Here is a 60539-nt window from a genome sequence, read left to right as displayed (position 1 = left end):
GGTTGACTCACTCAGGGGCCAATTCAGGAGTGTGTTCAGGAGAGGAGGGGTTTTAAGGGTCAACGACTTGATTGAATTGCAAATTTGTCAATTTTCTAGGTTTTTTCCAGAAAAGCGGCACTTCCGGTGATTTCGACTCACTCAGGGGCCAATTCAGGAGTGTGTTCGGAAGGATATTCAGAAATGGAGGGGTTTAAGGTCAATTTTCTAGGTTTTCTCCTGAAAAAATCCTAAAATCACCTGAAATATTTGTGATCCATTGGTACTTGGACATTGGGATCCCCTTTGATACCCCTATCTTCCTGAATACACTCTTGAATCCTGAAAAGGCTCCTAAGTGAGTCAACCTTTTGATTTTACATGTCGAAGTGTGTAGCGGCACACTATTGTGCCATATACCATATGCGGCTTAAGTACAGTCTTCAACAATGTGTGCCACAGAAAACAGAAGGTTCCCCATCACTGCTTTATTGCTGTTGCTCTAAATTCTTTAATTTTTTTAGCAAAATTTCATACATTTTGTATCACATTTAAAGCTAATCCCAAAAGTCTTTAAATTTTTTTTTTTTTCATACCTGTAAAAGTTCGCAGACTTCTTTACAGACGTCAACAAAAATCCCACGATTTTTTTTTTTTTGCCAACCTTTATCATAAACATTTCAAAATCAGCCCAGTGTAGGTTTAACACAATTACAATTTCTATTGAATTATTTTTTATATATCCGTAAACTTTGTTGATTATTTGGTTTTTTGGATGTTTTGAGCTAAAATACAAATATTTATTTTGCTCTATTTATAGGTCAGCAGATCTCATAGGAGGAAACGTTTAAAAGTTCAAGGTATTTGCCATTAGTCATAAAGCTAACGAGTATTGTCAAAAAATATTTTCTACGTCATTTGTCCTCAATTTTTTTGGTTTTTGCTTCTCACAAGTACGTATACTTACATCCTACTCATCGTGTAATCCCTTCCTGTGAAAAGAATATATAGCATAAATTGAGTATTCATTACATTTAGTTACCTTTTTTTCAATTTCGTAGAATATAAAGTATTAACTTGATTGGTACATTTATCAAATTGAGTGACAACGTTTCTAGAACTCTTAAGGTCAATAAACTTGGGGTATTCAGTACAACAAACTTGTGATATTTAGCACAACAAGATTGTGATATTCAGCACAATAAACTTGTGATATTCAGCATGAGTCGGTTAAATGATCCAAGATCCGATACCAGACTCGCATGACTTTGGAATGGTGTCGGATTCATGCTCAATCAGTTAAAGCAATTTGAAGTTATGCATGAAGTTATGAAGCTGGATTTTGATCGTGCTTTTCGGGACGATTGTATCAGTAACAACAAGCCATAAATCTGTATCCCCGTCTTTATTTTAGGTTTATTAATTGATACACATTCTTTTCGCCGTAATTACATGTACTTGAAGCACTAGAATGTCATTAAAAAAGAACAAAATCTTTACACCGACATTTCCAATACTCTTTGTTCAAATTGATCCGTTTACTATGGGATACAGCCATTAAGGCCAAGTATCGAGTAGTTAATGACGGTTGTTAACCTAATCATCCTAAGAGTAGACTACCACCCTTCTAATGAGTTGGGGTTAGAACATTCAACAAGCGTAGACCATTCTTAGGCGTCAAGTATACCTGATAACCTGGTATGTGGACATAGTTGAGGTATAAATTGCAACATTCTTTAAGTATGTTTCTTATCCCAGAGCATAATTTTGATCCCAGCGGTGTATTGAGCAATATCAAATGATACAACGAGAAGATACACAATTGGCCTTAGATCAGCTTTAGATTCAGACTACGATCTCCTCACTTCCTCTGTCTCTTATTACAAATCATTCAAAAAGTCTCCAAAATTCAGTTTAAGCTTCCTTTTATCATGAATTTCTCCATTTTTCCATCACAAATTCATCACCTGTAACAACACAGTCCTTCAAATAATATCGAAAAGAAACTTATAAGCAGCTCAATGAAAACAAACTACATCTACATGCCTTTAAGTCATCAAGATCTTTTATACATCATTCCTTTTTCTCAGTTGGTGTTCCAAGAAGTAATCGATTGAAAAGCTTTCGGCACTCAATGTCAATAGTATCATTATATAGGCATTTCTGTCATGTTCAATAAGTGATCGTAGGCACACAAAAAAAGGGTTATGATAACTGAATGATACTTGAAGGTATTGTCAAAAAAAGCTCCTTTTTACAAAACTGAAAGAATCAAGTGCGTTCATGCTTACTCGCCTTGAGGTAATCGGATGTCAAGAAGTAGACAGCTTATTATTACATGTGTAACTGCTCGAGCATACATCAAGTGATGTTGTCAAAAAAGAAAATATTGTTTCCAGGCATGACATAAAATTATGAATTGATTTATTTTTGGATTCCTTTAAAATGTCTGATGTTGTGCGTGCATTAAAGCGGCAAATCATTTAAGACACTTCAAAGTAAAATTTCTTGATAATTCTTCTTACATCCTTAAGTGCTGAGTTTCTTTAGCAAATCGATAAATGTGCGAGTGTAAAATTTACAATTCTGCAATATGCTGCGAGGATAAGAAAATAACGATACAAAAGTTTATAGAAGATTATTTGGGTAAGGATTAGATACAAGGTTGTGGATATTTTTGTTATGATGATGAGAATGTCAGTTTAAGGAAATCTGGAGCTTGCTGTCAACTCGGATTTGATTTGAGAAAATTGACTCAAACTGTCAAGCAAGGAGCAGGCTTTCATGGTAGAGAAACATTACCAGGGTACCTAAAAATGGTCTATTTGCATGTTAGGATCAACTCCATATAAAACCCTTGGAGTATCCATCGGTAAATAGCAAGATTTTAGTATTATAAACCTAAATTGTACAAGTCAGTTAATTGATCCAAAATTCACCAAGCTGGAAACATTCTAACATGATGCCAGATTCAAACTCAGTCTGACGTCAAAAATAGTCCATCAAATCTTCTAATCCTTCCTTCCATCACCCAAAAATTCATATTTATTGCACAAAATTTTTTATAGCGATTTTCATACATATGTTCAACATCAGCATTTTCATATATACTTTATATCCTTTATCATTGAGGCATAAACATATGAGAAATACATTTAAGTACATTTTATGTACATAAATTTGTGTACTTAATGTTTAAACATTTCCGTAAAAAAAAATACAAACAAATTTATTAAAATTATTTTGAAAATTTTCTTCCTTTTTTTAATGCGAATCATTGCCTTTTTCACACATAAAACTCAATTAAGTTAAATGAGTCATTACATTTGGATTGGATTTTAATGCAGCATGAAAATGTGCTCGTTATTTGTGAGTACTGGGATCATGTTCAGTCACTGAGTGTTAGTCATGTAATTTATTGATAAATTAATAAGGTTTAACGATAATTGAATGTAAATTTAGTCATTTTATTGATAAATATGAGGGTATATAGTCATATATGAGAGTATATACTAGTTTAAGGTATGAATCGTCAAAATTAAGGGCAAAATTTTGGATTTTATCAATTTAAAACCCTAGATTTGATTTTTTAGATGGCGATGGACAGTATTATACTTGAAATTAATAATTAACCAGCGATAGAGCCAGCTTCAGGCACCGACGGAGGGAGGCCATGGATCACACTTGATCTGTACGGCCAGCGAAATAAGTAAGTAGTAAAATCTTAGAAAATTGAGTATTTTTTCCAAAAAAAATTGGATTTTGACCCCAAATCAAATATAAAATCCCACCATCCACCTAAAATCTCAATCCAAAAATCATAGAATATGAAACAAATGAGAGAATTAAAAGAGAAAATCACCATCAACAGGTGGTTCCCCTCTCAACAATTCCTGAACGTTCAAACGTTTTGAAGCTCAAATTTATAAGCAGCACAAAAAAAAGTTTTTCAAGGACCCAAACACAACAAAAAATGATTTAAAGGCACAAAAAAATCCTTGACGATAAAGTTTCTAGAAATAAGGAAATGATGAGCTCAATAAAAAATGAAAAATGGATGGAAATTTTGCAAGTTTGAGAATATTTGGGTCTTTATGTTATGTCAGTTCTTTATTTATTCATTTTTATGTGTAGAAAGTGTGCCGATATTTTTATTGAAGGACATCTGTAATGATAAATTCTTGTTTTTTACGTTCAAAGTGATATTTTGAGTGACTTAAATGGAAAAGACACCGCCAGGGAGGTTTTTGGGATGCGTTAAAGCTTTGAAGGCTCTGTTGAAGCTCTTTCATTAACACAAATTTGACTTAACTCTTAATTTGACTGTTGGAAAGAAGCTATTGATTTCGCACTTGATATTGACAATTGACCAAGGGTAGGCAGCAATAGAGTCAGCATTAGACATCAACTGAGAGAGGCATTGAATCACAGCTGATCTGTAAGGCCATCGAAGTAAGTAAGTAAATAATTAAACTAAACTCTAACTGCTAAATAACGAAATATTCCTTACTAGTTACACATTAATTGACAATATTATTACACATTAAGACTTTGTGAATCTCAACATAAACATCAGCAGTGAGTAGGCACTATTCATGACCTTCGTAAACAATTCCATATTCAATTCTCCAATTAATGGAATTTCCAATACACAAGCACTTTGACAGACATGAATGAATTGCAAGAATACTTTCTGTTGAGGCTTTGGCAGTTCGTACCACGGAAATCCACAAAGATTGTCCAATATCTTCTCATTTTGATGCAGAACAATTGATCCTTGAATGCATTGAATTAGAACTTGTGTGGTGAATAAAACACCTGATGCAATTCCAACTGAAATTAATTCGTTATTGAGTAATACAATGGACATACCGATGCCAATGGAACTGACTGAAAAAGTGACACATGATGACCATCTTATAAAGTTTACATTTTTACGAATAAAGCTGTTGTAAGTGTTAAATGTCTCAATAATGTCAATGAACTGCCTTGTTGGATTTACGAATTTTTTATCAAAACCTTCATCTTGTTTTACTTCTGGAATGGTCAACTTTAAAGGAATTCCAACAAGTTTGTGAATTTTTGAAAATGACTTCTTGACTGTTGATCTATGGCTGCATTTTTTGTGACGTAAATTCTTAAATGTCAAATTTTCACTGAATTTTTCCAATTTTCTATTTAAATTCGCGACCATTGGAACAATTTGCAGTGACAAATACAGATACCAAATGTCCATAGGACAGGCTGAGATGAATACTGATGTGATGAGTAAGGTAATATACGTTTGATTGATAATATATCCAATAATTGTTTGTGGATCAATAAATGGAAAGTAAAAAGGTGCAATATAGAAAAATTCACCAGTTATGCATGTATATGTCCATGTTACAGTTGCTGGTATATGAAAAATCACAATCATAAAAATGATGAACCATTTGATGATCGAGTAAAATAAATCAGCAAATGAGCCTAAAGTCTCTCGAAAGTCTTCATCCTTTTCATGCTGTTCGTAGAAGTCATCAACTAATTTATTGATAACAGGAACAGTCTTTGTGTCCTCCTGTACCACTCGACTTATTCCAACGGTTGTAAGTTGAGCAACAAATACGTAAAATAACATTGAATTGAAAACTTTAATTGGTTCTGACCAAACTGATAATAATCCATTGATTTGAGGCACAAATGCTATGATTTGAAAGAGCACTACCAATTTATGCTTGAAAGAAAATAGCTCATTTGCTTCAGTATTAACTCCAATAATATGAGTGATTCTGACGATAAGTGATTTTGTGGCTGAATAAAATGAATAGTAATTATTAGTTTGGGGTTGATCACTAAAAGAGTAATTTTCAAATGGAGATGGGAGACGAGTCTTGGTGGCTCAGTATTTCAGTGTCTCAGTTGGCTCAATGTCTCAGTGACTCAGAGTCTTAATGTTTTAGTGTTTCAGTGGTTCAATATTTCAATGTCTCAGCGTCTCGATGTTTCAGTGTCGCAGTGTCGCAGTGTGTCAGTGATTTAGTCTCGGTCTGTTTGTGTCACAGTGTCTCAATGTGTCAGCGTCGCAGCATCTTAGTGTCTTTGTGTCGCAGTATCTCATTGTCTCAATGTCTCAAAGTCTTAGTGCTTAGTGTCTTTTTGTCGCAGTGACTCAGGATCACACTGATTTAGTGTCTCAATGTCTTTGTGTCAGTGTCTTGATGTCTTAGTGTATCTCAGTGTTACAGTGTCTTAGTATCTCAATGTCTCAGTGTCGCAGTTTCTCAATAGTGTCCCAGTATCTCAGGAACTAAACCCCATTAATGCTCTAAAATTTAATAAAATCTTCATTCTCATCTTACCTTCGTTTCTTTCCGACGGCAGCATTTTTTATGACATTCCTTTTTGACCAAAGACTATCAACTAAATGTTTTTCAAAATTTAAATCAGTTTGGCTAGGCAATTAAAGGATAGTTTTTGTTTCAAACTTTAATTGATCGAGAGTCATTAAAACTTGTTAAAACAAAATAGTTTTAAAAATTTAATGACTTGTTAATTGATGCCACACGCAGTTAGAATCTATGTGAAGGAAGTGAGTTTTTTGAGACAAGTTTTTGAGCAATATCAGCTCAAACAAATAGGTTGTGATTTATCATGCTGCTCATTCTATTCTTGGCTTTTTCATGCTTGACATCAGAGTTAGCAAGATTTTGGAGTCCGGACTCCATAAGTCCAAAAATTCCGGACTCCAGTGGACTCCCAAAAAAAGTGGAGTCGGGAAACTTTAAAGTCGGTTCAGTGGAGGCGCCTCTACATTGGAGTCCGGCCAACTCTGCTTGACATTCTGATTATGCTAATCATAATGAGCTGTGAAGCTATAATGTAAATTATCATTGAATGGCAGACTTTAACCCGATCTGACTACATTCAGAACAATACATTAACTTGCAGGACGAATTATAGGACTTGAAATATTGTAAGCTTGATGCAGACCGCTTAATCGAGCCTATATTTACTCCAATTGTGTGAATTATTGGCCAGCGGTATCCAGCGATAGAGCTAGCTTCAGGAGCCAACTGAGGGAGGCTATGGATCACACTTGAGCTGTACGGCCAGCGGAGTAAGTAAGTATGTGAATTATTATAGCAATGAATGCTTCACATCCCGAAATGTCAATCAAATGCAACATAATCTTCATATAAGCATTGATTTATTTACAGATGACAGCATATTCATGACTTTCCACTTCAACTCATTGCTACCAACTGAAGCTATGTTAGACCATGACAGCTGTATAAATCATGTGATTATTGACATATGAATTTCAATATAATTTAATTGCTTTAAATGTTAATTACATTAATTGGATGAAAAGCTGAAAATATTTTACATTCTAGACCTTATATATTGTCTAGACTCTAAACAGCTTGCTGACTTGACTGTGGCCTCTGCCAAAGTTCAACAATATTTCTCAAGATCCAGATCAAAAATTTGTAAATTGCAGCATAAACATCACCAGCGAGTAGGCACCATTCATGACACTTGTGAACAATTCCATATCCAGTTTTCCAATCAATGGAATTTCCAATACACAAGCACTTTGACAGACATGAATGAACTGCAAGAAGATTTTCTGTTCAGAATTTGGCAGCTCGTACCACGGAAATCCACAGAGTATGTCCAATATCTTGTCATTTTGATGCAGAACAATTGATCCTTTAATACATTGAACCAGCACTAGATTCGTGAATAATATTGATGTTGTGATTCCGGCAGGAATTGATCCAAATCTTAAGAGAAAAATGGACATACCGATGCCTATTGAGCTCACTGAAAATGTCACAAACGATGACCATTTCATGAAATATAAAAATTGTTCAATAAAGCTGTTGTAGCTGTTGAATTCCTCAATAAGTTCAATGAACTGTCGTTTTACGGTAAGTATGCTTGGCAAGGCAGGTTTCTTTTCAGTCTGTGCAGTTTGAGGCTTTTTCTCCAACTTCCTGGCCAAAATCAAATTTTCACTTAACTTATCAAATTTTCTTTCCAAAATGTTGACCATTTGAATGATTTGCAGGATCAAATAAATATACCAGATGCCCAACGGCGATAGTGCGATGAATACTGATGAGACAAGTATGGACATATAAGTCTGGTTGATAAGATATCCAACAATTGTCTGTGGATCAGTAAATGGAAAGTAAAAAGGTGCAATGTAGTAAAATTCGCCGGTTATGCATGTATAGATTCATGAAGCAGCCACAGGAATGTGATAAATCACAAACATAAATGTTATGAAGCACTTGGTGATCATGTAGCAAAGATTTGATCCCGGAATTAAAAGATGTCGAAATTCCTCGTCTTGTTCATGCTTAATGTAAAAATTCTCGACTGTTTCATTTATTTCAGGCACAATTTTCACGTCATTCTTTACAACTCGGCTGATTCCAATCATAATCAGCTGTGATGAGAAAATGTAAATCATCATGGAATGACAAACTTTAACTGGATCTGGCCATATCCAGAATAATCCATTAATATGTGGTACAAATGCTAGGATTTGAAATGTCATAAACATTTTGTGCCTTAATGTAAAAAGTCTAGTTGAACCTGTATTTATTCCATTGATGTGGTTTATTTTGACGATCAGTGTTATACATTCTAAAATAAGAATTGAGCATTAATAAAATTTCAATACTTTTAATCTTGTACCTTACTTTGATTTATTACTGACGGCAGGATCTTCATGACTATTCACGATAACTTAAAGCTATGAACTAAGGCTAATGTAAGGCCAAGACTGCTTTATAAATAAAGTGATTTTTGACATGATGTGAACTTAATTTTACTTAGGGTTGTCAATTATTTGAGTTAAACTATTTGTAATATTACCAAGCTCCAAACACACATATAGCAAGACATTCAAATAATCTACAAATACCAAATGTTTTCAAAAGTAAGGATATAACTCTAAAATTATCTAAAAATTTTAAAATAAAATTGCCTGTTTAATTACGTTTAGTGTATAATTAGTGCTGATAGTCAATTTGGAAATGATGTAACTAATTGTTTCCTAAAAAAAAATACTACCAACTTAATAAAATATTAATCTTCTCTTCAGCCATATGATTACGAATTATGACATTAATATTCTCCTACAAAGAAGGTTTGTTCAACACTTGTTGATGGTACTTTAATCGAACTCAATGTAATGTTTGATTTCTATGTCCTCTCTTTACTTACTTCGCTGGTCGTGAAGCTGGCTCTATCGCTGGCTTCCACTTCCGAATTTCCCAAGTCATGTGTTCTCTCTTGAGAACCTTTAAATGTATAAAACAACTCTAGTTGCTTTATATTCAACTTTTAAATACAACTACATATTATTTGGGGACTCAGATTACTAATTGTAATTGACAACCCTAGTTTTTTTTACTTTAATTGCATTTATTGTAATTAATTTTAAGCGATACCAAAATAAACAGTTTTAATTGATAAATGAAAAATCAAAAGTCATATGGGGCCGTTCAGTTATTACGTAGCATACGATAAATCAACTGTTTTGCCTGCAACCCGCACTCTGAATCAAAATCGCTTAATAAAAGCTAACCACTGCTCCACATAGAGCAGTTTTGGACAACTTATTTTGTGCCACGACACACCTTGTCACTAAATCTACTCAATGAACATAGTTTACCCACCACTATCTTAGAGCGTGACGTAATGAGTGAATGAACCCTTAGATATATTTTTAATTTTGTGTCTAGACAGTTTGGTGTACTTTCGATCTTTGGCATTTATTTCTAATTTAATTCCTTAATTGATTGACTTATTTTGACATTTAATGATTTGATAGGTCAACAGTTACCAACAGTTATCAGTTCATAAGAAAATCAAGACTTTAAAGAGTGTTTCGAGATTGAATTCAGATTCGCAAGTGACAAAATACCTGAAATATCTGAGCAGCACCAGAGTTGACAGGACTTTGAAGTCCGGACGCCAAAAGCCCATTAAGTCCATACTACTTTTTTTGGGTGTCCGGAATTCAGTAGAGGTGCCTCCACATTGGAATCCTACTAACTCTGAGCAGCACAGCTTGTTAGATGTGAAATTGTCCCTAACGGCACCATGACATGTAAATGACAATGCAAAGTATTAAATCAGCTTCCTCTAAACCCAATGCCAGGGATGGGCAACCTTTTTTGTATCACGGCACTCAGGTTTCCCACCACTGCCTTAAATATCATAATTAAATCACAATTTCCACCTTCTTAAAGCTACAGTAAGCAAGTTATGCATATAAAATAATTATAAATCCCAAAAACATTTAAAAGCTCTAAAGAGTTCTACAACAAACTTTCTCCGTCCCTTTTTTGTTGTTGTTGTCCATTCTCCCATGAAAGCAATGGCAATCACTTGAACAAATTGTCCAAAGCTTTTATTCCCACGATAAATAACCAAAAAAAAAAAAATTAATCTTGACAAAACAAAAGATTCAACAAAGTTATTTCTGTGTCTATACCTCCCCATGGTCTCCTAATTATAGCAACGTGATACTTCCTTAATGCCGATTCATTAATAACGATTTTTTTTCTCTCTGTGCTTCCTTCATTCAAGTGGAGCAAAATGCCCCATCATCATCATGACAATTCACTTTCAAGGCACTAAAATGAGCCTTTTTTTCTGTGAATGGAGACGTGACTTAATTGGATATTCACAGAATGAAATTCGTCAACTTTTTCCTTCGTCTTATCAAATCAACTTCCTGAAATATAAATATTTTTTTGTCATTTATTGTTGACGAAAAGAAGAGGAAGAAATTAGTCATAAAATGGCGTGAACAAACGTTTCAATTAAAGTGCTATTTATTGCTTCTTAGTTCCTTAGATGGACGCGCATGAGGGCCTATTGTTGCTTGTAAGGAATGTCTAAAGAGTGCTCTGTCTTTCGAAACGTTCTGGATCTTCGGGATATTAAGGACACTAGCGTCATTTTCAATTTAGAATCTGGATTTGACAAGCGTTAGCCAACGAAAGAACTAGTTTATGGCCTTTCCGAGAGGCACACGGCGCGAAGAAGTCGGGAAATAAAATCCCCATGCCCGCGTGATTAGAGCTTTGAGTCGGATACGGCATAATCTGGTCACACATTTGAATCACGCTGGCAAGAGTCAGACACTCTAATGTACAGTACTTTTTGAGTATCTGACCCTTGTGGTTGGGTTTCAACGCGTTACGTAACTGTTGCATGGTTTCCTAACTTCAAGAATGCGGAATTTTGAAGATTTTCCTGCATTTTTCCTCCAAAAAATGAAGAATTTTAATTTCAAATTTTCATCCAAAATTCCAAACAATTTCATTATTCAGACATTGGCATTGATTGCATTGCAAAATACTTGCATATCTCAAAATTGTTGAATTTTCCAAACAAAAAACCAGAAAAACTATTTAAAATAAATGCAATAAAAAAAAACTCCAGAAGTGAAACTTCTTATAAATCTACTAATAAAGCTATTCAAAAGCGAGAGTAGAGAAACTTTTATCAGCAATTTTTTTCAATTTATTTGTGCATTTCAATTTCCATTTTTCATCCACAAAGTCGAATATTCCATTAAATTGCTCTTTTTATACAGCTTACAGTCCCTCATTTGCTATGTAAACTAACTGGAAATAAAATTTACTTTGATTTTTTAAAATAAAAATGAGATTTTTTTTCCTCAACAAAATAAGAAGTAAAACATTGTAAGTTGCTGATGCAATTCTTTAGAAAATTGTTGTATAATTGGACCAGCACGGATCGTAATCTTTTATTGCATGAAATGAGAAGAATGAGAGAAAAATTGACATTATTGTGGAAATTGCATGCTCAATATATAAAATAAAAAATGCATTTAGTGGTGGAAAAACATCATTAATACTAATTGGAATTGAATTTCTGAATTGAATTAATTTTACATTTTGTGATAATAAATTACAAATTAATTCATTTTTGTGGTTTTATTGCCATAAGGTTTTTTTATTATTTATGACAATTTATAGTGGATTTTTGATGACAGAGGCATATTCAGGCGTGGTTATTTGGGTGCTAACTAACTTTTTACTGCTTCCCTAGACTAGGACGCACGAGTGGCCCGTTGTCACGTTGAGAGAACATCAGTAGATCGAGATTTTGAGAACTCTAACGTCCTTTCCTCTCCGATTCCCACAAAAAGCCTACAATTCAATAAAATTACATAAAATATTGTCGATACAATAAGGATACACAGCTTATGGCCTTATGGAGCTTCTGGCTTTACAATTAGCATTCGGAGTGTCGGCACAGCTTCACCTATTTACTTTATGAACTAACTTCCTTAATCTATTTAAAACAATAGCCTCTTGACTTTTTTATTGTTCTGCATCTCAGTTCCTTATTAAAAAAGCCAACAGCAAAGATAATTTACGACTCAGTGAGTTTGAAAATAGTTTGATGAGGGAGTCCATGTGTCACAGTTGATCTGAACCGCTAGCGAAGTAAGTAAGAGTTTGAAACAGTCGTAGGTTAACAACCCCACACACATATTTGAGGACTATAAATTTCTCAAATCTAAACATTGAAACTAGACCTTCATCATCTTCAAAAACATGCCGAAGATTCACAAATATTATACACAGTATCACAACTCAATTCAGAAATTCATTCAAGTGCACTCAACAAGTCATCATACCATTAATAATTCCCCAATGGTCTTTGACGTATAAAAAAAAGGAAACTACATACCCGTAATATCATCGTCCGTTTTAAATTGAATCAGCACCTTTACAAGTGGAATTATAACAATGTTAAATTGATTTTCAAGAATATACCCATACGGAGAGGAAGGAAATGATAAAAGGATATAAAATAAAATAAAAATATGTCATAAATGCTTACAAGTTCATATGTTATAATTGTGCCAGCAACAGACAGCACAAGTGATCGGGTTAAAAAAAAGAATTTTTTTCCTGACAATGCCACAATATCAAAATTTACTTCTTCGGAGAATCTCCTTATCTTTTTTTCGTACATTTAGGTAGCATGAAAATAGAAGAGAAATGTTGAGTTAGGGTGGATGTTTTGATGTCAATATTGGATGAAGTTAATGGTAAGTTAATGGATTTGGCAAGTTACACTTGAATATTTAAGGGACAATTTTAACTGAGATTGTTAGACAATAACTCGAAGAACTTCAAAAGTTATGTCAAAAATTCATAAACTTTACTTAATCTCCCGATACCCGAGGAGCACAATAAAGTGATCTCCAATTTTCATCGTAAAAAGGGGTAAAAACCGACTTCATTGTGTTGCAAGAGCAACTTTGCGTGCTTCCATTAATACGGCAAAGTAACAAAGCTCTGGTGACCATGATGTACTGCTCGGGGTATCCACATAGTAGATGAAAATTCCAAACGACACACTGCATTAAATTTTCATGATTTTACGACATTTTGACATACATGCAGTGCTCAAGGTTGATTCTGATTTTCTCAAGCTCTCCCCGAGAGAAAAACCCTAATATGCAAAGAGCATACTCACATAAATGAGCATCCATATGGACGCCTCCATTTATCATTCATATGTCGGTTTTTGGTGGCCATATAATGGTCAATTGCAGTGCCTTCAGCTCATAAGACTGGGTCCTCTTAGCATTATACTAATGCACATTTAGATGCCTCTTGAACACGACTTCCATTTGGTTCCTCTTTCATTTACATCGCTCAAGCTGTCATGTTGTTAAGGATGTGGAATTGATCAAATATCAATCAAATTGTTAAAATGGAGGTAAATCAGTTCCACACCCTTAAATTTTGTCATTAACATGCCAACTTATAGTCCAACGTAACCGTACCATTCAGCCACTATTTCATGTCACTCGGAATCAAACTCACCTCCAAACACCAAGATTCCCTCGGAATTGCACGAAACACTTCAATTGGACGCTTCGATTCATCATTAATTTCTGCACTGTAAAGCGACACGGCAAGTGTTCGAATGATTAAATATATAAGCGAGAACCAGAAATATATCGCATGAGCATACGAATTGATGGTACTACAAGAAAATACAATAATAATAAAAAGTAATTAAATATCAATTTAAGTTTAATGATTTAATTAATTTAGCAAAGAACTTAGATCCAATTCCGTTTATCATCATTAAATGATTCGAGTACAATAAACTTTAACCTACTCCATGCTGTTGAGAAGCTGAACACAAATGAAAAATAAATTGTTTGAAATGGATAGAATTGTTATAAATGATATCTTATCATCGATTATATTAACTAAGTCGCAAATGCTTCTGTAGTGACGACGATATTCGCTCCAATACTCGGAATCCTTAAACTGATTTTTTTTTATTCGTGTTTGTTTAAGCAATGGAAGAAAAATAATAGAAAATAAAGATCAGAATGTGATGATAAGTATGGAATATAGAGGACAGAACAGCGCATTGACTTTAAAATTAACAAAAAACTTATGATTATCCTGGGCGACAAAAATGAAGAAGGCGTTCATATGGCTGCCAAATATAGGAGACTTTCATTTGCTGTTAGTATAAGAGGTTTAGTTGCTATACTGCTCTTGGCTAGAATCCTCAATGAAAAAAGAGTCTTGGTTCTCCAAATGCAACATGGAATAGAACGGTAATGAAGGAATGTCAGTAAGGTGTCACTGAGAATTTATACAAGCTTTGTGATTTGGCTAGCAAAAGAGACCAATGTGAGGCATTTTTTAGCAACCTATGCTCCAAGTCGGAGGATGGTTTCATGCTCTGTGGCATAGCCTTCTTCATTTGTGTCGCTCGGGTTTTTAATTCCCTCTCGAAGCAAAATCTCCATAGAGCATCAAGTGAACGACTCATTATTATTTTGAATCTTTAAACATTTCCAAGAATTGATCCTTTATTTCAATTTAAAAAATGAACTCAATTACTGTCAATTTGGCGTAAACAACTGCCCACATGAATGAATAATTCTAGAAGCTGTTGTTGATAAACTGATGGATTTATTATGCTTAACTCTATATATTGGCCAAGAGCGAAACGTTGCCGAATATCGCAATCAGAATCGCTTCTGTATAGATAGTGATTTGAGTGGGAATTCTGAAAAATAGACCAGCTCATGGGAGATTCAGGACATTGTGATGTTAGAGAACGTTCGAAAAGGAGATTACGCTACAGATAGTGTTTGTTGACCACACATTCTATTGTAATGGTTTGCAGCAAAGATATAAACGTTCATAACTCAACTTAGTGACACCTAATCGCGCCCTAGCGCACTTTAACGACACCCCACTGCCTAAACAAATCCTAGAACAATGATTAACTGTATCTCAGACTGCTGGGTTAAACATAGGTGCTCTGTATCTAAAGTTTGAAGATTTGACTCTCGATCGATTTTCCAGCACTCCAGAATCTCCTCTTAATAGGCAAACAGACTGTTTTTAGATACCGTAGTGGTCTTTCTGAACCATTAAATTACACTTTTTGACATTTAAGGCCTATTTGTGTCTCTTAGCAGTATACCTTCTTAATATCTTAAAATAATATCAAATGGACATAGAAACCCACTCAAAAAAGTATATCCTTGATTTAGAATCTCCATATCCATCTAAAACCCACATAACTAGTATTATTCAACTGCAATAATCCACTAAAGTAATGCGCTTGTTAAAGCCAAGCATCAACGATAAAGAGATTAGCTTAATTGACATGAATAAGTAATCCACACAATTTACTCACCTTTCCTTTATCCTCGAGCATCCTTTCATTAATTAACTTAAACTTATCCGACAATCCACACGATATCATCATGATAAATAAGTCCGTAAAAGTCCACATAAAGGTCGATGTTACATGAATAAACTTTATATAAATACCGAAGGCTGTTGTGTATGGAAAAAAGGAGAAGACTTGTGGAAAACTTTTAACATAATAAGCCATCATTATATTTTGAATTCGTGGACAGTCAACGACAATTGCAAAGGCACTAATAATTGATAAAACATGCTCAATCAGCGACAACATGAGGATTATTGTGACTATATTTCTCATTCTAACACGCATATGACATTTTTCACTTTTTGTACGATATGGTGGAAGTCTTTTTTCAACATTTTGCCATAAGATCATCAAGTCAGGCCAATTTTTGGCAAGAATGAAGAAACAAAAGAAGGATATGAAGTTGGTTCCGTAAAATACGAGATAAACCATTTTACCAAACTCTAAATGACGACTGAATGTCCAGTAAAGAGTCAATAATGCTTCCCAGCCGACACTAAATGTAACAAATACAGCATACATAAATCCTATTGATTTCCATGTGAATTTAAGTGATGTTGGATATTTTGCCAGTACATTAGACACAGGCATTGCACCAAAAAATTGTCCTATTAATAGTGCTGGCTTTATTGCGTTGTAAAATGACTCATCAGCTGTTAACATGTTTGTTTTGAGCTGTATATTTCTAATTCCTTCAATTAACTGCCATCGCTTGATTCCCGTAATTGGTACTTCTGGATTTACTGGAACTTTTTTGGTTCTCTTAAAAAGATTTGATTTTGCACAAAATTGTCTTTTAAATTTCATTTCTAAAAACTTGACTTATTAATTTGATGAGGAAGTTTATAGCACGTCTAAACCTGTCAACATGATTTGTAGAACTTAACTTGAGCGTGGAAATATTTCCATAATAATGAAAGTGAAAATCAAGTCGGGAAGAAATTTGTTTTTCCATTTTCATTCGATTGAGTCAAAAGCGAATTTATTTATAGAGGATATTGAAGTTATGCTGGTTCTTAATGATAATGATTAGTTCCTGGAGATCCAATGTGAATTGTAGGATGTTAATAAAGCGGTTGAGGGATCTGTTCCTGGCTAAGACGGCTAATTCTGCTAGTTTCTTGTGTTGTTGCTCTACTTAAACATTCTACCTTGGTTCTCAATGCTGAACTGCAATCTTCGGAGTCTAATCGCTCAACGATTGGACCTGGTCATCCCCATATTGACGGATATACTTAAAATTTCCCTGAGAACACCATAATGGCGGATTTCGACCCATTTTTAAGGATCAAAAATCCAATTCGACGCATTATGACGTTCGAGATTGCATTACTAACTTTAGATTCAATCATACATCCACCTAAAAGTGCCGACAACATCAACACCATCACCACAAAAAACCTGCACCACAAATCATCATTAATGCATGAAAATTGCAACTTAATTATTTTATTTACAAACCATTTTCATGTGTGCACAATCAAGTGCATAGTTTCACACGCTCCTCATATTACACTGATATGCTTTTGATGTTCATTCTCAGGAGAAACACTTTTGTTTTTTTAATGTCACTATAAATTGTTTTATTAGCTGATAGATTATGATGTTTATTTTCAGAGTGGCATTAGTTCCACCATAGAATATTTGAGTGACATATTTATGCGAAAAATACAATAAATAAGTGCTACATATTTGCTGATTGCCTGGAAGTTTTTATGGTCTTCAGTTTTAATTATGATTTTTTAAAGATCGCATTGACGTAATTGAAATGGCTGGAAAAACATGTATGTTCAATGGATGAAGATTAAGATTGAAATCAATACGATGGACAATTTTGCAACATTATCTTACATTCTTGAATAGCTCTTGAAAGCACTCAGTGTATATAAGATGAAAAATCTGATGCCTTGCCAGTGTAAAACCAAACTTACCGAATATGACTTAGACCAGAGTCATGGCAGTGTCAAATGGATGTCATATGGATGCCAAACAGAGACGGCAGCTATCCAATCTCGGTAAACTGCATATTTCATCTGAAAAGTGATCAGAAATTAGCCTTCACGATGCTATCAGGCCCACTTTAGGCATTTCTTTAATAAGACGACGAGGTAATACCCTAGCGAATACGTTGTGCTGTTCGAGCAATGGTACTTCAAGGTGTAACAGTTTGTTAAGATCAAATGGATGCCACATGGATGCTCCACGTTAACTGATTCCATTTTATGTTCATAAAAGAGCTTTAACGGATTCTTAATAGCACTGTGACTATTCCTTCTTCATTTGTGTAGCTCGGGCTCATACTTTGACATTTTGAACTTCTTTTCATTTAAAACCTAACAACCAATAATGAATTTCAGACCACACAACACATCAAGTAGATGATTTCCATGCTAAGTGTGCGATTACATCTTCAACTTGTCTATTTTACCAAAATAGCCAAAGTATTATTAGTGCTTATTAGTACAGCTGAAGAGGATAAATTGTTTGAATTGTTGGGTGGACGTATGAATGGAACAAAAATTCTAATAAGATTCGCCAGAAGCATAAACAGAAATTTTTAGTGAACCACGGCACACTAGTTGAGGATATACTCAAACAGTGCTGTTTGAACATCATTGCGTTAGACTCATCATGTCATTCTGTACAGGCTTTGAGATGGATCAACAATTCATCGATCGCAGTGCAGAATTTGCTATAAGCAAACCCAACAACCAAGACAACAGCTTCTGAAAATCATCTAAGCCACTTATACCATATTTCAGTACATATAGCATTTCTTGTACTCATCTTAAATCCATTAAATTCACCTCAACCACAAAATCTCATAAATTTCTACTTAAACAACAACAATTCATCCATTCACAACTCATTAATAATCCACATATGCATTAAACTTAACCAAAAGCTTAAAAGCATTTACAAAATTTGTTCCTTTTTCTCAGTTTCACTTTCCAAAATGTTTCATTTTCAGAGAAAGTTGTCAGACGGTCACTTAAGAATCAAAACATATTTATATTTAGCAACATTAATCAGGCAAAAGTCATCAAGTCCAGTTAATCACAAACTTTTTGCTGACAAAAAAGCGTAGAATTACAGGAATTATCCAAAAATGCCTGAGATGCTCGCAAGATCCAAAAATCCATTTGTGTTTTTAGACATAAGAATTGGAAAGGAAGACGGTAAGCATGAAAGATTTAAAGATTATCGTCAAATTTGTCTAATTAAACAATTTTCTTTAAAAATAAAGTTGGCAGAATTGTTATTGAGTTACGGAAAGATGTGTGTCCAAGAACGTGCGAGAACTTTCGTCTGTTGTGTACGGGAGAGAAGGGACTGTGCTATAAAGGATCAAAATTTCACAAAATCATTAAACTATGTTTAGTTCAAGGCGGTGATATATCTGAAAAAGGCAACGGATCTTCTGGAAATTCTATTTATGGAAAATATTTTGAGGATGAAAATTTCGAGCTTAAGGTAGGAAATAATTTGTGGATTTATTTGTTGTGTTCTGTAGATGTTATGGCATAGGATACTGATGTGCTCTATAAATCATCGAAAACTATTCTTTCGAGTCTTTTAAATCAAATATGTAGGCACAAAGCTTCGTAGCCTTGAAAAATATTATATTATCTATATTTATCATCATATCCAAATGACGACGCTATGAATAGTCTCAGATGATGTTTCTCAAATCTTAATAATATTATTTGAATTAATTATGAAGCTTTGCTGATGTTTGTCACGTATAGAAGTAAAGTAATGACTTTCATTTGAAGAATTAGGTTGCAATTGAGGTTCGAGACTTACTGTAGGTCTCAGTGACTATTTAATAAGCAAATCCAGCATAAAATTTTATTTTTGCAATCAAAATGGGCAAAACACAGCCGTAACTGCTCCTATAAGGCAATTTCAAGTCATTTTGACATTCTGTCGTCAACATTCTGTGAAGTAACGGTACCTTTTCGACAATATTGTGTCCCTTGAGACTTACCTTGATCGATACACATTCAAATATTGTCACCACGTCACCATAACGGCAATACACTTCCAAATAAACACAAAAACTCTAGAATCAGACATAAACTGTACAATAACTTGCCATTAACTGGATGAAACATGTCTTTGTCCACTATTAGACTTAAAAAGGCAACGAATTGATGATTTTCTGCATTCTGTCAAACCCAAATAGAATATTGTTGTAATTATTGTACTGCTACGTCTCAGCATTGACTTAAAGTCCTGAGTCGACTTAATAATACATTTTTGTATCAATAATCGACTCAATTCAGGTCAACTCGTCTTTTAAATATCCCAGAAATAGCAATTATTTCGGATCCCACTATAAAGTGCTTCCAGCTATGCGTTCTCGATACCGGGACCGGGACCCGTCTCGGAAAATCTTTCGAAGCCGGGATTTCGGGAAAGCATAGTTCCAGTTCATAAATCTGGGCCTTTAAGCATTATGTATATCCCAGAAACATACCAAAATCTATCCCAAACACGAAAAATCATCCAATTCATCAAAAAACATCCACCCAACCTACATACGACCCCCCACAAATCATCCAAAAATAACCAAACAGTAAAATTTAATCAACAATATTTCTTTATCCTTTCCAAAAAAAATTCACAGCATGATCCTGGATCGATATCAATGGCAAATTGTGGACGTCCAAATTCAAATCACTCACAATTTTTCATCACATCTGTCGAGTGTTATCACCTTGATGGCACAAATGTTGTCTTTGGTCACGTCAGGAAAGGACTTTCAATTGTATGTGAAATGGAAAAATATTCAACAGATGATGGTATGCCGACACGAGATGTCATCATAAGTAATTGTGGTGAGTTGAAAGCTGACGAGGATTGGGGTTATTGCGATAATGATATAACGGCTGAAGATCTACCGCCATTTCCATGTGATTGGGACAGAATGCATGAAAATTTTACAATAAATGAGAAAATTAGCTACCTTAATAAAATCAAGGAAGCTGGAAATTATTTCTATAGAAATGAAGAATACACAAAAAGTGCCAGAAAATATAAAAAGCTTACAAGATACGTTAACCACTTTAAAGACATAACAACCGACCCAGATGAGATAAAGACACTTGACACATTTCAACTAACGAATCTTACAAATCTAGCCGCAACGGAACTTAAATTACAAGATTTTGAGGATGTTATGTATTCATGTAGTGCAGCTATTAAACTTGACCCACATAATAAGAAGGCACTTTATCGTCGTGGTATTGCAAACATTGAATTAAAGAACTATGAAATGGCACTGAATGATCTCAAGAATGCACTCAAGTTATCGCCCAGCAACAAGGCAGTTATAAAGGAATTTAAAAGGGCGAGGAAGTGCTTATTAATCTATCGAGAAAGTGAGAAACATCGTTATAAGAAAATGTTTCAATAAATGTTAAATGTATCGACATTTTTGTTTAAAGGAATTAATTGTTATGTTTATAGATTTATCCTTATTAGAAAGAATCACATCCTTCAATGATTGTCGTGACTGTTTTGCCTTAAAACTTTTCTGAATATTTAAATTTAGTTCTGAATTGATTGTATTGCTTGTAAACTTAACATCCGAAATTTAGATTCTGCTGAAAATGATTTCAGACCCAAATATTAAACAGTCGGCAAAGGGTGAGGTGCATGGACCCGACGGAATATTCCGCGGAACATATTCCGCGGAAGAAAATTCCCCGGAATAATCTTCCGCGGAAGTAAATTCCACGGAAGTTTCGTCCGCGTAATATGATCCACGGAATAAATTCCGCGGTATTTTATTCCGCTAAAATAATTTTTTGAAAATTGTACCGCGGAAGAAAATACCGCGGAACAATATTCCGCGGAACTTTATTCCGCTGAAATTTTTTTAAAAATTTGTTCCCCGGAACATTCTTCCGGGGAATTTTGTTCCGCGGAACTTTCTTCCACGGAATATATTTCCCCGGAACAATCTTCCACGGAATTTGTTCCGAAGAAGTTTTCATCAAGTTTTCATATAATTTTTGTTCTTGACTTATCAAAAATTGAAATTTTTAAATGACATTAAGGGATGATTAAACAGATCGCAGTACCTTTTCGTCTTCGGCGGACCCTAAAATTAATTCTGTTCTATTCTATTCTAATTAAAAATTTGTTGGATCTCTATTTTCACAAATTATTGATTCCTAATAATAATAGCATTAATGTGGAATAACTTCACTTGAGCAGTCAGGAATAATGAAGAAATTTTTCGGGTGGTAATAACTTCTACAATAAGTAAAGTTATTCCGACATTTTGCAGGAATAACTTCATTTCAAGTTTCTCTGGATTTCGATAGTTCTAATTTTTTTCCTCCTAAATATGATTTGCTAATTTTAGTAAAGTGTTGTTGAAAATGTCTCAATCAGCATGTTGGAGCATGTCTGTGAAGTGGCTTGAGTCGAAGCGGCTTGGTGGTGGAATAATTTTATACTTCAGAATCTATTTAATATGATATAAATTAAGCGGTCATGAGTTCGAGACTCGGCAGAAGAAAGTTTTTCACTTCTCATTTTTCGAATCATACGCAATTGAACCGCGGCTCTCTGCCCTCCTTTGTATGCTAAAGGCAATAAGCTGACAATAGCGTGGTTCTGATTCCACTATAAACTTTACGTCTGTAGAGAGGTCTGGCGCATCCTTCATTTGTTAAAAAAATCATTGGCCGCCATTTCATCGCAGGACGTAAATGTAATAAAATGGATGTAATTTAGGCCAATTTTCATTGCGATCAAACAACTTACTCCCGCGTACTTCACAGACATGCTCCAACATGCTGATTGAGACATTTTCAACAACACTTTACTAAAATTAGCAAATCATATTTAGGAGGAAAAAAATTAGAACTATCGAAATCCAGAGAAACTTGAAATGAAGTTATTCCTGCAACATGTCGGAATAAATTTACTTACACTTTGTAGGTGTATGTGAAGTTATTACCACCCGAAAAATTTCTTCATTATTCCTGACTCGCGATTTACTCCTCAAGTGAAGTTATTCCACATCAATGCTATTATTATTAGGAATCAATAATTTGTGAAAATAGAGATCCAACAAATTTTTAATTAGAATAGAATAGAACAGAATTAATTTTAGGGTCTACATTTTTAATCATCCCTTAATGGATGAATCCTAATCTTATTGACTGTATCATATAATTGAGAATATACCCAAATAGCGCTATTTGGACATTGCTGACTTTATCAAGGACAATATTCCGTCGGGTCCATGCACCTACGCCGTCGGCAAATCATTGTGTCTTTAAGCATCTGTACAGACTTCGATTTGTATGAAATGTGCTTGGAAAAAAATAGAATAAAATTTATATGACTTTTACTGTAGATATGTCTTTTATTTAGGGATTTGGCCATGAACTAAAGGGCTGTATTCCAGATGCCCAGAACTACAGTTTTTAACTGTACCTTATAGTTCGTCCAGGGTTGCAGATCTGCATTATATGTCTGCAGTCCTGCTTTTTTTTTGACGAACTCTGATTTCATTAATTCGGGATGCTAAAACAAATCACTTTGTAAGCCGTTGGTTCGAATTCAGCTACATCCAAATTTTGTCTTTCTCCAGAAGTTGAGATGCATCGACTGCTTAATGTACGAGATCAAGTCATAATTAGACTTTCGGGACTCCATAAAGCTAACGAACGAGGGAGTATTGTCAGAATTTACAAGAAAATTGATCCCAGCATCACTGAGGATACAGCTGCATCGCCGAGTCAGTTAAGACACGGACTTGCCCTGACGGCATCGCATCAGTAGATTTCGACCCATTTTTACAGCGGAAAGTGTGGTTCGTCGTATTGTGTTGCCGGGGTTTAATCACTTCCTTACTTGCTGTAATCATACTCCTATGTGGAACTTAGATTTTGCTCCGGTTTAATCTCTTGCTTACTTACTGTAACCATGATCCTATGTGGAACTTAGATCACATATGTTCCTGTTGTTGACTCAATTACCTGTTACCTAAGTGTAGACCGAGAATTTCCCTCCCTTATTCCAAACTTATAATTAGTAAACAAAGCATTAAGCACTTGGCAATCGATTTTATTTAAAATTTTAAAAGGATCAGCAATGATATGTTTGTGTTCAGTCGAATATAATTTCAAAGCATTGTATTCAAAACAAAGTTCAATCATCATCACAAATAAGGCATCATGTAAATTATATTGTCATCTCCCCACATGCATTTGATGTAACGTTGTGGTCAACGTCTGCGAAAAAAATTAGGTCAAATACAGTTACAAAAGGAAGCACAAGTTCCTTACCAATATCACTTCTCTGCTGAAGCAACACCTGCAAGAAAATACAATTTCATGTCCTTAGAAAAAAAATCCATAAAAATCTCTAAAAATATCACCGTACCAATTCGTATGTTAAAATCGTTCCAGCAAGCTTTAAATTTAAAGATGACAAAAAATTCAAATATTGATTTTATAATAAACATAAGAAAAAAACCTCAAAAGATGTGAGCTGAATACATGGCAAGACTTCTGCTTAATATTACTTTTATATACATTTCATACTCACAGCAAGTATCATTGACTTTGTTACATAAAAGAATCGATATCCTGACAAGGCAACACAATTTGAATGTACGACATCAAGAAGTCGATGGTACTAAATAAAAGAAAAATACAAATGAAATGGAAGGAGAAAAGGAAGAAAAAATATTTATTCACATAAGTCATTGTATGTCATGGAAATCAATCACAAAAGAGGATAAAATTGATAAATTGAGTAGGGTTTTTGTATGGGAGTGGATGAAGCGCATTTAAGGGGGTTAATAGAAGGTCATATTAGAGGCACAGTACAAAAAGCTGATTTTTGACAGGTACTTAGTGACGTTAAGAAGCGCGTTCCTATATAAGTTCCTATATCAAGCCACGTTAATACTCCTTAACTCTCCTAATCCAAATAATGGACATTATAAGGAAGTTAATCGAATTTATCACCCTACAAATGAGTCAAAATCAGCTATCACAGTACCAAAAGGACAACTTTTTGTCTAACTATTAATATGGCGACATAACAGTGTCTTAGTGAACATGATGTGCCGTTCGGGGACTAAACTAAGTGCTTTTCTTTCAATAGACCTAGACCCCAAAACCATTCATATCACAGGAAAGGCACAAGGTCGCACATATCATAGAAAGGCACATATCATTGAAATGTCCAAAAATCTGATCCCCGGGATCCAACTTGACTCAAGAACTAGAACGCTGGTCTTGACCTAAAGCTCTGGTCTAGAATTGGAGCAGTAGAAGGCAACCTTATATCGCGGCACATAAGTGGGTCAGGAAAATTTTTGGAAAATTGTTCTGGAACTAGAGCAGTGGAGGACAACTTGGAAACCGCTATACATAAGTCCACCATCAAAAATTGTGGGGAAATGTCATGAACCATATGCAGTGTGCGGTTTTGATCAAGGCTTATCACTAAGATTTTTCGAGATTCGAAACGGAACAATCCCGGGATTGCCTGGTCTGGATCCCAGTATCGAGAAAACATATGACCGAGGGACCGATTTTCAGCAATCTCTTCACCGTGTGCCTTTTAAGTCTTCTAATCACTAAATATCATTAAAATATCTTCAAACTTACATTGATTCCATCAAACGTCTCACTCGGCACTTCCCTCAAAATCTGCAAAACTTCACGTGACTTTTCATTCACCTCAGCAGCAAAATACAGCATGTAAGTTGTCCTTGTGATGAGAAATACTGACGAATACAGCGAATAGTATCGATCCCATGCTATTTTCTTCTTCTCAAACTGCATAAATATCTTTTGACAAATGAAAAATAAATTACTGAATGAATAGACAACGACAATCGGTGATAAAATCTTGTCAGCTTTAAGTACAAGATTCGATACAGTATTATAGTCTTCACGTATTTCATTCCAAAATGACTCAGCCAAATGGTGCTTCTCATAAAATTTCAAACGATTTGTGAGTTGTTGGAATCGAGTCGAAAGCGCAATCGATACACATGATACAAAAACTTCCGAGTATGTCCAACACATTGTTTTAACAACTTCATACCATTCTAAGAATGGTAGAAGTGCTGAATGGTATGGCAGCAGCATAAAAAATACTTGACGTTCATTTACGAACAGAATCCGCCAAAAATCACGTTTTGATGCATCGCAGTCGAGAATTTTTATCTTTGTATTCTGTATTGCTGATATGAGATAAATATAATGATCGAGTATGGATAGTAATATTGTGGATATTGCCAAAAATCGAATTTTTTTCACGTATGTACTTTTTATTTTATCGGAATATGGCTGTACTAGAAAGTGCTTCTCGTCATTCCACCATGCAGTCATAAAATTCTTCCATTTTGTTGACAAATAAAAGAAATAAACTCCACCGAATGTACATACAAATGTGAATATTGTTTGTCCTTTATTATGTAGTCAGCAGCATAAATTGATGGATAATAAAAAAGAAATATTTGTGGATAAAAATGAAGACAAGAAATTGGTTGCGGACTATTGTTTTATGATTATTATGGCATAAATGGTCGTGAGAAGGAAATGTGGGCTTTTTGTTGGAACTTGATATTCTTGTTACTGAGTATTGATCTAGATTTAGGTATGGATTGTAAATATTAATAAGTATTGTAGAGCTTGGTCTGCAAATCCTGCATTTTAGATGCACAGGACTGTAGTTTTTGGCTAAACCTTATAGTTCGTCCAATACTACGGGCTTGCATTTTTGGACAAACATTAGTTTTTATGAATCTTGGAATTTTTGTCTTTAAAACTAGAGCTGGAAATTGACTCGAATTCTACATGAAGTCTTACAGCAACAAAAGTCTTATAGGCTTATAATTTATGAGCACTTCCGCATGAAAGCGACAGATCTGAATTTTTAAATTTTGATGTCTCGACAATTTTTTCAAATAACAATAGTCACTTTAACTTGATACTTTAATTAGGATATCTATTAAATTTTTGGGAAAATTGTCTCTCGTCATTAAAAATTTCATCATAAAATATTTTTTGTGGGATCTTAAATTAAACAAAGTCATTAAACAATTTTTTATGATGATTCCACTTTAAAAACATTTTTCAATTTTGGTTTTATGATGAAAAGTTTGTTTAAGGGTGAAAAATTGAAGGCGTATGTAATTTTGGAATTTATCTTCTGATTTATAAGCCATCACTTTGTCAAACTAGATCCATAAATTCATATTAAACTAAAACGAACAGCACGAGTTCGAAAGTCGACACAAGGTTGGAGTGACTCAGACAAAGTTGGTAAGACCATTGTGAATGGGTCTTTTTGGACTTTTGGAGCTTGAACTCTCAATGTCCTGCCAATCCTGGACACAAAAATGATGCCTGATTTAAAAAAGAATCCTGATTTAAATCGAACCTGAAACCATGTCCAGCACTCGAAGTTGACTCTGTCAAAGAAACCGCTTTCAGATACCAAAGTGGTCTCTCTGCACCATAATGCCTGTGTTGCATAGGCAGTCTCCTTAGACAAGCTATTTCGTAATAGCATAATTGGAGAATATGCTTGTGAACCCTATTTGCATGTTTCTTAAGCGATTGTCTGATGCTTCAGCTGTTTGGGTGATATCGTACAGAAAAGTCGACTAATAGTCAAATCAGAGTCTCTCCGGAACCCGAGAGATTCTTGGTCGACTTATCAACTTGTGCTACTCAGCCAAGTTCTGCTAATAGGAAACGATTAAAATATTTACAATCCATAATAATTTCCATCCAAAATTCACAAAATGAGCCATAAAACATTAACAATATCCATCGACCGACAAACAACAAAAAAAAAATACTCACCGACCATAAAAAATTGAAATGGAGCCTTGTAAAGGAACACAAAAAGCGTAAAAAATTCAACAAGCAGACAAAAGTTGACAATAATTGAGTAGATTGTTATAGGATACGAAATCTTAAACTGTAACGACTCGACATTCTTTGATAAAATTCCAGCAACTGGAAATATACTAAAAATGTTGCCGATGGCTATGACCGGTCCCAGAACTTCATGAAAACTTTTCAAGTCTTCAGGTTTGTTATGGACTGTAAAGAATAGAGACATAACAACAACAACAATAAAAAAAGGTCACAAACAATTATAAAATTGACTTTATGTGGAACAAGAAGCATATGGAACTGACACTTACTTGCGTTCTTCTTGATTTTATCTTTTAACTTTTTATCCTCCAATAATTTATTTCGAAATTGAATTTCAAAGTTTTTGTACATGTTGTTATGAGAGTACACAACAGACTAACAATGTCCAGTTCCTGTTAATGACATTTTCAATTGCAATAAAGGCGTAAACATGTCCTGTAAATAACCTCATATTAAACCAGACACGAAATAAAAATGAGGACTTAATTGTTGTTTCATTAAATTTTTAATTCCGTTTCTTGTGTAAAGCACTTTCCAATAAACTTCCATTGTCCTGAAAATTAGAGTGTCTTTTTATAGACTTCATAAATATTTCAATTAGATCTAAGCTGTTTACAGCTATAAAGGAGATTTTTTTAATGAAAAATGCCATCAAAAGTTATGCTTACTTTTATTGAACTTTTTTTTCGTAATAACGATGGATGGGGGAATGGTTGTAAATGATGTCAGGATATGACTGAGCTTTTAGGCATATTCTGTTACTTCCCTTGCTTACCTTGCTGGTTATGGAGCCTTCTTCATGAAGCTGACTATTGATAGCATGTGGACAGGACAACGCCTTCAAAAATAAGAGAACTACAAAATTTCTGATCGTACGCTTAACCTCTCAGCCACACAACCACAAACGAGTTGCATTGACATTACTTACTTACTTCCTAGGCTGGGGCACAGAAGGACCCATTGCCGCTCGTAAGGAATACCTAAAGACAGCTCTATCCTTCGAAACCTTCTGCCAGTTCGGGATACAGTGTCATTGACAGATTAGTATCCGTATGGTTTGGATCCTCAGATTGCACTCTCTAACATTCATTGATTCATTAGCTGGCCATACAAATCAAGTGTGATCCATGGCCTCCCTCAGTCGGCGCCTGAAGCTGGCTCTACAGCTTGCTACCGCAGTCTCTAACAGGGCTTGAGCAAGAAAGAAATTTATTGAGGGGGTTACGAAGGGTTATATGATATTTTGGATGGATAGATGGCGTTTTGGGATACCAAATTGAAGATTTTTGTCCAAAAAGGGGGTATTTTGACCTCCAAAACTTTCTCTGAATAGTGCCCTGCCTTCTTATTTACTTAATGCCGTCATCCTGTTCGCTATTTGTCTGTTGATGACCGCGTTCCTAAACCACACTCTATAAACCCCCCAAACCCCCACCCCCTCCACTCTCAACACACATGACATCATATACAAACGACCCCCTAAACTTTATATGACTCTTAGACCACTAACTTTAGGTTGTTATTGCAAAAGTTTTGATCTGTAAAGAAGAAAAAAATTGATTTGGATTGTTTGGTACATATTGACATGCATCTTCAAGCGATTATGAGGATTTGTAAAAAAGTTTTGTGTAATTTTTGTGTGCTGACGAAGTTTCAGGAGCTTTTCAGATGCTTTAATAGATTTTTTTCTATTTTTATGTGAGGAATTACACATAAAATTCTGTAGCATACAAAGAGCAGTTCTGATAATATTATTGAGTAAAGTCAGGGGAATTAGATGGTATTGATAGTTATTGGCTACCCGATCGGCAGAAGGCTTCGATTGTAGCCAGTTGACGGCCACATGACATCGAAATGACGGCCACATGGAACTAAAGTTGCTATTTTCATGACAGTTAGCATTAAAATTACCACTTTGACCCCAAATGACTTAGATCCACTTGGGTGCCACGAATAATTTGTGCCGAGTGGGCTTTAGTTGATGTATAAGACCACCGCATTAAGTAAGCATCTTTAATCAGTCCATGATCTTAAAATTTACTAATTTGGATCCTTTCATGGAATTTCAGAACCTGCTTTAGAATTCAATAAACAAAATAAGTCATATCATGTTTGAAAATTGCTATGTATGCATGAATATTCTTAGTTCCCCATACCAATTATCATCATGATATTAAATAAAAATACGGAAGGGAATTGAGGTGAGTGTTATGGGTTTCTACTGTCTCGACATTGTCAAGTGTCTCGAAGTCGAGAATAGCCTAGGATATTTTGTTTTTGAACCTTTAGGGCTTATAGATCAGTTTTGACTAATCTTTTCTCCGCCACAGCACTCTTGGGTAGATTTTGAACCTTAAGTGTTTACTGATCAAAGTTGTCCAAATTTTTTTGCACCACAGCACTTCTGGATAGTAAGTCTCGACCGTAACCGCACACAGCATGTGCCATACAGTTTGAACAACACTGTTGTAGATAGAAGGTTCAATCGGACATGTCACAAACATTTTCAGAGTAGTTTCTGTGTTTGTCTAGGCATAACTAGGTTAAGGTTTGTTTTTCGGTGTCAATAACTGTTCAACGAGTGAGGATGTGACAGACATGACACCTTTCTTGACATTCATATCTGTACCTTTTAATTGAAGACTGTGAGCAGCATTGCCAATCCATATAATTCGTTAAAGAATTTATCCTACCAAATCTCATACCCGTGAATCACGGGTTTTCAATACCGAACCGAATTTTCAATACCGGTATTTCGGTATTGAAAAATCTCAATACCGGTATACCGGTATCATACCGGTATCCGAAATTCAGACCAAATTGCTGTCTAAAGTCACAAAATTGTTAAAATTTTTCGTTTTTGAAATTTTTCCGTTTACTAAAATTTTTAATAAATCTTCAAACTATCAATTTAATTGTGTAAAAACCTTAAAAAATGGTTTCGTTTTTAGAAAAAAATTAAAGTTTTCCAAATAATTTTTAAAATTTTTCATTTAAGATGTAAAAATTATCTACAAAATTAAAATTTTCAATCCCGATCCCGACTTTTGAAATTTTCGGGATCCCGGGAAATCCCGATCCCGATACCGATAGCGAGAAAGCATATAAAAACTATAAATTTTTCATTATTGGAACTATTTTTCATATGTTCTTATGGGTTAATAAATGCAAAATAGTTAACTAACCCTAAGAAGACGAGGTTTTTGTAAACTCAGAAACATTATTGTGCATTTCATTTTTTAATAATGAAAACTAAAATTAGTTAAAACAATTTTCCAACTAATGGTTCGATATAAAACTCATATGTTAAGTTTAACACGTAATTTGACTTTAAACGAGTATAAATAATTTTTTTGGTTATGTTTTATGAACACGCATGAATTCTCAGCGTTTCATTTGATAGAAAAAATTTAAATTTTACCGGAAATATACTAAAACTTTAAAATTTCCCTTATATTTTTCCATACCGAAAATACCGGTATTCGAAAATCTTCAATACCGGTATTTCGGTTTTCAAATAATTTCGGTATACCGGTATTTCGATACCGGTATTGAAAACCCTACCCGTGATTAAACCTTGAATTCTCACACAAAACAAATCACCTTTACAAGCTAAAATCACAACCCTAACATCTCTCCATCCCACCGTACAGCAATAAAAACTCTTGTCTGATATCACAAAACCCCGCTTTCCGTTGTCCAGTATCAATAGTTCAACAGGAAACTTCCCGTTTTCAGTTTTATTTGTTTCGCCATTCTTATCATATCCGTTTCCAAATTCGACTAACTAAACTGATCCATAAAAGTTATTATTATAATAAAATACATGCACAGGGCAGTAAAAGCTATGAAAGGTGAATTAACGACACCATAAAAAAAATCTCGAAATAATTAAAACGACATTTCTTGGACATAAAGTTTATTGCATGCAGCTAATGTCCATTAATCATGAGCAAAATGCATCAATGACTGTTGACCGTTTTGTACATTCAAGCATGAAAAATTTGTTTAAAGCGTCAAAAGTAAACATACAAAAAGGTCTAAAGACGTGCTTGATTTTTAAGGCACAAAAAAGGATGTCAAAGGAAGTAAAAAATAAATCATTTCATGAATCAATTGGACCGATTCTAACATTTGGTCAATTTTTTGCCATGCTTCCAGTTAGTGGCATTTTATCAAATAATGAAGATAATTTAAGGTTTGAGTGGACATCCATTAGAGCAATTTATTCAATAATCTTTCTTATTTTTGGAAGTATTGAAAGTTGTCTTGCTATTCGTAGACTTATTGTAATTGGATTTTCAATCGGATATGCTGAATCTATACTGTTTTATGTTTTGTCGATGGTACGGTCATTAATGATATTTCGACTAGCTATAAAATGGAGGAGTATTATGATGTATTGGAAGGAGCGAGAAACTGTGTTCTTAAGGAAACCTTATATAATGAAGAGATTTACATTAAGATGCAAACTTTCAATAATATTTGGATTAATTGCTGGATGTATATTTGGTAAATTGAAAGTTTTAATAATAAAAGGTGAAGCTTGAAGTCGAACCGAGCAGCACAATAGGGCGATCAACGTTTTCTATAGAAAAATGGGTCAAAATCAGCCAAAATCAGCAATCATGGTGCCGTCAGGGCAACTTAGCGTCTTACCGTTACTATGGCAACGTACCGGTGCCCTAACAAACACGTTGTGCTGTTTGGATGACTCGGATTTTGTTCGGAATTAACGTTTGGACTTTAAAATTCGGTTCGACTTCCAGCTTTGTCAAGGATGCTTTATATCCATGTTCTAAACCAGTGGTGGCCAACTTTTTGCGGCACATCCTGGTAGTCAGCCTCGATTGAAACCCCACACTAGTATACCGTGGCACATTTGTGGCACACAGGTTGTTCACAATTGTTTTAATCTACCTAACATCCTTTAACTCTTAAACCAGTGTTGTTCAACCTTGTTCGTACTCCGTTACACCTTTATGGTAACAAGAGACTGCAACCGCACACGGAAATAGATCCATAACTTTTCCAAACAAAACAGATGACACACTAGTGTACCGCGGCATACAGATTGGACAACACTGCCTTAAGCAAACTCAGGATCTATATAATATATATATATATAATGATTGAAGGGCCCAGCCTTATGAGGTGGAGGCACTGCGATTTTAAATCTGTTGTACCACACCCTTTAGACCTACAGTTTATAGTGGGATCCGAACCACTTGCAAGCTCTGCACATTGCAAAGACACGAGTACGTCATAAGACCTGATGTACCCTGCAATGTACCTAGTTACAATACGTGTGCGCAAGATTTCGTAATGAAAGTCATCCAAATACTAGTATATCCTTGTATACCTAGCAGTGGAGACACATTATGTGCCAAAGACCTCAAAACTCCACCCAACACACGAACCGAGCTTCATAACTAGAACGGTGAAATGGAAAAAGAGCTTCGAAAATTAGACATGGCCTGGGATTGAACCCAGGACCTTTGGCACGTAAGGCCAACGCTCTACCATTTAGGCTACTGATGCCATTTCACCGCCACAGGATCTAACAAAATTTCTCTTTTCAGTTGAACACTTCTTCTTCCTAGCATATGCAATCCACAGCAATTTTTTACAAATTGAATATTGTAATCCAAAATCAAAAATTTTTTGGGACAATTTTCTGGCTAGGTATCGACCACATGTGAGACATTTTGTGAAATATGCGCCATGGCAGTTGCCTGTTTATGAAGTGAGTATCCATACCTTATCCATATCCATTAAGGGTTCAGCATCATGTACTGGATGCATTGTGATGAAAGAATTAATTTACTCGGTGATGGGATGGTATATAATGGTACAGTAAGCTACATTTGCACTCCTGATTTGGTAAAATGGCACAGAAGTGTGATTCAGATGATAAATTTTGAGCACGGTTCCATTTTGCCACACCAGGTATACCACTGTACTGTACTGTATCAGTGGAGTACCTATGCTGTATCGGAGAATTATCCAAACTTTGAGTCATTTAGGATTTGGAAAATTAGAGATATCGATCCGAGAACCTATTGTACCATATCCTTCATATCTACAGTTTAATGTTGGATCCAAACCTATTGCATGCTCTGCTTATAGCAAGGACGCGAAAACTTCATACAGACCTGATTTATCCTGCATAATTAGACTTGACTAGGAATTGAGCCTAGAAGTTGTACTGAAAGCCGATAGTCGCTTCCTTCTATGTATTGGAATCAGACTTTGGAATTGGTCCATAATGCCAAAATTCAAGGCTATCTATTCTGCTTCATTTCTAATCACTGCCATTCAAAATCTAAAAATACATAAAATTCAATCAATACAGTGGCTTCATAAAAAGATAATAAAATCATATATGCATCCACCTACAGCACTTTAAATATAAATTCAATTAAAATCATTTCCGACCGACCCTCCAACCTCCCATTTATTTCCACTAAAATTCAGATAACAAAAATTGAATTTATTAAGCCACAAAAATTTATTTTTTACTTTCCAATAATTCACAGTGGATAAATTTATTGCAAGCATTTGCATTCAGCTATGCAGATATATTCATTATGATGTTATCCATCGGCATTACAACTAGATTTAATCAATATAACCATTTGTTCCGTAAAATTATTCAAAATAGACACAATGAATGTAAGCCAACAATTTGGCGTGATTTGCGTACACATTATATTCAATTATTGGAACTAACAAAATTTATCGATTCCCATATATCAGGAGTTGTTTTAATATCAGCAAGCCACAACATGTTGACGGTTCTTTTGAAGTGCTTTTTTGCATTTCGGTGAGTATGTAAATAGAATTTTTAATGGACTAAATTGATTGTATTTGCGGATATCTAGGAAATGTTAAAGCCACAATTAAATTTCATATGAACAGCCATGTCATGTGTAATGGCAATAATCTCTAAATGATCTCTTTACAGGCCAACAAGGATTGATATTCTAGATACAATTTATTTCTGGTTCTTTGTGGTTTTTCTGATAACAAGGACGTTCCTTGTGCTGTACCTGCCAGCGATGATAAATGAGGCAGCATGCAGGCCATTGACTTACATCAGACAAATACCACAAGATAAATGGAACTCGGATGTAAGTATTTTTAAAGGGGTTTAAAAGCATTTTTTGTAGACTTCATAATATGCACTAGAATGACTCGGTGGCGTAGTGGTTTACGACTTTGGGATTTACATTATTGCACACCGACCTAGCGGTCATGGGTTCGAGACTCGGCATGGGAAATTGTTCAAATGTCCTTTTTCGAATCATATGCTTTGGAAATGCTGGATTTCAGACTCTGAAATGCGGTTTGCAGCCTATAGGTCAGTGGTGGGCAACCTGTGTACCTTGGAACACGAGTGTGCTTCCAAAAATCTTTGGAAATGCCATGAAATCGTCTGTCACGAGTGGGTTCGGTGGAGGTTGCCCACCACTGCTAAAGACAGTAATGTCGTCAATGGAATCTAGGTCTAGCTAGGTCTTGGTCTAGATTTAGTTAAGTCGTCATTAACACTAAGCGTCACATAACCCAAAGCTTCGAATCTTCCAGATTTGACTACCATAAAGCTCATTTTTTCTTTACATCCCCAGATGGACCGTCTACATGACATAATATCAATAGAAGCGCCATCAATTGGCTTCACAGGGAAGCAGTTCTTCTACATCACCAAAGGTACGATCCTGTCAATGATCGGAACGATAATAACATTTGAAATAATTTTACTTGATGAAATTGAAGCTCATGTCGAAGGTCTTTGTGCCTCAATCGATTAAAATTATTTATGTATGAAGGCAGTGACATGTAGTTAGTTAGCAACATGATAATTATCCTTATAAATAAAGAAAGAATTAGTGCGTTAATTACAATTGCAATTTTTTTTTACAACTTAATGTTCCAGTTTATGATTTAGAATTATTTTAAAGCTAAGCATGACAACACAACGTCCATCAATTATAATCGTAAAGTCAAAAAATGACAATGATAAATTTGATAAAGAACAGGACCAAAATTCACCAAGAAGTCTCGTTAAAACTCAATTAGACTCAACAAAAAAACATGAATCATTTCATCAAGCTGTCGGACCTGCATTACTTTTGGGTCAAATATTTGGTATGTTACCTGTTGATGGTGTCTTAGGAAAAAGTGAAAAGGATTTAAATTTTCGATGGAAATCACCAAAAACAATTTATTCAATATTATTTCTATTTTTTGGTACAATTGAGAGTTGTATGGGTACGAGACGTCTTTTACGTTTGGGATTTAATATTCATTTTGCTGAAAGTTTTCTATTCTTTATAACGGCAATGATACGAGCTTATATGCTGTTTTTCTTGGGACGAAAATGGAAATTTATTATGATGAGATGGCAAAATTGTGAGGATGTATTCTTAAGGGAGCCGTACAATACTAAAGGATGGAGCTTGTCCAGACGAATTCGTATTGTTTTTGCGATTGCAGTTATTCTTGTTTTAGGTGAGTTTTTAATTGAATATTTTAATGACTTTCTGTCATGTCGTTGTCTTTGGACTTTTATGGGCTCTTTACTGCGTGGGTTTGAGTTGGCTGAAATGGGATGTAATTTGAGTAGAGTTGCTAGATGGTTTATAAATTTCTCAATTGCTTTTTTCATACTCTTTATTACTATAATGCAGTGTTGTACAAACTGTGTGCCGCGGTTACAGTAAAACAAGTCTAGACTCTTGGAGTAACTCCTAATTGACGCCGTGTTGCTTTTAGAGCATTAGGATGACTTTTTTGTTGTTGATTCAAACAAAAGGAAGTGAAACAAGTTTGTGCTTCCGTCCCACTTACGACAATTTCTTTAGTGTTCCGTTTCCAAAGTGTATGACCTATCCAGCCATATTTTCGCTTGAGTACTTTTCGATTAATATCTTCTGCTGGTCAAGCTCTCTAGAGCAATGCTTGGATTGGCGGTCAAACAATTGGATCATCTGTTAGGGAGCTCTGGAAGTTGGCGATCTGGCATGATGGCTGATCACTGGAAATTTGAAGTGGCTGTCGCTTTGTCAAGATGAGTGAAAACTTGGAAATTGGAGAGGCTGTTAACCTGACATGGGGGGTGTCCATTTGGAAATTGAGGATGCTGTGTGATTGACCATAAGTCAAGTGTTTGATCTTCATTGTTTTCACAAAGAACACCGCTGATCGAAATTGTGTCGGGATAACTAGTTTAAAATATTGATTAAAAGCTTTTAGAAACTCCTCGCCTGTAGGGTAGCAGCCCTACAAACAGGCTGCGATTAGTAGGTTAATAGCCTGCTACATTTGAAACTAAGCTTATCAGATAGCCTTACTATTACTAAATTAAGTCTAATTTTCAGCTGAGCACATCATATTTCTATCCAAAGGCATTGAGAACAATAAAATTCAGCTAAGAGAATGCACACCGATTTCAACAGATTTTTGGCATAATTTTTTATGGATTTATAGACCGCATTTAGCATACAATTTTCCATATAGTCCATATGAGCTACCGCTGTATGAGGTATGTAATTAAAAGTCCAATTATCACATTAAAAATGCTAATTATTCCTCATTTACAGTGGGTTAATTTACTTCAAGCATTTGCATGGAACTTTAGTGACATCATAGTTCTTCTTCTATCCATTGGCATCAAGTTTCGTTTTGATCAATTCAATAATCATTTTGAAGCTGTTTCAAAGGATGAAAAATTAATGACGACGGAAAATTTTCGTAATATGAGAATTCATTATTATCAACTTGTGGATCTTGTCTACTTCATTGACTCGAAAATATCATTTCTCATACTATTGTCGCTTGCACATAACATGCTGGTGTTGATCATTAAAATTTTTAGTGCTTTAAAGTAAGAATCTTGTGAGAATCAGAGTTGGAATTTTGATGTTGGGTGTGGGGAATTGATTTTGAATGAATAAAGACTCTTTGTTCGAGGAACACAAGGTAGGATGAGGAGTTCAATTTGAAGCTTGTTCAAGTAATTAGAATTGAAGGCTGTAACTGAGTTGACTCAAACTCTTAATCCTCTTCTTCAGAATCAAGGAAATTCTGACACATTTCTGACTTTTTCCAGTCACCAATCTACCGACTCTGATCTACATTCAACGAACATTACTTGATAATTACTAATCAATTTCTCTTTATAAATTACAGTCCAAATAGATATTCCTTACTGGATGACCTCTATTTCTGGTTCTACATCTTTTTCTTGGCATTGCGAATCTTCTCAACACTGCTGTCATGTTCAAAAATACACGATGCTGCAAGTGATACAGTCAACTATATTCGAATGATTCCGTCAACCCATTGGACAATCGATGTAAGTTTTAACCTAGTTTTGTTGACTTTATGCTGCTTTTTTTGAAAAAAATGATTTTGGAAATGGTTTTAGCATTTCTAGCTTGATTTCTGGGTGCAATTTTCTAAGTTGGCCTACTTATTTATGGCCAAATGGACAAGTTTTTAGTTGACCAGTTACATGACCGGTTCCAATCGTTTACCAACATTAGTCTTTAGAACTAGACAAACAACTAATCAAACAGATCCATTCCACTCAGACTGTGTAGACATAATATCCAGACTATTATGAACCCAAGCTACAACCTACAGATCTTAACCTAATATTTCAATCTATTCTTCAAATTTTAGCTCAAAAGACTGTCCGACACAATCATAGTTGAAGCCCCAACACTCACATTTTCTGGACAAAAGTTTTTCTATATCACAAAGACAATGATGTTAGCCTTAATGGGAGCAATCGTGACATTTGAACTTGTTCTTCTTGATGAAGTTAAGGAAGAAAAGAGATCAATTTGCATACATATAACTGAAGTATTTGATCAGTAATTCATTGCTTTATGCTTATTGAAGTCAACACTAATTTTATTGGAACTGCAAAATTAATATAGACGTGAACCTGTTGATTCAACAAACTACAACAAAAAATTAATAACTTTACTAAAAATTACAATCATAAATTTGTATAACGGTTAAAAAATATTCAAATTAAAAAAATTGGTACAAAGTGGAAATTGAAACACTTTTGTCGGAAAATCAGCTGTTATCGGAAAATCGCGTAGAGCTTCATTCGCGCCAGTAAAACGAGCTTTAGAAATATTTTTGAATTTTCCAGAAACGTTATTTTTATTATTTTAAAATATTAAAATTTTAAGGCAGGGATGCTAGAGAGGGAATTTTAGGGATGAATAAATCTTTTAGATGGCATTCTGAAGCTACATGAATCTGAATTGATGTGATCATGGGACATAACCAGAAGGAAGGGTCAAATCCCCTATTTGGGTAAAATTCATCCAACCGCTCAAGTCAAGCTATGTCCCTGGAATCCGAAAAGGCTATCGAGGTCCACAGGGTGAGGTGCAACAGATTGTCAGTCGTAGTGCCTTCATATCATAAGAATCAAGAACCTTTAATCATTATACCCACAGGTAACCCACCCCTACTCTAAAAAGCTTCTAAATCACTTACAAATCTTCAAAAATCTAAAGATTAAAATCAGAAAAAGTTAAAAAGCCGCTAATGTAATGAACAGCAAGACATTAATTCCTTTAAAATTAAAACACAGCTTAAAGCATTTCTAAGAAAAAAATCAAATAAATTTATTCAAAAATTTTAAGATACTTTTTTCTATCGAAATACAGATTTTTATGAGCATAAAATTTTGATGTCAAAGCTTACAAAAATGAAAATAAAAAATTTTTAATATGAAGCATGAAATTTAATATCTCAAAAAGTTATGTGATTTTGATTCCGATGAACCTGAAAAATGATATTTTTAAGCTAATTGGATTTTAAATGACTAATTTTTGTTCCTTTATGATGATTAAAGCATTAAAAATTTACAGATATGACATAAAAAGTATCAAACTACAGCCAAGCTTGACATGCTTTGTTCTTGCATCATCAATCACACTTTTAGGCACTCAAATTTCAACAATACTACAAACTGTTTCCTCCGCATTATGAACTTGATCGAATAATATAATTTGGAATGTTGCCATGGTACCGAACAGCTACTCAAGTCAAATAAAATGTGTATTTTAGGTAGCTATAGAGTTCTTCTTTTTTATATTCTATTGAAATTTAATTATCTTACCGACAATATCATGTTACGAGTGATGAAAGAGGCTCTAATGATTGAAAATGCTAGATTTGGCTCCTCATATTCGATGATGTCGTAGAGAATTTTCAACTATTTAAGGACAGAAATTGATAAGATTTTATTAAGGATAATTTGATTATTGAAACACTTAAAAGATATTTGAGGAATTATGAGTTCATCTTAGAATGAATGATTGGTTCAGAAATTGTAAGCTTTGGGGTCGTTCATTCATTAAGTAATGTGAAAAATCAACTTTTTGATCTTAGTCTGTAACAAATTGTCTATGGAAGATCATTCAAAATCTCCTCGATATCCCCTTCCTTTGGGGCGTTATATAATAAGTCAACGATACTTTATTGCTGTCTTATGAAAGGAATTCTGTATTGTGTAATAATTCATTGTTTTGTGCATGATATCAGGAATTGATATTAAGTGGTAAAGACGTATTCAGGGTATTCGAGGAAGGGGACATCGTATTTGGTATTGGTAATTGGTAGGCGAAATCCAGGGATAGAATCAGCTTTCAGCGCCATCTTAGGGAGGCCACAGTTTACAATTGGTCTGTGTGGCCGTTAAAGAAGTAAAAGAAGTAGAAGGCAGACAACTAAAGTGACGAAGTTGGTCAATTTTGTTAGTTATTTGTCACACTTATGCCAATTTTTTGACTCTTTTGTCTCTTTTTGTCACATTTCTGACTCTTCTGTCACTTATTACCTAAGTTGCACACCTCACGACGTCGTATAAGGAAAGCTTTGGATAAAAACTGAAAGCAACTCATGATGAGTAAAGTAGAACGGCACTAGGTCTATAAACTGTCAAGCAATTTACTGTCAATAAGTCTCATTTTGATCAGAGTTGACCAGGACTCTGATGGAGTTTGACTACATCGGAGTTAAATGGAGTCGAACATTGTTTGTCCTTAGATTTCAGTGAAGTCAAACTTTGGAGTGCTATTAGAGTCCAGCGGAATCGAATTTTGGAGTCTGATAAGAGTTTAATGGAGTCGGACCTTAAAGTTCGATTGGAGTCCAGCGGAGTCCAATTCCAGAAGTCCAATTAAAGTTCATTGGAGCTCAATTCCCGGAGTCTGATTGGAGTCCGACTCTCAAAGTCCTACCTACTCTGATTTTGACCTTTTAATCACCTCGTGCCATCCTAAATTGCATTCAAAAACCATTAAACTCACATCACTCGTCCAGCATTTCCCAGGAACAATTCTCAAAAACTCCAATGCCCTTATAGCATGTCGATGAATGCTTGCGCATGCAAATAAAATTCCCAATAATCTAGCAATCAATATAACAAGAAAGAACCAAAAATTGACATGACTTAATGTACTAAAACGAGGTTGCCTGCAAAATATTTATTATTATTAAAATGTTATCAATAAGCTTATTGTACAGCATACCTAAATATATTAAATATTTTAAATGCCATAAGAAATCCATTATGTCCAACACAAATAAATGTTAGTACATTAATTTGTGAATCAATAAAATGTAGTAGATCAATTAAATGTACGTAATCCATCCTCATTTTCTTCCACATGCTCGCATTCATTAAATCCCTATCTTTATGTATTATTTTCCTTAAGAGATCATTAAACTGACTGAATCGTGTCGAGATACCTGTTGCTAATAATATGATGAAGGAATCACTAAAGCTTTCAACATTCGCTTGAAGTAAATTTATCCACTAGATGGATATAAAAAAATTTTTTAATGTAAATTGATGTTGATTCAATTAAATGCAAATGATAAACATGCTTACCTCATATACAGGCAATAGATATGGTGTATATGGTATATTTGCTACAAGATGTGGTCGATGATGAGCTAGATAATTTTTCCAAAAGCTATCGTATGGCACCGGACATGATGTAATTTGAATGTAATTATCATAAGCTGTTGATGCTATGAAGAAGATGTGTGGGACTGTTTTGTGTGTGGGGGATGTTGGGATGTACAAGGAGGAAAAAATTATCAGATTAATGAAATTATTGGTAAAGTTATATGTTGTGGATTATTTGTTAGTGACTGTTCACTTTTTATGTAATGGTAAAATCAACTTTTTGACCCTCGTCCCCTTCTTTTCCCTCTGCCCTCTCTCAAATAACAAAATCTCGACATGACCCGTTTCCATCCCTTAAAAGCAGTAACACGTTACCTAATAAGTGAACAAGCCCTAAATAATATGATTAATTTGCACAGATGTCACAGATGATATGTAGTTTTGGTCAAAATTAATCAAATTTAGACTAATTTTAGGTAGTCGAAGTAGTTCGTTGGCGTAATGGTTTAATAATTCAATACTTAATTGTTTCTATCCCACAATGCAGGCATGAAAGAATAGCTACACCACCAATTGTGACTTAATGTTCAGTTGATCACGGTTCACTAGGGTCGATGTCACCCCCAATTGTACATAAATTTGAGTCGACTTCTCACCATAGATCATCTACCCAAGTATTGAACCCATGACTACTTATCAGAGTTACAGTTCTTTGACTAACCTAGCTGATTCCAATGTTTTCCGGCACTTTAACATGAATCACTACTTTAACATAAATCAGTCCTTTAACATGAATCAGTAAAATCAAATTAAATTCCTAGAATAAAATGCGCATTTTTTCAATGTTTTTCAATCTTCAGCAACTCAATTTCATACTACTGAGTACCGTGGGCGAAGATATTTCTCCTTTTAAATTAATAAACATTGGCAAATCAGTATAAAAAAGAAAATATATAAATTTTCCTATATAATACTGTAAAAGGTCATATAAATAACTTGCAGGTATTTCAATAAAAAAAAAAAAAATGCTCAATTTCTTTAAAATGTGTAGGCAGTAAGCAGTTCTTTGACAAAAAAACAAAACGATTCTATTTATCTCCTACATGTCAACATGAACAACTTATTTTCATCTTCAGTGCCTTTTTTGATTATTGACTTTATTTTTTATTGTTTTGTTTCAAAATCGCGTTGGCGGCACACAATGCTTGTAAATTCTATGTGCTTTGAGACATTCGTGGAATACAACCGCCCACAGATGTGAATAAAAAGCATCAAGTTCTCTATTTTGCCTGGTTGCCATTGTTACAATTGCTTAAAAAATTTATATATGTTGGTGGTGTAGCTTTAAGATCTCAAATGTCGCTTCTGTAACTTGTTGAATTTTTTGACATTTTTAGAAGAAAAAGTTTATGCTTCAAATGTTAAGTATAATATGACAGTAAAGTGATAGGTTATCATAAAATGTTCAACTATAGTTTGTCGGGTTTTGTAAAAAGTTAAATTTAATATCACTTAGATAATGATTGGTTGATGGCTTTTAGAGAGTATGCTTGTTGTTTTTGGATTCATCGGAATTTGAACTTGAAGTTGGATCAGATTTTGTATTTTAAAGTTTACTGCTAGGCAAATCAATATTAATTTAGATATGGTATTTGGTATTGGAAATTTGTAAGCGGAAGCCAGTTTCAGGCAGCGTTTGAGGAAGGCCTTAGATCACAATTGATATAATTGTACGACTAGCAAAGCAAGCAAGCACGACATTTTGCCAAGCAGTTGAATAATCCGAGGCAATTAAGGTTAGAGTACCACAAATAGTTTAAGAATACAATGTTCAATCATATTCTGTATAAGCTTTGTGATGTGGTCAGTAACAGAGTCAGGGAAGGCCTTTTGTAATAGCCTAGGCTCCAAGTCGGAGCATGGTTCCAGGAATTAAGTAAGTATGTATGCTTTCCTGATGCCGGGACCGGGATTTCGGGAAAGCATAGTTGAAACGGGATTCACAATCTTCCTTTGAATGCTGCGGGCAGTAATGTCATCAGGGATTCTGATTCCGATTTTAAACTTGTAGGTCTAATAATTGTGATTTTATGGAGAGCAGAGTTGGCATGCAGGTAGTCAACAAATGCTAGTCGTATCATGGCTTTCGTTGGTTCATTTAAAGATGGTGACCTGATAAATGAGCTATCGGTAGAAGGTTAAGGTGGCCAGAGGATTTTTGCAAAATATCGGCTTGAAGCCGGACCTTCAAAACGAAAATGTTCCAAATTTGTCAAAAATTCCAAAATTTGTTTTGAGTTTTCAATTTTTTGAAAAATCGGGGCATTTTGAGGATTTGTCGGGACACAGCAGCAAGAGTGAAAAGTCAGTCATCAGTCCAAATCTGATGGATAGCCGCAGGATGGATCAAAAAGTCGATTTTTCATGTTACTTAATAAATTAATATTGGGCGTGCCTCCAAATTTTTCGGATATGTCATGAACCTTATACAGTATGAGGCTCCGGTCAAGGCTTCCAGTCAAGATGTGCCGCGAAAAATAAAGAGCTGCCTATCTCTGCCTTAATCAATATTGCAAATAATAAATATGAATTTCACCATAAGCAAAATGATTGATCGAGTGCTGTGTAAATTCTATCAAAATATATTGAGGATACTTGAGATCTTTTAAATATAAATATCAATACTATTGAGTATCTCGACTATTGAGTATGAGAATCACTATAAAAAGTATCAATCTCTACTCTACCCTTAGCTTACATTCAAAATCACGAGCCACAATATTCTAATTTAAAACTCAAAAAATTCAAATCTCAAAATTCTCACAAAACTCAACCAGATTTTGCCGTTGGCACTCGACAATATTTTCCAACTTGTTTATGCTTCTGTTGTGAGTTTCCAACAATGTTATTGAAAAAACATTTGAACTTTAATAATTAAAGGCTTTAATACGCAGCAAAATTATAAATGTAGGCATTCTAAAAATTAATTTACATTAAACATACATCCTACTTCCGTTAAGTTGAAACATTTCATTGACCGCATGTATTTTTTGCATCCGTGCGGACCAAAATCGATAAACATATGTTAGTTGCTAAAACATTCATTTTACTGGGTATTTTTAAATAATTAAACGATTTTAACACATTTGTTTTGATAAGGGGATAGAACTAGTAGGTCAATGTAGACATTGTCTATGTTTGAATGTGTGCATTTTAAGGGTAATTAAATAATTAAAATTTAAATTTCATGGAATAGGGGACGTTCGTTTATTAAGTAACGCAGCTGTGGTTGGGGAATTGGAAAATTCGAAGTTTGACTCCGAGGCTGACCAAATGTCAAGAGTATACCTTCTCTAGATATTCCCTGATATCGCCTACACTGCTAGGGATCGAGTTATGTAACCGAGAACCATAGAGTCGAGACTAGGAATGAGAAATTATTAGGTAAAAGGCAGTAATATCATCAAAGAAGTGGGTTTGATCCCACTATAAGCTGTAAGTCTACTGAGTATAGAAAATTGCGCACCTTCAGTCGTTAAACATTCATTAACCGTGAATTGCTCTATCGCAGCTCTGGATCTCAATGATCTGAACAGATTAATGTTCATTTATAGTCAAAACTCCCAAAAATCCTTCCAAATCCCTTTAAAAAAACATTTCAAACTCAATACCTACCAAAAATCTGCACCAAACAGTATGCAAATATCAGCCGACACTTTTTCCTCAAGCACCATCCCGTCTCAACATAAGGATAGTTCAAAAATGGCTTTTCACACTTCATCCAATACTTAATGATTCGTTTCCATTTAAGATTAATGTTAAAGATGATGTAAGCACGTGTCATTGAGAATGTAAAGAAAAACAGTCCCTCAGCGAGTCCCATATTAAAACCAAATCGTAAAAGACGTCGTACAGCTAATGTACTTTCAGCCGTACCACATACTAAAAATGTCAACGAATAAAATGTCCGCAAGGATATCCATGAAAATTTCATTTTATTTTCATCACGATTTCTAATATTTTCGATGGGAAATAAGCCAAAAAATTGACCAAAAAATAGCATCGTACCGGCTGCCTCGTGAAATGATAAATTTTTTGTGGATGAATGGCTTTTTCGTGGAACGTCTGGCAATATATTTGTCATACTTAATATTTATTCACTGACAAGCAACGTAAATTAGCTTTTTTATTGTATACGCTTTCAAGTTCAACTAACCATAAACATTGAGCTTGTGGCAAATAAAACATTTTTATGTGCATGATACCATATTTGCCATGACAAAAGTCATATAGATGTTTACTGACTGATAACTAAAATAAACAACTGTCAAAGTGTTTATTATTTTTTAAAAATGTCCATAACAAATATTGAATTGATAATCATAAATAAAAAATTGTTGGAAGTTCTCCCAGGGTGGACATAAATGCGTTATAGGTAGGTGATGATGTAAGGATGATGATGCTGAGCGTACTGTCCAAAGAATATATACTTGAAAGTCCTAAAATCATTCTATAGATACCCTAGTCCATTTATAAATCTTTCATTGATAATCGACACGGTATCGACATTGGTATACATCCTTTGGACAGTACGCATAGCACCTTCATCCCTACTCAGCCTTACTCAGTACCCTCATCCCTAATGGCAAGTTAATGTCCAGTTAATGACTAATTCTAACATATCGTTGTCTACTAGGTCTTGTCCCTAGTCATCAACTGGACATTAACTTGCCATCAACTAGTTACAACGCTTTTTTGCCCAATCGGGCTCGTGATATCCAGGAACATGAGTGCTTTTTTGTCCCAGCAATCAATTTTTGTCTTTTCATGGGTTCTTTGGTCACCTTCTTACATTCTACAAATTCATGCATAAATACTTTATTAGATGTAGTTTCATCCTGTCCTCTCACATGTTGTCCAGTCCAACGGAGCAAATTGACTATGACGCTGTCAATAGAGATAACTTAAGGACAAGAAGAAAATAGGTGCGACTTAGAAGCTTCGAGGAGAAGAACAACCTGAATTGACTAAACCGTTAAAACAGACGATAAAGAAAGAAGACGACCAAAAATAATCTGAAGAAGAACCAAAACGGAGAATCAGGTTCACTATTAGTTGAGGACGGAAATGGATCACATTTCATCTGTAGGACCAGGGAGGTAAGTAAGTAAGCAATGATTTTAACCTACCTAACCAAATAATAAGCCAGTAACTCTAAAGAATGAATCCATTGCTTCTAATCTGAGCTTTCAACAGGATCTACCTACTTAGATATCACGCCTCATTCAGCCAGCCAGTTATCCGATTAAACTGCAGTTAAAAGCTTCAACTTTCTCTCAAAAATGCGCTAAAAAGGTAAAAAAAAAAATTTCCGCAATGTTGTTCTGTTCATGGCAGCATGAAGCTTATTTTGGTCATGTTGGGAATCGAGTCAATAATATAAAAAAAATATAATATTGACTGTGGTTTTATTTTTTGAAATATAATTTTTCGGAAAATTAATAATTAATTTAATTTGGTTGATGTTTAATTATTGAACAGTAATTTAAGCATTAATAAGCCTTATCAATTTGCTGAATTATTAATTCTGTGGAAATGAACATAAAAATTTAGGGCAATTTATGTTCAAAAAAAGCTTTGCAGTAAATTTCTGTGAAAATCTTAAAAGCTATAAAGCATGTATATACAAAACCTAACATTTCTACTAAACTGACAAGCCATAATCCTTGGTTAAAGTGAAATGCTTGTTACCATAGATATAATATCATGTTGATATCTCGTAACTAGTTCAAATTTGACAAATATTGAGGTAAGTTATGCAGTAGAATATTTATATGCTACATCATAGTGTGTTTTGAGTAAATTGGAAGTTACTATTCTTGGAATCTGAGTGTCTTTCAATTGCTAGAGCATTGATTGCAATGTTACTAATCACATACATTACAGACATAACTGTTAAAACAAATGATAAGCATAATGCTCAACGTTTGGAATTGACAGGTCATAATGCAGTGTTGTGCAAATTAGTGTTGGCAAGCTTCCAATATGGAGGCACCTTTACAAGAGTCATATTTCAGAGTCAGATGGAAAACCCTCTTTTGTAACCTAAGCTCCACATAGGAACATGGTTGCAGTAAGTAAGTAATTCCTAAAGTCCTGCCAACTATGGTGCGAATTGTGCGAAGAAGTACATTGGTGTGCCATAGAGCAAGTTCATGTGTTGCACGAATAACCTTCAACTTGACCTCCTTTCATTGAATTTGAATATTGAATGACAGTTAGGTCTGTAGCTAATGGTGATAGCTTGTTTTTTAGTCATGAGGAGTGAGGTGTTTATTTGACTGTAAACCACTTGAGCTGCTTTGACTAGTTGTATGTCTAGTTCTTGCATCCCGGTTCTATATTAGTACAATTTATTTTACTCATTCTATTCAAAAGAAGTCTGAATCAAACTATGGAAATTCCGAGAATTCTATTGAATATTTTTGAAGGAAGTTCATTACACTGTGACGTAATCAGTGGATGATTCCATGTCTATATTAGTACATATTTCATCAAAAATCTATGCATACTGCTTACAGCATATCCTACAATATTCATCAAAATTAAAATATTGCCAAAATATGAATAAATTATCAGTAATTAAATGGAAATGCCCCAAACCATGATACACACTATTAATATTACACAATCCTAATTCTATCATTCATACTGCATCGATTTATTGAACTATTTATTTATATATTGAAGTCCAGTGAGTATTAATTACCATCAAACATGAAAATACATGCACGTCACTGTTAATTAATTGTAAACATGTAAATTGAGAGTAAAAACAAATAGCAGCACTAACACTAGTCTTTGTCTAGTTTTCAATTTGGTTTTTGTGGCTTTTTAAAACCAGCATTTTATTGTTGCTTGCTATACTGTAATTAATTCCTACAGGGAAAATTATTTTAAATTCTCAAATATTTGCATATTAAATTGCATGGAACTAATTTTTTTTTTAAATTTTTAATTTATCTTGCCTGCAACGAGGAAATTAAACTTGTCTTACAAAACTTTTACTTCTCATTCTCCACTTTTTGTTGCTGTACTCAACCCGCTTTATCGTGTTGTTATGTACTTTAGTAAAGCAATTAGTGCTAAATGAATAAGTTTTATTTTACACAAGAAAAATGGATGCTTTTGGAGAAAGAGAAATTAAATTGAAGGAATCAATTAATGATGATGATGATGATGAGAGGTTAAGAAAGGTGACAACAGACAGACTGTGAGAAGAAGTGCTGCTTGCCTGTACATAAAAAGAAGTAAAACAAAAGAAAATCACAAATTTGTTTACCTTAAAATTGTTTCGTTTCAATTTTCTCGCAAAATATCTACAGGCATTGTTGTAATGTCCTTGAATGATATCTCATCTTACCCTCCATACTCCTTTCCTTTGTTGGTGTCTTTTGTGCCTTGATATTTTCATTTAGAACTTTTGCACGATTTTTATTCGAAAATTTGAATTTTAAATTTATTTTTTTGGTATTTTTTGTTGGTTCAATGCTTGTTTTAATGCCGTTCTGGATGGTTTTGAATGTTGGACACGCTTTTTGACGATAGCTTGTTCCGAAGCAGCTTAACAGACTATATTATTCCCCACAACCTAAGTGGAACAGACTGCAATTGACCAAATGTCAACTTATGAACTGGACATTGCATAGTAAGCTCCACATCCGCACAAAAGACGGTCGACTAATCGGATCTTGTTCCTCTCACCCAAAGTCTGTTCAGATCCTTGATCTCAGCTTAAATAAACCATCAAATTCGTCACGACATTCAGCTTAATGTTCTCTAAAAATACCAAAGCTCAAAGACATCAGGCACCGCCTGTGCATGTATGTGTGACTCACTCAAGGATTTTGTCTACAAAAAATAAAAATTTAATTTTCTTTCCATTTATCATAAGCATTAAGTGACGTGATAATCTCTTTCATTCTCTATGTCTCACATTAGTCCTTTTCATTTAATTCCTTTTGCTGTTGCTTCTGCCATTGATGCCTTTATATGATGAATATATGTGAAGGAATTAATTAAATTAAATAAAGCCGTCATTAACAAATGGATGGAATTGAATGGAATGAAATGTTTGTGTGTGTTTAGCATTGCTGTCAATTAGTGGATGTACTCAGTCTCATTCTGTATTGAAACTTTCCTTTTTTCTTCCTTTTGTTCCTTTCTTGTTGATATTTGCAGACTCTGATGGAATTTAAAACTTTTTGAAATGTCTTTTCAGACTGGATTTTTAATGAGTTTGAGCTGTTTACAGTCAAAGGAAGTGTTTTTCTGGGAAATTCTTGATTTTCAGCACTTGAAAGTGGATGCAAAATTAAGTTCAACTTTGGTGCTGATGAGGTTGATGAACAGATGACTGTGACTGAGTGATTGTGATGATTTAAATGCCGTTGGTGCTTAGAAACTGGCAGAATCATAAGAATGGATAAGGATCTGGCAGGAATGGCATTTAGTGACTTTTAGAGACGTCAGTTCCAGTTGACGTCACTTTGTTCCTAAAAATTTCCCTAAATTGTACAAAAACATAGAAAATTGAGTCATTGCCCTCAAAATTCAGTTCCCAAGAATCAATTGACTCACTTGCATGCCTCAAAAGTCCATCAACATGTCCACAGCCTGTCCTGATCCCATGAAATATGAATAACAAATATCTAACAATAATCAACATAAAGAAGACTTCAAAGCAGCTTTTGTCATTGTTTCATTTTGTTATGTTTGCTATGATTTTGCATAGAAAATGATGAGTGACATGAAAGACATTAAAATAAATAGCAGGCACACAAGACACATAGAGAATATGCTGGTGCTAAAATATACATTGATATGTAAATATTTAAATTTCCGACGATGCAAGACGAACAAATTTTGTGGATTTTGTGACACAAACTTCTCCTTTTTCCATCAATAGCTATAGCTAGCTTGGTTCCATCATATATCTTGCTATTTTCATGAATTTATTGAAGCATCAACAAGAAGAATGAATCAAGTTTATTTGAGCAAACAATCTTCCATCGTTCCTTCATTCCTTCGTTTGTTGTCTGTTGTCATTCTTATTATTTTTTGTTCTGTATATCAAGTTTCAATGATATCAATTCATGGTAGATGAAAACAGTCGAATAGAGTTGCGTGGATTCATGTTTGTATAGCACAGCAACACTATCAAGTTCTTTCTATGTCCATTGAGGTGTAAAAATGAAAATTCCACTCGATTAAATAGCTAAATTGACATTACAACTTCGAGCATTAATGTTTCTCTGATTCTACTCAACCTCCTACCTAACATCCTCAAATGATTTTTGTGCGAACATTTCAATTATTTTGCTTAGCAAATTCATCAAAATCAACTAATTAACAAGCTTAATTCCATCAACAGACGAACTATTTTAATTGAATTAAGCTTCACATTTTCATACAGCTCATTAATTGGAACAGAATTTTCATTTTAATGGAATTAATGGAAGCAAAATGAGTTGAAAACTTTCAAAGATGCTTTTTCATCCTTTTTTATACTTTCCTGTTCTTATTTTTAAAGGATTTCAAGTCGATTGTGGTCTGAAAAGTTTGAAAAGTCTTCAAAAATTTTGAGTTTCTTGTTTACTTTGTTTTTGGATATGATGTTGAGGATTATTATGGGTTTTTGCTCGTTTTTTATACTTTAAGGAGTATCCAAAAATAGAAATTGAAGGCAATGCTCTTGAGAGACTCGAGTTCACCTTGCTAACCTTGAATATACTAGATGAGCATGCTCGTGAGGGTTGCTTTGAGCTTACTCTGCTCTCGACAGCACGCTCATTGCCTGCTAAGAGGTCTGATTGAGATTTACTATTTTTCGTAGTATACTGGATCATATTGGTCGTTATCGGATAGTCGACAGGGTCTGAGTGATGTTAAGCATAGGTCTGAGTTGATCAATTCCACTCAGATGAGCTTTATGTGACCATTGAGTCACATTTGCTGCTCTTAGAAACTCAGTCTGCCATTTAATCAGCCAACAGACACTCCAAATTCACCTCACCTCATCTCAATCAAAACCTTAACTTGTGGCTAGTTGCCCTGTCCAAATCACATTCCCACAAGACATCCAAACATTTTCCAAATTCTCAGACCACAAAACGAAGAAGGAAGAGAGAAAAATTTCCATGTTTAGATCAACACAAATGAGCACAAATGTCTTGATGATGATGAAAAAGTTTCCTTTTCTTGTGCTATTTGTGTGCTGTGCTTTCTGTGAAGGAACAAAAAAGAAGAATTTCTTTGAATAATTTTCTTTCATTTCTTTTAAAAAAGTAGAGGAAGTAGACAGGAAAAGGAAAAGCACATAATGAATTACAAACATGTTGCTGCCATTAAAGGATGTTCTTTTTATATGAAAATAAATTTATGAGACTTTCTCTTGATTCTATTCATTTAGAGCTAAGGAAGCATCAACATTCAGATTTGGCAGTCATAGAATGAAATAATTAAAATTTACGGTCCATTTGAGGCATTTTTGGTTCTCTTTTCGAGTCACTAAGCTTAAAAAATGTCAGATGCAAGTGTGCGACTCAAAAACTAATTAACAAGCTGCTCTGTACAGCACAGTATGTACTTCAAATGAAATGACATCGAGAGACATGTGAAAAAGTGGCACAAGAGAAGTCAGGAATGAAACATTAGTCTTAATTGTCATAAATCTCTATTTTTGCTTCTACCGTAACTGAGTTAATGCACACACAGTTCTACTGGTTGTTCCTTGTTCCTTCCGTACTCGTTTTTCTCTCTCACTTGACATATGAAATAATGCATGTTAATTAAAAAAGTTTCTGCTGAATAATTACGAAAATTTTGGTTTGACTGTTTGGCATATTCTGCTTCAGGCGGTTCCTCAACTTTTTGCATTCTTCCTTTTTTCCTCTTTTTACCATACCCAGACCATCAACTGAACTGTACGTGAATCATTTTATATTAAAAATTATTCCATCTCATTCTATTGAGTTTCTGACTTTGTTTTATTCGCTTGTCTCCAACTTCTCGTCACTAATCATTGCTATGGCATTGAAAATTCAAATGTATTCATGGAAAAATGAATAAAGTTTAAGTCTATCATTGGGGAAAAGTCACATTTATTGAGAATGAGAGTGAGGAACTAGTCCTTGTGGTGATTTTAGGTTAGATTTGACATTGTTTTGTGTCTATGAAGGCATGGCTCAGGTATTTGGGTTGTCAGGCTCTTAATCTACTGACTTAAGGTGTATAATACGGCAATTGAGTCAAATTCAGCATGTTTTTCAATGTTTTTCAATTTTTTTCAATATTTTTCATTGTTTTTCAATGTTTTTGATGGTTTCTCGATGTTTTTCAATGTTTTTCAATGTTTTATGAATGATTTGACAAGTTTATCGTGACAAGTTCGTGAATTTCGTCTCAAACTACGCAAAGTAAGCATAAGCAGCTATATAAATGCCAGATTAGTCAATCTCAAAACTCATTTCCTCCCAAAATCATGGAAACAACGTCAAAAACGTACAAAATCACTTCAATATCCTGAAATTCTAACAAAATCCTGCACAAGGAACCAAGAACAGATTGAAAACGGTTAAGGGAAATGGAAATTTCTATTGGCACGTTTGTTTAAAGAAGTAAGCGCTCGCTCGCTTGAACGAACGAGTGAAAATCAAGTACAAAACAAAAAGTTTTTCATTGTCGTCGTTGTCATCGTCATAGTCATTGATTTCCATTGATAAGAGCGGAACGAAGTTTCCTTTTTTGTCATGCCGTCGATAAGCAAATATTTGATTTTTTCAGCTTAACTTGAGAGATAAAGGAATAAAGAGTTACGCAATTGTGAATTGTCAATGGAAATGAAAATGAAAAAAAGGAGCACGCGATAGTGGAAATGGGGATGTAAATATTCAAACGAGGCGTTTTCCTTCCTCGATTTCGCAATCATCGGTGATTTAGATTCATTTACGTTACAATCGACAATACACATTGGAATTTTCTTTCATATTCCTAATGGCACAATACACAAAAGTTACAGGATAGACATCTACGACATCAATGTCTTGTGTCTTTCAGTTCCGAATAAAATAAAAATGAAGTAAATGTGGCGTAAAATTTTACTTTTTATTGAATTGTTGTTCAATGACTGTAATTCAATCAATTGCTTTCATTCTTTTCCTACATTTCTCGTCTATTTGATTCTGTTGGACATTTTGGAGATTGCATGTTGTGACTTGATGCTTCATTTTGGTAGAAAGAATGGTATTGTGTTGTTGAAAGGTTTGAATTCAGCATAAAGTTGTTAAAAGTCATTTGTGATGAATTAGAAGCTAAAATGTGTATTCTGTGACCTAATCAGCCTAAGCTTTGCGGCACTTAAGATCAATAATGTCCTATTCTGTCTCATATCAAAGTGCTTACCGTTACTCAACTCAATATCTTTTCACATGCCTCATATCAAGTCAATTCCTCAAATTCCCATCAAAATGCGCTTTAATCCACATCAACCAATGACTTCCTTACTCATTCATCTTCAATTTTCCTTCCAATACGAAATGAAATGAAATAAAAATTTTCCTTTTTATTCTCATTTTTCGCTGAATTTTCAATTGAACTTTTTGTTGTACTGAACAAATAAATTTTAAATAACATTGATGTTGATGATGATGATGACGAGATGAAGACGAAGGAAGGAACGAAAAAAATGAATTTTCCATCGTGTTTCTCTCGTTTTTCATCAGCCCGACATCAAAATGAAAATTGAATAGAAAAGAAAAGTTTGGCTTTAGCACTATGGCAGCAATAAAATGTTTTTCCAATCAATCTTTCCGATTTTTTGAGGCTGTTTTTGATTATAAATAGAAATAAAAATATACAGAATCAATATTATTCAAGTTTTACCATCAAAAACACAAGCAAGGCATGAGGCATGAGGCATGAGAACGACAAAAGTGCTTAAGGCAATGAAAGTTTATTGCATAATCCTTGATAAATATTTGAATAGGCAATTGAAGGTTTTGACTCACTATAATATCCAATGATGATTTTGATGACTGGTAATTCCGTTAAGAGGAGATCAATCTTCAATGAGAAGGGATCATGATGAATTTTTTATACAAAATAAGTTTCTCGTCCTCATTTTCCACTTCCATTTTCCATCACGTGATTGTCATTAGAAATTAGTCAATCCGAATTTATTTTATCGGAACGACTGAGAAGGTTCACATTCAAAATTATTGGAGAGTGAAGAAATTACAAATTGGATTTTCATTTGACCTCACAAAACTCACCAGAGACGAAGATATGGGATGAGATGTGGATGTTCCTTACTAACTAGTTCTGATTGACGTAAGATTTTGTGGCTTTAATTTGATGTTGAGGTTATGTCAATTTTGTGGGGGATTTGAGTCATGTGTTGATGCAAAGAGGAGGTCTATGTAGCCATGAGGCTTGTCAATCTTCATTTTATAAGGGACGACAGTTCGATTCCTACGAAAATTGAATTTCTCAATCATTTCACAGAATTTCATGCCTTGAATATCCAAACATGCCTCAAAAATTCAATTTTCCTACCTTAATCTGCAGTCATAGAAAAGTTTTCCATCCAGATTACCTTAATGTCCCTCATTTCAACTCCATAGTCCGTAGAATTGAAGCTTCCTACGTGTCCATACGTCGAAACATCACATGAGCATTAAGATACAGCAGTTTTTTGAGATTTTTCTCATACAATGACCAATCATGTCCCCCGATGTGACTTGAAATTTACTCGAAGAAAATGTTCATCTCCATCCTGATGGAAAAGCTGATCTACAAAATGCGACAATGAACTCGAAAAGAAAAACATTTCAAGTCATTTCACATCACGTTTCACTCAAAAATCCTTTTATGCTTCTACTGTTGTGCCTGTGTATGTGCTGTATATATGATGTGTGAAATTTTTATATCCCTAGACATGTCGCAAGCTCCATAACATAATATATGTGAAAGTTATATATTTTGAAGCATGACTCAGGCACAAAAAGGACCTCTCGAACGTAATAACTCGATTTATATCATGTAGGAAGGAGTCTGAGCTGTGCTGGATGCTGAAGAAAAAAATGAAATTTCATGGAAAAGTGAATTTTTGACAAGCAATTTTCCATCTGAATGGATTGCCTGTTCAACAGCAAGCAAGCAAGCAACACAAAAACAGCTACGAGATTCAATTTATGCACAACCTACGCACATTATTGGCCATATTATCATTGTTTCGTTATTATGCATACACAATCGACAATCAAATGACGCAAATAATTGAATTTCCAATCCTTTTCGTCTTCTTTTATGCTTCTTGCATTAATTTTATGTCTTCATAAAACTTCCAAATCGATAGAAATCTGATGCCATTCAATTGGATTCGATTCAGGCAAACAGCTGTGATTTTTTATAGCTATTGGATGGGACATAACGCGTGTTAGTGGAAAATTTGTATATTTAATGTTGATTTCTGGGTTGTAGATTTATTAAGGATTCATGTGGATGTGATTCTGAGTCTTATGGATCATGTATGAAGTTTTTTAAGGTTTTAAGTCTTCTAGTCTATAGAACTTTCATGATTTTAGTAAAATTTACAGACATAAAGTGTAATAAAATGGAAATAACAGTCAATAATCAAATCCTCAACCCTATCAACATGAAATTCACATAACATCAGCTCCACATGCACACAAATCTCATGAGAGAATCAGGAACAAGAAGAGCAAATCGAGTGAGATTCATGAACAATCGCAAACATCAAAATCAAATCATCAGAACATAATTCAATTAATTTAAATCCAAAATATGCATGCAATAATGACTAATGATCAATGCCTGATGATATAATCAAATCAATGCAGGCACAAATTCACCAAAAAATATATAAAAGTATTATTTATTACCATAGTCAATAAACTATTATGGCATGAATTAATAATGACAAATGATTGCATGATAGAATCAAATTATCGTCGATGTCGTCGCTGTCGATGAACATTTTTTGTGTATTTCCACATAAAATTATCGGAAAAATTCTCAGTCCATTCAGTTCCGTTCATTTGGCATTAATAATTTATGCTTTCGTTCTGCTCAGTCATGACTAATGCATTGTACTCGTATGTACTATAGAATGTCTTTATATACATGTTGGAACTAGATGAATTGATATTGACTGAATGGAATAAGAAAATGGAAAGGAAAAAAAAAGTTTTTCGTGCCTCCTCAATTTCTGTGAACATGAACACTTGTAGGATGGATATTCTGACTTCATAAAATATCCAATTTTCATATTTATCTTCATGTCAGTTCATTACCATTTTCATACTCTTTTACAGCAATTCATATGGAAAATGAGGATAACCGCCTGTCGGCCCCTGAAGGTTCTCTGTATTTAAATTTCAAATTGACTGTGGTAAACGTGTGTATTTATTTTGGATATATATATAAATTCGGACTTTGGAGTTATCGCTTCATAAATTGAAAATGTTGGTGTTTATTGGTCCATTTCGGCAAATTTTATGCTGTATAATGTTTAGGTAGAATTGTAGTTGTATATGCTGTTATTTTCGAAGCATTCAATTATTTGCAAATTTTGTGGCTCAATGAATGAAAGGAGCATTAGATTTTATGGACTTGTGCTGAATTTTAGGGCGATTAATTTGAAGCGGCACAGCATATTCACAAATTGTGGTACCGGAGAAGAAATGCAGGAATTTTGAGGAGGATTCGGGATTAATGCAGCACTGGATGTAGGGGATAATATGCCAGTAAGGGCTCTATAGTCGATTTCTTAGGTATCAGACCGGGATTTCATTTTAAATATTGTTAAAAATGCTAATTCCTCGCTGATTAAGGCAGTGAATTAACAGCAATGGCCGAGTGGTGCTGTTAGTCAGCTGTGGACCATGACCGTTCTCAAATTGTGTCCAAAACTGACTCTATCGCTAGCCTGGCGCTTATTGAAAAGAGTCCACGAAATCAGCCATATCTGACATGCAGCTTCATATCTTGCGGGTAACTCATTGACATACAAAGTGGTGTCCTATCGTTTGTAACGTCCAGCTTAGTGTGATTTGACACAGTCTGGCTATAACAAATAGGTCAGCTAAGGTACGTATTCAGGTTGACTCCAATTCCTCATCGCAATATCTCAATACCCTAACCCCAAACCCCATCCTACCTCAATAAATAACAGACACACCAAAACCCCCGATTCTCCCAGCAAATATTTGTGGCCATTTAATTTAAAACTCAAAAATTGGCATACGAAAAGTTATGCCTCACACTATCGTTAGTAATCTTCTTGTGCTGTTATTTCTCTCACACAGAGAGTCAAGCTCATAATTGTATTAATTTCGGAAACCATAAATAATGAGGAAAACCTCTGGAAAATTTTCTCGTCTCACTTCTCCGAACGGCTGGTGGCTTTTTTTTCTTTATTTTCAACACAAAACTAACAAGAACAAGAGGAACTAGTATAATGGGTAGGAATGTGATGTGGACATATTCACACTGGATTGTAGGAAGTCTTGTAGAAAGGATTTGCTTGTCAAATGCGAAATGGTTAGGTCAAGCTTCATTTGGCACATATTTGAAGGTTATCAAGCTCAATCGGGTAGGTCAAGCTTCACTTGGCACATATTTGAGGGGTATCAAGCTACAGTCGGTAGGTCAAGCTTCACTTGGCACATATTTGAGGGGTATCAAGCTACAGTCGGTAGGTCAAGCTTCATTTGGCACATATTTGAGGGGTATCAAGCTACAGTCGGTAGGTCAAGCTTCATTTGGCACATATTTGAGGGGTATCAAGCTACAGTCGGTAGGTCAAGCTTCACTTGGCACATATTTGAAGGTTATCAAGCTATAGTCGGTAGACCAAGCTTCACTTGGCACATATTTGACGGTCATCAAGCTCAGTGAGTATGCTGGTGTGAATATAAAAATTTAAATAATAAATTTTCGGCCACATCATCGCAGTCTTACTGAAAATTTCATAGCAGCGACGAGAAAATGTTTTTTTAATTTTCCTTCTTTTTTTCTCCTCCTCATTCCTTTTAATCTTCATTCAACAACATAAGTACATGTACTTAAAAATGGTTATAAATAATGAAAAGAGCACTTACATCGCCTTTTTTAAAAAGCAATAATTTCTTTAAAGCTTTTGTAAAATATCGATGCTGTTAATTAATAATGAGAATGAGAAGTGAAAAGCTACTTAAGCAGATGAGAGGAGTTGTTGGCAAACTGATACATAATATTTAAAAGTTTTAAGGCAATTTATGCAATCTGTGCAGCAATTTTGATTCTATTTTCAACACACAAATTTTCATCTCCTTTTTATTGCTTGCTAGTTCTGTTGCTGGCTGTAGTTTCTGCTTTGGTATTTGAGTTGTCTGCGAGGAAATTTCTCATTTTGAAATTCTCACAAATCGTAGCAATTTTTGCAATTAAAATATTTCAATTTAACTCAAGTAAGAAAGGCACTAAGTGGTATAAAGCGCATTTTTGGGACAACAACTCACGCCTTACTTGATCCAATTCCACAACTCATTCATATCCATAACTTAACAACCTGAATAATTGCTACATCATCCAAAATTGAATACAAAATTCCATTTTGCATGACAAAAATGCCTCGCATTAATCCACGCATAAAAAATGTCTCTCATGTCCTCCAAGCCTTATATTCGAAAATATCAATGAATGAACATGCTGAATATTTGTTCTGTCATTATAATCGCGATATTGAAAATGTTCCCGCGAGGACGATAGCATTTATCGCCGTAATTGAGCTGACTCTCCTGTACACGATGCTATTTTATTTATTTCTGTGCCTGAAGCTGCTCGTTACATTGTTCCTGATAAAACATTTTTGGAGAGAATAAAATCTGTAAATTTATGTCACGTACTTTTATGATGTGATTAAAGCTTAGATTAAAAAATTATAAATTGGACACGTTAATGGAATATTAAATGAAGTATATCCTCCATTGGACACTCATGCTCAACTTGGGAATGTAAATTTTAATTTTCATAAATTTCAGGTCAATCGAGAGCAACTTTTATGGACACAGAACTTATTTCTCATTTCAAAAAGTCAAATTAAAATTTATTTTAAGTCATGCTGCAAAGAATTCAATTTAAATAGATTGAAGATGCTCAATGGCCAGTGGCACTTGACATTACAATAAAACTTTTTCAAAAATCTCGATTGCAAATTGGATTTCTCGAGAATTTTTTTCGTTCCTGAATCTCCATTTTGAAGATGATTTGAGCTTCCATTCTCAATTGCATTGAGCATTTGTGCATTTGTGCAGCATAAAATACAAAAGAAAATTGCTGAATTGATTGAGTCTTTTGTAGTTTTGTGAATGGATATACTTTATATATTCATAATAGAATCAAGTGCAGCATCCCTGATGGCAATTTAACAAATATTGACAGAACTTTAGCTTTTAATTGAGAACAATGAGATGTTTTAAGTGCTGCACATGCTGAAAATTCTGATTGATTTTGTGACTCAAGCTTAGTTCTGGGAATATTGATGAAGGCATGCGTCTAATTTGAATTATTGAGATTTATTACTGTGATGGACATTCCAATGAACTTGTGGACGGTATATCCATGTCCCCCATCCCTCTCAGCATTTGATATCATTGCATCACATCTTCTGTTCCTGAAAATTCATTTAATTCCAACAAACATTTTCCATCGTGGCAATTTAATTCCTGTCAAATACAAAACATTTTCAATTCCGTCGTGTCCGCAAAAAGCAGCTTTTAGTTCTGTTATTTTAAAATTATGAGGAATCAAAAAAGGCACAAAAATATGAGAAC

The 60539-nt window shown here is 34.4% G+C and overlaps 4 protein-coding genes across 4 annotated transcripts; 3 read left to right on the top strand and 1 right to left on the bottom strand.

Moving 5' to 3' along the window:
- The first annotated feature begins 18791 nt into the window (after positions 1-18791).
- On the top strand, positions 18792-21288 carry Cyp40 (Cyclophilin 40). Its single transcript, XM_070645131.1, has 3 exons — positions 18792-18932; positions 19001-19227; positions 20387-21288. Exons 1-3 carry the CDS (start codon positions 18863-18865, stop codon positions 21173-21175), a joined length of 1086 nt encoding a protein of 361 aa, XP_070501232.1. The 5' UTR covers positions 18792-18862; the 3' UTR covers positions 21176-21288.
- A 2664-nt stretch (positions 21289-23952) lies between these two features.
- Positions 23953-25496, bottom strand: LOC139094203 (gustatory receptor 5a for trehalose-like). Its single transcript, XM_070645179.1, has 5 exons — positions 25404-25496; positions 24331-24420; positions 24166-24195; positions 24069-24096; positions 23953-24014 (listed from the first exon to the last, which is right to left on the bottom strand). The coding sequence occupies exons 1-5, from the start codon at positions 25494-25496 to the stop codon at positions 23965-23967; spliced, it is 291 nt and encodes a 96-aa protein (XP_070501280.1). The 3' UTR covers positions 23953-23964.
- A 6742-nt stretch (positions 25497-32238) lies between these two features.
- LOC139094202 (gustatory receptor for sugar taste 64a-like) lies at positions 32239-35579 on the top strand. Its single transcript, XM_070645178.1, has 4 exons — positions 32239-33438; positions 34232-34518; positions 34660-34825; positions 35324-35579. Exons 2-4 carry the CDS (start codon positions 34283-34285, stop codon positions 35504-35506), a joined length of 585 nt encoding a protein of 194 aa, XP_070501279.1. The 5' UTR covers positions 32239-33438; positions 34232-34282; the 3' UTR covers positions 35507-35579.
- An 83-nt stretch (positions 35580-35662) lies between these two features.
- LOC139094213 (gustatory receptor for sugar taste 64b-like) lies at positions 35663-38579 on the top strand. Its single transcript, XM_070645189.1, has 5 exons — positions 35663-36206; positions 37076-37239; positions 37298-37581; positions 37887-38052; positions 38382-38579. The coding sequence occupies exons 1-5, from the start codon at positions 35663-35665 to the stop codon at positions 38577-38579; spliced, it is 1356 nt and encodes a 451-aa protein (XP_070501290.1).
- Positions 38580-60539: the final 21960 nt, after the last annotated feature.

The sequence above is a fragment of the Chironomus tepperi genome, unplaced genomic scaffold (assembly GCF_022539635.2).
Source record: "Chironomus tepperi strain 1889 unplaced genomic scaffold, CSIRO-AGI_Ctep_v1 contig_351, whole genome shotgun sequence".
Lineage (NCBI taxonomy): Eukaryota > Metazoa > Arthropoda > Insecta > Diptera > Chironomidae > Chironomus > Chironomus tepperi.
The sequence above is the reverse complement of the archived record's forward strand: the minus strand, read 5'-3'. Positions and strand labels throughout refer to the sequence as shown.

What these genes read in the sequence shown, in the direction of transcription:
- LOC139094203 (XM_070645179.1), bottom strand. Translation starts at nt 25,496, where the DNA reads ATGCTGTATTTTGCTGCTGAGGTGAATGAAAAGTCACGTGAAGTTTTG. An exon ending in CAAAGTCAATGATACTTGCT is followed by an intron (nt 24,196 to 24,330) that starts GTGAGTATGAAA and finishes TTAAATTTAAAG; the next exon opens with CTTGCTGGAACGATTTTAAC. An exon ending in TCAGCAGAGAAGTGATATTG is followed by an intron (nt 24,015 to 24,068) that starts GTAAGGAACTTG and finishes TTTTTTTCGCAG; the next exon opens with ACGTTGACCACAACGTTACA.
- LOC139094213 (XM_070645189.1), top strand. Translation starts at nt 35,663, where the DNA reads ATGACAACACAACGTCCATCAATTATAATCGTAAAGTCAAAAAATGAC. An exon ending in AAAATTTTTAGTGCTTTAAA is followed by an intron (nt 37,582 to 37,886) that starts GTAAGAATCTTG and finishes TATAAATTACAG; the next exon opens with TCCAAATAGATATTCCTTAC. An exon ending in CAACCCATTGGACAATCGAT is followed by an intron (nt 38,053 to 38,381) that starts GTAAGTTTTAAC and finishes TTCAAATTTTAG; the next exon opens with CTCAAAAGACTGTCCGACAC.
- LOC139094202 (XM_070645178.1), top strand. Translation starts at nt 34,283, where the DNA reads ATGATGTTATCCATCGGCATTACAACTAGATTTAATCAATATAACCAT. An exon ending in AAGTGCTTTTTTGCATTTCG is followed by an intron (nt 34,519 to 34,659) that starts GTGAGTATGTAA and finishes ATCTCTTTACAG; the next exon opens with GCCAACAAGGATTGATATTC. An exon ending in AAGATAAATGGAACTCGGAT is followed by an intron (nt 34,826 to 35,323) that starts GTAAGTATTTTT and finishes TTACATCCCCAG; the next exon opens with ATGGACCGTCTACATGACAT.
- Cyp40 (XM_070645131.1), top strand. Translation starts at nt 18,863, where the DNA reads ATGCCTGAGATGCTCGCAAGATCCAAAAATCCATTTGTGTTTTTAGAC. An exon ending in AAGAATTGGAAAGGAAGACG is followed by an intron (nt 18,933 to 19,000) that starts GTAAGCATGAAA and finishes TTAAAAATAAAG; the next exon opens with TTGGCAGAATTGTTATTGAG. An exon ending in ATGAAAATTTCGAGCTTAAG is followed by an intron (nt 19,228 to 20,386) that starts GTAGGAAATAAT and finishes AAAAATTCACAG; the next exon opens with CATGATCCTGGATCGATATC.